The sequence below is a fragment of the Camellia sinensis genome, chromosome 5 (assembly GCF_055761805.1).
Source record: "Camellia sinensis isolate YWXY chromosome 5, ASM5576180v1, whole genome shotgun sequence".
In the NCBI taxonomy this organism is placed as follows: domain Eukaryota; kingdom Viridiplantae; phylum Streptophyta; class Magnoliopsida; order Ericales; family Theaceae; genus Camellia; species Camellia sinensis.
The window spans coordinates 80,240,945-80,313,033 of NC_138965.1; the positions used below are offsets into that span (position 1 = coordinate 80,240,945).

At 37.5% G+C, this 72,089-nt stretch overlaps 2 protein-coding genes across 2 annotated transcripts in view; both read right to left on the bottom strand.

Moving 5' to 3' along the window:
• Positions 1–3,109: 3,109 nt before the first annotated feature.
• On the bottom strand, positions 3,110–50,825 carry RECQL3 (DEAD/DEAH box RNA helicase family protein). The gene is made up of 20 exons (XM_082869116.1): positions 50,699–50,825; positions 50,069–50,233; positions 49,774–49,881; positions 49,629–49,640; positions 49,416–49,516; positions 44,080–44,220; positions 43,932–43,966; positions 30,601–30,684; positions 30,065–30,153; positions 25,000–25,152; positions 24,791–24,887; positions 19,882–19,885; positions 19,611–19,760; positions 19,425–19,517; positions 19,275–19,340; positions 19,033–19,166; positions 5,129–5,220; positions 4,844–4,971; positions 3,831–3,937; positions 3,110–3,730 (listed from the first exon to the last, which is right to left on the bottom strand). Exons 2-20 carry the CDS (start codon positions 50,217–50,219, stop codon positions 3,277–3,279), a joined length of 2,199 nt encoding a protein of 732 aa, XP_082725242.1. The 5' UTR covers positions 50,220–50,233; positions 50,699–50,825; the 3' UTR covers positions 3,110–3,276.
• Positions 50,826–65,202: 14,377 nt separating this feature from the next.
• Positions 65,203–72,089, bottom strand: part of LOC145791489 (uncharacterized) — a 14,211-nt gene continuing 7,324 nt past the window's right edge. Inside the window, exons 2-5 of the mRNA XM_082871844.1 lie at positions 71,120–71,187; positions 70,261–70,442; positions 67,693–67,840; positions 65,203–65,616 (exon numbers count right to left, since the gene is read on the bottom strand). Coding sequence (XP_082727970.1) covers positions 65,489–65,616; positions 67,693–67,840; positions 70,261–70,442; positions 71,120–71,187 — 526 coding nt within the window. The 3' untranslated portion in view covers positions 65,203–65,488. The remainder of the gene's footprint in view (positions 65,617–67,692; positions 67,841–70,260; positions 70,443–71,119; positions 71,188–72,089) is intronic.

Here is a 72,089-nt window from a genome sequence, read left to right on the forward strand (position 1 = left end):
TAGCTATCAAAAATAAATATCATTTGCCTCGGATTGACGATTTGTTTGACCAGTTACAGGAAGCTCGAGTATTTTCAAATATTGATTTAAGATCAGGATATCACCAGCTGAAAGTCAAAGCTGAAGACATTGAGAAAACTGCCTTTCGAACCAAGTATGGACATTAGGAATTTTCAGTCATGCCTTTTGGATTTACTAATGCACCAGCAACATTTATGGATTTGATGAATAGAGTCTTTAAACCATTCTTGGATGATTCTGTTGTTGTATTTATTGACGACATCTTGATCTATTCGAGAAGTAAAGATGACCATGAACAGCATTTGAGAATAATTCTGCAGACACTTAGAGAGAAACAATTGTCCGAAAAACTTAAAAAGTGTGAATTATGGATAGATAAGATTACATTTTTGGGGCATACTATTAATAGTGATGGTATTTTAGTTGACCCGCATACAATGAAAGCAATTATAGATTGGCCTACTCCTTTTTACGGAGATTTGTCAAAGACTATCCAAATATTGCTATGCCATTGACACAATTGACTCGAAAAGGAGAGGCATTTGTATGGACAAGCCAAAGAGAATCTGTATTCCAAGAGTTGAAAGCAAGGCTGACCACAACTCCAATCCTAACTCTACCATCAAGTATTTTGGGATTTGTAATTTTTCGTGATGCTTCTTACAGAGGGTTGGGTTGTGTTGTAATGCAGAATGGCAAGGTAATTGCTTATATTTTAATGCAAAATGGCAAAGTGATTGCTTATACATCCCGACAGTTGAAACCATATAAAAAGAACTACCCAACACATGATCTAGAACTCGCCGCTATTGTCTTTGCTTTGAAAATCTAGCGCCACTATTTATATGGGCAAAATGCAAAGTATATACAGATCACAAGAGCTTAAAATACCTCTTTACCCAAAAAGAGTTAAATATACGGCAAAGGAGATGGCTTGAATTGATGAAAGACTATGTGACCTGCAAATCCATTATCACCCGAGGAGAGCTAATACTGTAGCCAATGCACTAAGTAAAAAGAATATGGGGAATTTAGCTTGTTTGCTTACAGATCAAAAAAAGCTTCTACATGAATTTGAAAAGCTTGAATTGGAAGTGGTACCTTATGAACACGATTGTTTATTGACGGCAATTTCAGCACAGCCAACAATCATAGAAGTGATCAAACAAAAGCAGGGGAATGATGATTTCTTTAAAAAGATTTTCGATGAGATCGAAATCAAGCCTAGACCGGGGTTTACGATTAAGAATTAAGTATTGCTGAAAACAGGGCCTACTCATAGTGGGTTAGATCGATACTAGTCAAAAATTGTTGAAAACAAGGCCTACTCACAGTGGGTTAGATCGATACCAGTCAAAAATTGCTGAAAACATGGCCTTCGCTCGAGCGCACACTAGGTTGCTCGAGCGGTCCAACAATATGCAAAGGGTTTGCTCGAGCGCACACTTGATCACTCAAGTCGTCTGTAAAGACTGCAAAAGTACTAGATGCTCGGTTTTTACGCTCGATAGTTGCTTGAGCCAAGCATTGAACAAAAGTGGGTTCGCTCGAGCGCACACTTGGTCACTCAAGCCAACAGCCAAATGTCTGTAAAAAAAAAAAATGATGCCATCCATATTCGCTCGAGCCACGGTTCCTTTGCTTGAGCGAACTGTGCGAATTTTGGGTTTTCTAGATTTGTGTTTGGAGTTCAAAACCAACGCTCTCATGTTCAAAACCAACGCTCTCATGATCTCAAATCTTTTCCAATTCTTCAAAACAAAGCTTCTAGACATGCATGTAACAAACTCAACTCTTTTCTTTCCAAAACATGTTTATATGAAATATTGAGTGTAAAACCATGAAGAACTTCAAGATATAACCCAAGTAAGGCCCATTCATGTATGAATTTTGAAGAAACTAAGTTCAAAAGTAAAGAATTATGCATACATGTACACAATTCACTCAAACTCACTCATTCTTGATGATTCATGCTCATTTCTTCCAATTACATGCAAATGGTCCTACAATTTGATGAATTCATCATCCTATATGGATTAATTTCATGAATTATGGCCAAAGAGCATACCTAGAACTTGAATTAGGCGTTAGCTAAGCTAATCCTCTGCAATTCCTCTTGAACTCCATTAAACTCTCCTTCTCTCTCTCTCTCTCTAAGATATTGAAATCTCACTATAGCTCTCAAAGATTCTGCTCAAAAGTGGTTCAAAATGAGCTTCTAAGCTTGATTAAGCATATATATAGGGTGATTAGTGTTAGGCTAATTAACTGTGGTTGTGACTAATTAAGTGGGCTTGAGTCTAATCAATTATACTTAATTATTCTAATTATTTTTATCCGAATCAAATTTTAATCTAACTCACCATATGCTGCTAAATATTCCAACTAGTCCATTAGGGTCCTTAATTTCGATTTCTAAGTCAACAATTAAACAGATATCTCGCAAACAAACATATAAGTATCAAATAAACACATAAATAAGTAATTTATGCTCATAAAATATTATGGAAAAAAATAGTGCGAAAGTCAAGATCGTTACACATAATATCCTGCATATGGCAGACTATAGAGAAGTTCGAACTAATTAATTAGATTACCATATTAAAAAAAGTTTATCAATTCCTCCTCATAATCCCAACACAATCCAAAAAGACAAATAATCTCAAGTCTAATAGTGCTAAACATGCTAATCTCATCCGGTCAAGTCTATCCAAACACACATGGCCTAAATTATTTCATTACTATGATGAGATTCATTCCAACATGTCTGTACTAGGCTCAAATTGTTTCATGCTATCGATTGTCAAGCTGTTGCCTTTTTTAATAAAGTTGGGTTTCAAGTCCATTTTGAGTTGTTCTCTATATATGTATTTATTATTTCAAAAGTAGTGAATTACCCAAAAAAAAATTCAAAACTGGTGTGACCTTGCTATGACTTCCACCACATTAGTTGATGAAGCCAAGCAGATTCACCATTTTTTTTTTTTTTTTTTTTTTGGGTACAACGGAAACAATCAGATTTACCAATCTGATGCCCACTTCCTAATTATTAATCTAGTTTCCCAACAATTTAAAAAACACAAGCATGTTTAGAAAATAGTGTTACTAATGAAGAAGTTAGCACTATAAGACAAAAACCGCTACAAGGGGATATTTATGAGAGCATAAGTAAATTAAGAACTTTGTTATAAATTCAGCTGTGTACACATCAAATTGAACCAACCACATCCAACAAAAACAGGGACCAATTTTAACCTACTGCAGTCTCATCTTCTTCACGAGATTCTTGTGAACTCCATTCAGCGACTTCTTTTCTGACATCAATAATTGCTTGTCCTGAGCTTTTCTGCTGTTAACAAACTCTGAAAAAGACGGGATTGGTGGTAGACTAATATCGTGGGAATTGCTTTGCAATGCAATTGAAGAAGTTTCTGATCTAACACTGCCATGGATTTCTTCGTTACTAGTTTCTATTAGAGACTGATCCAACAAAGCCAATGATGTTGACGAGGAATTTTCATCAACACTAGTGTTTTCAGCAATAGAACTGGTACTAGAGCGGAGCCTATTTATTAATTCTGTGGAATTTGTGGTTGAAAGCCACCTCACCGTACTTGCTACTTGCGAACAATAGAATGATTTCCCAGTCTTACCATATTTCTTGTAGCACTCGTTTTCAAGGAAGGAGACTGATGTTTCCAAGTCAATCCTGCAAAAACAAATGGTCAATTACCAGAAACTAAATCAAATCCAAGGATGCAATTCCAAAAAATTTACGAGTTAAATGGGGATAGAGAAAGTTCGCATACGGTAAGTTGCTGAGCCGCTGCTGGGTTTGCTTAAGAGCATTTGATAATCTTTGCTTGCTTGTCTCTCTCAGCGTTTCGGATATGGCATTCTTGTCGAGTTTGTTATTCTATTTGGAAGAACCTGAAGTTAGTGGCTGTGCAGGCAAAAGTTCCAAGTGGCTAAAACTACTTGCAGCAATGAAGATTCTCATTATCAAGGGGGCAAACCTAAAAAGTGCACAAAAGATGGACAATAACACTTCAAACAGAGTGAACATCCAAGCTCTTTGAGCTAGGCATTGCAAACTAGTTGGGACTACATTTGAGTGGAAAATATCTAACATGCAAAAGTTCTAACCATAATAATTTGTGTATCAAGGATAATGGAGTAGCAATACAACCCATCATTACTTATTGAAAGGGAAGTATCTTAACAAATGATAACAATATAAAATGGATATTTTTTTATGGGGAAATAAGAGTACCAAAAACTGTTATAAGATGTTAAGTTTCTCTTTAGTTACAAAATTTAAGGCACAGGTTCTTTAGATACTGATGCTCTATTTGATTCATTGGAATGAGATGGAATGGAATGGTGAGTCCTTCAGCTTTTTCATGGAATGAACATTCCCTTAAAATGGTGAAAAATGATTCCATTTGTAATACATTTATCATTATTTTTCTAGTCTAACCAAACATGGGAATGAATATTTTGATGGACTAATCATTCCATTCCACTTCATTCCAGTAAACCAAACACTACCTAAGAGTTTATAGGAGAGATATATAGTAAATAATCTCTAGATATTTAAAAAGTTTGAGTGAATAGTTGTGTTGATCCCTACATATTCATGTCCACATCTCTTGTTACGTTATAAATGACCCTTGACAAGTCACATATCCGGTCTAATGGAAATTTCACTATGCGCCACAATTTTCTTTATCACATTAAATTATGTGACTGGTGCTTCAGTCCCGTAGCTTGTTGTCAGTTCTCCAGGAAGATACTAGATAAAAATAATTTCTTAATCAACCTGTTTCTCAGGAATTTTATTCCGATAATAATTCTCTTCTTCACGCTGCAACAAGTCAATCTTCTCATTTAGTCTCGGCTTTGATGGTAAGCTTGACCGAACTAGGCTCTTCACAACATCAATGGCATCTGGCAGTTTAAAAACTCAATTAGCAAGAACAATCAGATGTTGAAGAGGAAACACAGAACAATTACAGTTCTAAGCTACACAGATCACAACCAAACTAGCAGTCTCAGACACATAGAGAGAGAGATGCTCTTTGTTACAAAATCCAGACTGATTTACCATCAGAATCAGATATATCTTCCTCAGAGCCACTTGCTTCATCACGGTTCCAAAATTCTGATAGTTGTTCTTCATTATTCATATTTGAGGAGCTGAAACAGAAAACCAAAAAATAAAAACATTTACAGCAATATCAATATCAATATCTGATATGCCTACTAAAAGCTCACTGTAGAGGTACATGTGTTTTTTTTCAGATTTGTTACATCTCTATTCTGGCAGCCCCCAGTGAAAATGGTGCAACGTGTCAACCTCGTGAGGTGATGTGGAATAATAACAACTTTCCGCACGCTTCCCTCCAGTGTATGCTGGCAACGTGTAGGCAAACATAGCACCCTCAACTCAGCCCCAGCACTAAAAGCATGCTTCTGACTGCTGATGGCACCACTTTGGCCGGGGCCCTCCAAAGGCCAACACCTTGATGCCATACATATTTGTGCCCTCCAAAGAGTTCACAGTTTGCCTAAGGAGTTACTCTTGCAAGTGCACCAAAGGGCCAAGCAACCACCAACCAGCCCCAAGGCTGTGCAGGAGCCCAACGTGCGCACACGCACACATGTGCACCAGCCACCCAGCACCCTGCGCGCATCAGCCTGAGCCCATCAGCATGCACACACCAGCCAGCGTGTCACGAGCTGACAATTCGACTTCAGGTCATTGGCATGGCGCCCCAACATGGCAAGTTGGCCCCAAGTAGTACAACGCATGCCCAACGCCTTTGCGTACCCGCCTGCCAATGCTTGCATGTTGGTGGGCGTCAAGCAAGCCTTCGGTAGCATTTCTGTAAATTCCTATTATTAAAATTATTGGATTATTCTATTATGACTCCTCAAACATGTGGGATGTTTCCTTGTGCTAATCTGCAAAGGGCTTAAGATGCTATTATAAGGGGGAATGGTGTGCTACAGCCTGCCTCTCCAACCTATGGCGGGTTTCAAATGGGCATTCTTTGAGCAACCTAAGGGCAAGCTCTAACATACTATTGAGAGTTGTGATTGGTCTTTATGTGGGTTTGGGAACCCCATGGACAGTGTCATTGAGAGGCATTAGTACCAACACTGCGTGCTATTTCCTAACGGGAGGTTCAGGCACACACTCACTATGCCGCTACTTATTGCATCGTCCTGGACCGAATGGATTAGGCTATTGAGGCAACCATCATCAAGGCCTTGTGTGCCAACTTGTGAACATTGGCTTGGATTCAATTGTGAACACAAGGGTCATGTAGACTAGCTAGCGGTTTGGTGACAACGCCGTAATGCGTATTTGAATGACATGAAGCGTTGCCACCATGTGAGGCACATTGTGCAGAGCTTGTGGAAAGGCAGAATGCTAATTGAGGGCTATGGACATATGTTGTCATGCTCATGTTACACGCTAGTGCAACTCCTTAGGTGCTCAATGACCCTTCGTGGATGGTTTAGCATGAGGATTTGAATTGTGGTCCCATATGCAACCTCAGTCATCTATGGCTATTCGAGACGAGGGCAACAAGAGACCTGATTCAAAAGAGGGAAAGCTTGTCAACTAGGTTGAGGGTTCTAGATTAGTGCACAGTTCAGCAACAATGTGTTGGGTTAGGTGTGAGTCATGCTGACTGTAACACCCAAGCCATGCATTGCATTCATGCACCCATTCATCTTAGAATTCTCTAATTTTGCATTGTATTGCATAGGTGATATGCTAGCTTAGAGAACAAATTAGAAATATTGAGTATGAATAGGAATGCCTTTGATGGAAAACTTGGAAAAGATTGTGTTTGGAAGAAAACATAAGGAAGCTAAAGTGACTTGAATAAAGAATCTTAGTGTAGCATTTTGATGAACAAGCGTTAGGGGAGTGATTTTGAATGAATATTGCACACTTAGATGTTTTAAGAGGGGCTTAATGATCTTAATCTAATAAGTAGAATCTTTTGAGTACTTTATTAAAAATTAAGAGGGATTAACAAAAGTTAAGCAGGATTAATTAAGCTTAAGTGAGATTAATTAGACTAATGATGATTAAGAACTAATCTTGGTTAATTAGAACTAAGCACACTTAACTAAGCTAATGGAGTAATTAGTGAAACACTTAAGTTAATTAATATCTTTGTATAAAACAAAAGAGAAGCTAGGAGAAAGCATAATGAGGAGAAAAGAAAGAAAGATTCAAAGGAACCTCAATTTTATCTTGTAGAAATCTAGGAAATTCACCAAAAAGGTAGGAAATCCTATTCTCTATCTTGTGTTGTTGTCTTGATCTAGCTAGAAAATCATTTAAGATAGCACTTGAGAGATTGAAAATAGAGTTTTGGAAGAGGGTTTGAGGAAAGAAAATAGAATTGAGAATTTTTTGTGAAAATCATGTTTTGATTCGTTGAACTTTGGAATTTCTTGCATACAAATGTTTTTCTATACATTCTACATCATTTGTACACATTTTAGAAACCCTAGAATCATGTTTTGAGACTTTGAAAATGAAGAAATGGAAAGAGTTTGAAAAGACAACAGATTTGAAGAATTCTTGTGAGAAAATTGTGTTTTGATTGTTTAAACTTTGAATTCTTTTGCATACTAGTGTTTTCCATGAATCCCATAACAATTATTCATGTTTTAGAACTTAAGATATCATGTTTTGAATGTTTGAATGAAGAAAAATGGTTGAAAAACACCAAGAACACCTTCAGCACCGTTTTGCCTGCGCACCACCGCACGTGCGGCCAGCTCTTCCGAACGTGCAACCAACCCTCACCAGCCCCAAAAACATTCTGCGCCAAACTGCACCTGCAGCTATTGGCCACCGCACCTGCGGCCAGCTTTTCCGCACCTTCCTGCACATGCAGCCAACAGGGCATTTGCTCGGTTTCATCCCTTTTCGCTTGTTTCGAATCACCGGACCTCATTACACTCAGCAAACCTCATTAAACTCTTTTGAGACCTAAAATGGAACTAAGGTTTAGAAACAGACTTAAAGTGTGAATAGTTCGAAAAGAAAATCGAAGTTAAGATAGTCTACTCGATTCGCATTTCATTTCATCAATGTTTGTGTTCTTGTTTTTGTAGGTCAAGGTCATGTGGAGTACCCTTGTACAAGAGCCATTGTGAGTAATATTATTTGTAAAGTTATGTTCAAAAAGATTGTTTGGTAACTCAAAGATATATCATGTTTCGTGAAATCTCTATTTTGCTTCGGAATGAATGAATGTCCTATATTTTTTGTATGAATCTATTAAATGGCATCCTTAGATAGTCCTAGCCATTGGATGACAACTGCATGCACCGTTAGTTGTTGAGATCTCATGTGCCACCCGAGGATGGGTTGTTTAATCGGTATCCGGGCTGGTTATTCCTATGTTATGTTCTGATGGACGTACCATGCTATTATATTTTGAATATGAATTGTTCTTGTGAGAGATGTTCAAATGTTCTTCAGAAATGTGATATGATATTATACTTCGCAAATGGGATTGGAATTCATTCATTTACCCATTTACTATGATATTATTCACTGGGCCATGGCTCGGCCTTTTTTCTCTATATATATGTAGGTGATGGCAGTAAAGAACTGAGTTAGACGGAAGTTTTGTTTTGAAGAGTTTTCACTTTGTTAAGTTTTTTTGAGACTTTTGTACCTTTGTAAGGAGAGTATGTTGAGTTGTAATGGTTAGTATGAGTTTTGTATATCATGGTTGTAATGTTTGTACTTTTGTGCCTATGTACATGATGTAAATTATTTGGAATATAAAAGAGGCTTGCATGTCAATTTCATATCTACTTATGCACTGCTCTAATGAACTCAATGGATTAATAAGGGGATGTCTCCGCTGTTAAGCCCCGACATATTCTTAGTCCATTCTTTGATTCACTGAGTTAGGCCTTTGGTACTGGTCAGTTACCTCACTATCCTATAGGGGCGGGATGGGGTCGTGACATTGACACAGGACGCCTTGAATGACATGGACCTTAGTTGGGGCGAGCACCTTGCTCAAGGGCAAGTTTGGTGCCATGAAGTGACATGAGCCATGTGTGATGCACTTGCGGGCATTTAGTTGACTTGTAGCATGGAAGCTGGAGCTTCCTTGTGGGAGTTGTTCTTGCTAGACATAGCATTGGGCATGCATTTGGCAAGATGGGTCAAGTTTCAATACTCAATACTCAATGGGGATACTTGGAATGTAATCAAAATCTAAATCTTTCTTGCGTCTTAACTCCTGTGTGTAGATGGCACCATGTGTGGAGTACATGCTGACTGGAGGGAGTTGGGGTGAATATCCATATCACCGTTGTGAAGAGGACAATCATGTAATGTGGTGGTAAAGTCAAGATGACTTCTGCGCCAAGGGGAGCGTGCCTTGTGGGTTAAGCATGTGGACTTTATTTGTGCTTTGAGGGCACTCGCCAAGAGGGCTTGCCAAGAGTGGCATTCAAGGACATCATCTTACCAGTGAGCCTGGAAGATGGATGTCAGGCTAGGAGGGCCTTGTGATGCCATTAGGTGCGGATGGTTGGCTCTTGTCCCACACCTTTTCTAGAGGTGAATCACACTTCGGTTGGTTGGCATAGTGGATAAGGGCATCGTCGTCTTTGGAGATAAGAAGAGATGTGATGCCACGACATGTTTTCTTTGGGAAGGGATCCCAAAGTTGGTGTATGCATGGTCAATAGGAGCATTGCTTCCTCAACGATGGAAGAATGTCATGCTATGGCATGCATTGCATGGTTGTAGTCGATGGGAGTGTCGACACCTTTGAGTGAGGGGGGGTGTCGCGCTGCGACTTCCTCATGCCAGGTGTGTGCAATTTCCCTTCACTCATAAGGTTTGCTCGGGGGGAGCATTACACGGTGGGGCATTGTCAATAGGGACATCGACTCCATTAGAGAGAATGTGAGATGTCGCGCCTCGACATGCTTTGCTCAGGAGGAGCATTGCTTAGAGTGAGCATAGAGTTTGCTCGGAAGGAGCTTTGTTGGGTTGGATTTGCGCTCAAGAAGGAGCGTCATTTTGAGTCACTTGCATGATTTAAAGGAAGCAGTTTGGGAGTTCATCTACTCAGGAGTGGAGCTTTGGAATGGAGGGTGTTCATCAGAGTGGGAATGGTCTTGGTTAGATGGGGTGCATCTGAGATTATAATGTTTGCTTGGCCAAAAGGAGTTTTGGATGTTAGTGTTAGGCTGCTAACAGGAAGGTCGGATGAGCCGATAGGAATGCAATGCAGAGATAGCTGATGGGCTACATCAACGAGGACGTTGATGGTTGGAGAGGAGGAGAATATCACAAGCTGACAATTCGACTTCAGCTCACAACTCTTTCACAAGCATGGTGCCCAAACATGGCAGGTTGGCCCCAAGTAGTCCAACGCATGCCCAACACCTTTGTGCGCACGCCCACCCATGCTTGTACGTTGGTGGACGTCAAGCAAGCCTTTGGTGGCATTTCCGTAAATTCCCATTATTGGAATTTGTTGGAATTTGTTGGAATTATTGGATTATTCTATTATGACTCTTCAAACATGTGGGATGTTTCCTCGTACCAATCTGCAAAAGCCTTAAGATGATATTATAAGGGGGCATGGTGTGCTATATCTAGTCTCCTCAACCTGTGATGGGTTTCAAATGGGCATCCTTTGGGCAACCAAAGGGCAGGCCTCTAACATACTATTGAGAGTTGTCATTGGTCTCCACATGGGATTGGGAACCCCATGGACAATGTCATCGATGGTGCTGATACTATACACTATTTCCTAGCAAGAAGTTCAGGCACGCACTCACTATGCGACTCGTTAAATATTGTGGTGTCGTCTCGGATAGAATGGATTAGGCTATCAAGGCAACCTTCAGGCCTCATGTACCAACTTCAGAACATTGGCTTGGGTTCAGCCGTGAACGCAAGGGTCCTGTAGCCTAACTAGCGGTTTGGTAACAACGCTACTGTGCGTGTGATCATTTGAAGGGCATGAAGCATTACCATCATGCGAGGCACATTGTGCTGAGCTTGTAGGAAGGTGGAATGCTAATTGAGGGCTATGGATATACGTTGCCATCTATAAAGCACGGACACCTCTCCAGAGGTAGCATATGGGTGGCTGACACGTGTCAGACACGTGATGGACAAAATGTCGAACACTCTACGGAGGGTGTCCCCTTTTTTTTGAATTTTTCGTAGTGCACGCTTCTAGAGAGAGAGAGAGAGAGAAAGGGTGAAAAACCTGTTAAAGCTCAAGAGGGTGCCCCAGATCAAGGAATTTCATTCTTTGCTTCATTTTTCTTCTTCTTTCTTAAGTTGGCAGGTCGTCTCTTCCTCTCTCACTATTTGTCTCTCTGTGTGTTATTCACAGTTCCACTCTCTCTCTCTCTCTCTCTCTCTCTCTCTCTCTCTATGTCATCTCTTTGTTTATGTTTTTTTATATCTTTTTTTTTTAACCCTATTCTTTTTTTTATTTATACTTCAAACCTTATGTTTTTCCCTTCTTTTTATTTTTTCCATTTTTTTTGGGTATTTTGGTTCGCTGAACCTAAACATAGAACAAATTATTTTTATTTGTAAAAAAAAAAAAAAAAAAAAAATTCAATTTGTCAAATGTGTTTATTAATTTTATTATTTTGTTGAATGTGTTTATTAATAATTTTTTTTAAAATTTTTGTTAGTGTTATTTTTCATTTTTAATTACCTTCCCAATGATTTTTTTTTTTTTTCAATTTTAGACATAATAAATAAATAAAATTATATATATTGAACGTGTTACCCGTTTTTTGAAAATTTGCATGTCTGCGTGCCCGTCCGTGTCGTGTCCATGCATCATAGGTTGCCATGCTCAACACCTCGGGTGCGCAATGACCCTTGGTGGATGGTTTAGCATGTATGAGGATTTGATTGTGGCACACATGCGACCTTAGTCATCTATGGCGCAACAATAGACCCAATTCGAAAGAAGGAAAGCTTGTTAGCTAGGTTAAGGGTTCATCTCTTATGAGGCGAGGCGTAAGCCTTAAGGTGTTGAAGCGTAAGCATTTTAAATTCTGAATTTTTATATCTAGTAAATATTTTAAAACAATAAATAAATACATCAAAATTAAATATAAAGGTGTAAATACTTTTTTGTTCAAGGTCCACTACAGAGAAGGAAGCTTTGCTTTATTGAAAGTAAAATTGGTATTATTAACTTTAGTGATTGAGCTTCTCACTGAGCATTAACTTTGTGTTTTTTCTTGATTGGTCATTTACTTAATTTTTCTTATAGAATATAGTTGCAAAAGGGATTCCTTTTTATTTTTTACTTTTTTATGTTTAAACCATCTACTATACTAAGTTCAACAAGAACCTAAGACAAACTCTTCATATGTCTACTCCTCACATGCTTATGTGTAAAAGGCTACAAGACACACCTAAGGTGCATGTCTCATACTATATGAGCAAGTCCTTGGGAAGTAAAGCCTAAAAATCAAAGCCTTGAGGTGTTTTGCCTTATCCTCGCCTCAAGGCGAGCATTGAGGCGAGCCTCAATAAAGCCTTTTAAAAGAGTCACGCGTCATTTAAAAGAGTCACGCTGACATGAGACACCTTGACTGGCCAAGACCTCAGTTGGGCGAGCGCCTTGCTCAAGGGCAAGTTTGGTGCCATGAAGTGACATGAGCCGTGTGTGATACACTTGCGAGCATTTAGTCCACTTGTGGCATGGAAGCCAGAGCTTCCTTGTGGGAATTGTTCTTGCTAGACAAAGCATTTTGCTTACATTTGACAAGACAGTTTAAGCTTCAATACTCAATGGTCAAGGAGAGATTAGGCAAGCTTGAACGTGATGGAGTTCGAGCGCCTCACGGGCAAAATATGTTCCGCTACGCCTCTAAAAGTCAACTCGTGACATAGCACCACGCCCCATGCTTGTCTACAACTACACCTACGCACGCCCACACCCATGCCAAGGACAGCACACAAGGGCAGACCCAGGATTACATTGAAGGGCCAAGGTCAGGCACATATGTATGGATTGGATGAAGTCAACAACAAAAACGATTCTAAACTGTTAATTTTGTTGTCTGGTCAACTCCTAATACTAAAAAAATTTCACTATGAGGCTCGTTATGAAACAAATCCAAACATTAAATATATTTTACTGTATAAATATGCACATTAAACTCTTAATTAAAATGATCACCGCAAAATTTTATAAACAAAACTACTTCAGTTCATAACCAAACATCACAAATTGCTATAACTAAAACCAATTTGAGTTATGACATAATACACCACAAAGTGTCATAACCAACCACACCACCAAAGTCTCATATCCAGTTACATTACAAATTGACCACCACAAAACCTCATAATTAAACACTAACATGATTCATAACTAAGATCACAAATCTTCATAACTAAGGCATATGATATACACTTTCAGGCCATATTGTTATACATCTTAAAGGGAATTGGATTAGTAATACTGTGAGTCCAACCTAAATTTTGTTTGGTTGAAAAAAATAAAAAATAAAAAGGAATGGGTCTAACAATCAATTGGGATTGTTAACCCCCTCAAAGGGTGAGATTCACAATCTAATCCCATAGGATTGGAAGGGAAAAGGCTTTTCCTATCCCTACATTACAAAACAATAAAGCCACATTTTATATAAGGGAAATTCTATCTACATACTATACAAACTCTCAATACACACTACAAACGGTGTTCAAAGATAAACTTCCTAACAAAAGTTAAATGTTTGTGGGTGATAGAGATTAGATGTAGCGACCCTCACCTTACTTTTGTCATACTTGCATATATTCATGCATGATCTTGTCTTGTTATGTTGTTTTGAAGGTTTTGCCTTGCCTTGTTTTGTTTAAGTACTGCTTGCATGATTTTGTTCCTTGCTTGGTGTGTAGCCGAGGTCATCTTGAGCTTAGTTCCCCTTTGAACCTTTGTACCTAGAGCTGCCTTGGAACCCCTTGGTCGACCTCCATCTTCACCTCGGGCTTGTTGCCGAGATGTTTTGCACTTAATGATCCTTGTCCTTGGGCAGGTATGGCCTAGACCGAGGTGTGGCACACCCCGGCCAAGGTGTGGCACACCCCGGCCAAGGTGTGGCACAGCTTAGTCAAGTGTCGTCCTCCCTAGCCGATGTCTTTGTTATCCTGTTGCCGAAGCTTTGACTTTAGCCGATGTCATTACTTGCCGATGTGTCTTGCCTTAGCTTGCTGTGTACGCTTTGTCATAGATTTGTCTTATCAATCAATCACCTTTTGAGTTGAACCAACCCGGTAACGCCACGTGTCCGAGCTGATTGTTAAGACAGCCGGCAGACCTAGAAACAAATCATTTTTTTTGTCTCAAATCTTTGCCTTTAGAGAGAGAAGCTCTAGAGAGAAGGAGGAGAAGTTCTTGAGTGAGAATAGATCTTCCAAGCTTGATCCTTGAGGTTTGAACCGTTGGATTCGAGTTTTGAGGTTAGAATCTTAACCTACTCTTGTTGTTCTTATTGATCATCTAGCTGCATTGCATGATCGGATTTGTTTTGCATGTCATGCATCAAGTTGAAGTTGGTATCGGAAGAGAAAGATAATATTCATGTGTTCTTAAAGAAAGTCTCGTTTTGATCCGAAAGTTTGGAACAAGAACCATGTTTTTGTGTATGTTCTTGCATGACCATCTTGTATGGGTACCCAGATCCATGTTTTGAACTCATAGCATGAAATCTCTGATTTTCGTAACGAGTTATGATCTTGCATTCATCTTCCTCATGATCATGTTCATCATGTCCTTCATGTTCTTCGAAGGGAAACCCAAGTTTTTTCCGACTTTGTTTTTGAATGAGGCCATCGGGACCACACCTCGGCAAGGAGGTGTGGGACCTCGGCAAAGACCTGGTTGGTACCCAGTGTATTTTCATGAGACCGGAGCAGTGTTTAAACTCCCAGCATGTTTTGCCTTGTTACTGACTTGGATCTGGTGAGAATGCCAAGATCATTTGCATGTATATAAAGCTTGTTTTAAGAATGCGATTGCCATGTGATTGTAGGTCCTTGATCTTTGCTTTGAGCCTACACCCGAGGAAACCTATGTGAGTGGTATTTCTAATAAAGCTATGTTATACTGTTTTGATAAATCTTACTTTGCTTTGTTTTGACGAAAGTATTTGTTAAGCATGAATGAATAGCCCTGTTTTGATGTATCAAGTAGAAGCCTTGTTTTGATGTTATTCTTGAAAAGTCCCTTGTACTGGAGGACTCTAAACTTTCGCAGTACCAAGTATAAAAGTCCCTTGTGCTGGAGGACTCTAAACTTTCGCAGCACTAAGTATAAAAGGATACGGTCCTTTCTTGGAAAGACTCTTGTGTTAAAGCGGGCTACGGGCCTAAGTAACACAAGACCATCGTGTTAAAAAGAGCTACGGGCTTAAGTAACACAAGTCCCTTGTGCTGGAGGACTATAAACTTTCGCAGTACCTTTGACTAATCGATTACTGATCGTACAGCCTTTGTTTTGCCACTGACGGTTTACCGCATGGATCTGTTGTTCGGAAAGCTTGATCTGTGTTTTGCCGATGTTAGTAAGCATCCCTTGAGACTTGTAAGACTTAATAGATGAATACGGTTCATCAAAAGCTTGATTTGTGTTTTGCCGATGTTAGTAAGCATCCCTTGAGACTTGTAAGACCTTGATAGATGAATACGATTCATCCCTTGTTTTGATAAAGTTTTGATGTGTTTTTGCTTTGAAAAGATCTCGGCTAAGATTCGTATGGTTTTGGCATGTTTTGTTTTGAAGGATCTCGGCTATATTCATGCAAAACCTTTATTACTAGTACCATTCACTGAGTATCCAAGCTCACCTTCTCTATATATATGTAGGTGACGAGCAGGACGTCGGCGACGCCTATATGTGTTTTTGAAAGCTTGTTTTGGATCCATGATTATGTCGGCTTTGTTTTGTATTCACGTCGGCGATGTCATTTCTTTCATGTCGGCGAATCTTGAAAATCATGCTTCTTAGCTTGTATTCACTGTCATTTTGTATATGTCGGCTGAAGAAGCCTTTTGATCAAGATGTAATACGTATTTTGCTTTGTTGTATTCAAGTTGTAAAGATATATGCCATTTCATTTTATCTACGCACTGCTCTTATGGACCACTTGTATCTTGATTTGTTGCTTCCGCATTTGTGAGCCCCGTTTATTATACTCTGATTGTGTTAAACTTTTGATGGTTGGCCTTGGGTAATCTCGGATTACTGGCCATCACGACACCAAACTACTAGGGGCGGTTTGGGGTCGTGACATTCGAGGCGATCGGTCGTTGACCTTTGGGAAGATGGTGGGCACTTTAATGGCCTGAGATCAACAGAGGTGGAAGAGAAGACCAAGACAGGCTTAGAGAAGAAAGGGGTGGCAGTGAGACCTTGAACACATAGTGTATGTTATGTGGTTCTCGTTGCTCTTGTTGTGTGATTGTGGCTTCACTTATGATGCCGTTATATAGACTCCAGGAGTATTGGAGCCCAAACAACCTCAAGACAGGCGGCAAGTTCTCCTCGACTCGACAGGAGGGTGATATCAGCCCTCCTAGCTGTGTCCTATGATTCAGGTCCTTGGGAAGGTTGCATCATAGGAGCTACAGGTGTAGGTATGATATCTTGAGAGGCGTATCATATGTCCATCAAATGCAAGTGTAAGGTCAACATCCCTTTCTCTAAACCAAGTCAAAGGAGGAGCTATCACTGCAAGGAGACAACTACACGACCTTGATGATCCCAAGGTCTTAGCGTCCAATCCACAATCCTCTAATGATCCCAAGCAGGAGTGCCTAGGTCCTGTTCCCAACCTAGGCAGCCCAAGGGGTGAGTATGGGTGAGCCAAGGGCTCATCCTGAGCAGCTAAGTAAACACAGGTGAGACAAGAGTCCAACTATGTTGCTATGGAGCTGGGGTGAATGGGTAAAGAATATATGTCTTAAATTATGAAGGGTCGTAGAGAGCTCTAGGTGAGCTAGCTTTATCAAAGTGAGTTGTGGCCCTGTTTTCATACTTGGTGGTGTGCGTGCCCCCGCTTAGGCTAGGCATACAACCCCAACTCATCGTGGTACCAAGGGGTCTGCCACGTAGATGTGTGAAGGTGATGACGTGATGCCTGTAGGGCTCGCTATGTGCCAAGCATAATATAGATAACTAAGCATAATATAGATACCCAAAATGTTCATATTTAAAGTTATGAACAAAAATAAATTGTTCAAATATACATTCCATTCAATTATTTATATCCGAACAACTACTTCATGTTTCATAAATTTATATCCTAACATTTGATTTTTTTTTGGAAATTTATATCCGAAAATCATTTGTGGTGTATACTTAGAGTTTGTATGGTGTGCAAATAGAGTAGGTGTTTGGGAAGTTGCTATTTTAGTAGGCTAAAATTTTTGTGTTTGGGAAGATAGTTGGATTTTTTTGTAGTTGGATGTGATGTTTGTGAGAGAAAAAGTGACATGATTATGGGTTTGATATGATATTTTGTCTTATTGGCTATTTTTGGCTATTTTGTCCTTTTGTGAATTTTAGCCCAAAAAGCTAAAAAATGGCCTTTGCCAAACACCCCTAGAATTACCTTTTATATAATGAAGACTTTTATATAATTTCATAGATTTAATCATAACCAACTAATACCACCGTATCAGTACACAAACAAAAACTATTAATCTTACATCTCCAACCTAATAACACTATACTAGTAATGCGCCTATAAGGAGAAATGATTTGATCCACAGGCAGAAATAGAGGAAGACCAAGAAGATTATGGTTTAAAGCGATAAGAAAGGCCAGACAAAGATTTGTTGTAATGCCCTAATCCTAAGAAATAAAAATATTGTTTGCTTCGGGCTAGACCATCATCGTCACAAGCTATGAAGCACAGATACTTCAAAAAGGGCGACGTATCCGTATCGGATACTTATTAGATACCGATACTCCTTGGATACTCGCGGATATGTATCGGCTACTTCTAAATTAATTTTTTATTAATTTTGGAATATCAGATACTTAATTTTGAAGTATCAGATACTCAAAATCACATATTACTTCTAATACTTTGGTTAGTTATTTGATAAAAGGAATATAGTGAGAGTTGAAGTAATAGAATTTGTCAAATTGATGTATCCTTATTGTCTCTCACTTCTCTCTCGCTCCCTCGCTCTCTCACGTTTCTTCTCTCTGCTCTCGTTCTTTTTTTGGTGTTAGCATGTAAGGATGATGTTTAATTTGCATTTACATTTGCATTTGCTTTTGCTTTTAGTTTTGGATGTTTTATGAATGTTTGAAGCTCTTAGCTTAATATGAATCCCTCTCTTTATTTATTAATTTGCTTTAGGTTTTATTTTCATGCATATTACATTATTAAAATTATTATAAATAAATAAAAAATTAAAAATGTATCCCCGCCGTACCCATATCTTATTTTTTCAGATTTTGGCGTATCGCCGTATCTATATCCCTGTATCGCTGTATTCCGTATCCGTATCCGTGCTTCCTAAGTCACTAGGACGGGATGTGAACTCACTTGTATAGTCTAGGAACTTTTCCTACCTAACCATATGGGACGGGATATTACACTCGTTGAGTTGAGTTGGGTAGTAGTATCCTCTATTTCCTAGATCATATCAACTAACTAGTCTAAATTACCATTTCTGAAACCAAAGTTTCTTTTCTATGGCTCCCCAACCTTACCATCACTAAACTATGTAAGAAAACATATTCCATATCCAAATTTCCTTAGCATAAAGCTGTACTGATTTTCTGATTCTTTTGTTCTGACGTGTTATCTTTGTTCATTCACTCCTTCAACTAGAACGACAAGTTTCATGCACCATAGAGGGAAAGCTGTGCAACAACTACCAACACAGAACCAACATAATAGCATATTGACATAACTAAAAAAATCAAGTACCTGCTTATATATATTCGAGAGGATTGATTTTTGTGGCGAAAGGCACAAGTAGTTCTGAGCTCCTCCAAATACTTGGCAACTAAATTTGGATGTTTGCATGCATCACATGATTTTTTACACAGTGATGCAGGTACCTACACTAAAAGATAACATATAATACAAGCAATTACATCTGGAAGTTAAATAACAACATTAATCATCCTAATGTACATGAGAACTGTACATAACCAAGATTCAAGTACCTGTTCCCCAAAACTCCCAAGAATTTTTTTCCTACGGCAACCAGACTCTTGACAGTATTCAACCATCTGCATGGATAGTGCACCAAGGTCCATCAAACATCATAGGAAAAGAGAGCTCAAGCTAGCTTTGTAGAAGGGTTGAAAAGTTACCTGATTGAAGTCAGCAAGGGATTTCTTTGAGGACCCATCCTGTGAGCTTGACGACTGCTCCTTCTTGCTCTTAGAAGCACCCAGAATAAATTGCTGCAATAGATATTATAAATGTTTACATAAAATTCTAGCATAACCATGCAAAAAAGAGAAAATTCAGACGCAGTGCCGAAATTGTGATCCAACCATTTTTTTGCAGTCATCCATTCCACAGTACAACAGACTTCTAGAAGGCAATTGATCACGACCAGCTCTACCTGACTCTTGATAGAAGGCTTCCATTGACTTAGGAATATTAAAATGACAAACAATCCTGACATCCTTTCGATCTATACCCTGGAAATTTTATGCGTAAAGAATTAATTCAAAATTTTCAGCTTGATAATATTTTCTGATAATGAAACTAGAAAGAATTCATATTCACAGCTTCATAAAATTAATATTAAAGATTTCTTACCATCCTGAAGAAACACCAACAAATTCAACAGCTGTCAATGCACCAGAATTGCTCCCAGCAAGAATCCAGCAAAAATAATCCATATATTACAATGTCAGGTTAATCATGAGTTTAAACGTAAAATATAAAATGAAAGATCCAGCAGAGTCAAAGAAAGAGAACATCCCCTTCAACTTTAAGACAAAAATTTCCAGCAGAGTCAAAGAAAGAGAACATCCCCTTCAACTTTAAGACAAAAATTTAAAGATTTTTGCAATTAATGAAGGAGGATGTTGCCAGGCCAGAGGAACAAACCAGTAATTCCTCACTTGACACATTGTATAAGACCTAAATTGAAATGTGCAATGGCTCATACGCTGGGGGGCATACCTCATGGGAACAGAGCCAAAAGTTGAGTCTGTACCTCATCTACCCTGGGTGAAGCTGTGAATTGTCGTGACCACCACTGTGCAATGGCCTTTTAAGGTCCTTTTTTGTGTGCATGCGTGTTTGTTTTGCACCCACTGAGGTGCGTGCTTAAATTTAGACAACTGGAACCCAACACAATGCCTGACTTGTATTCGAACTTCATCCATAATTTTCACAATCACATCCAGCGATTATATATGCTAAATTTGGCGTTCTCCGTTTTTTTAACACTGCATATACACAGTTTGTGCTTAGCTTCAAAGTTGGACTGTTATGATAGGTAGACAACTATCACTATAGTCTATGAAGCCTAGACACGGACATGGGACTTAGATACAACACAACACGGACACGTCGACAAGAAAAATTCCAAAAAAGTAGGACATGAATACGGCTCGGACATGCCACATATAATTATAGATTGATATAATATCATTTATGAATATATTATATTATATAGTTATCTATGTCCATGGTTAAATTACAAATACACCCCCTAAGGTTTGTTTAAAATACGAATTGTCTCCTGTGGTTTGAAAAATTACGAATACCCTTGTTAGAACACTTTATTTTACAGAATTAACTAAAAAAATAAAATTTGTAGCTACTCTCTTATACAATAATAAAATTACTTGAATTATTAATTGAAATAAATTTCTGAAATCATTAAAAATTGCTAATTGACTTGATAATTTGTTACTAAATGAGCCATTTGTCATGAAATTAGAAACTTCAAGAGGTGAAATGTAATTTTCAAAACCACAGAGCAATTCGTATTTTAAGCAAACATGTATTTGTAATTTACCCTATGTGCATAATACAAAATTAAATATTACTTTATACTAACTAAATCTTATATCTAATTCTCTTACATTAATTTTTTGACTATTAGATTGGACCATGGTAGTTAAAATGTAGACGAACTATAGGAAACATATAAAATTGCAACATTTTTCTCATCCTCCAAAGCCATCTATTTATAAAAAAAAAAACTTTAAAGAATTATGCATCATGTTAAGGCTTGTTAAATTCTCAAATTTTGAAAATCATACGATAGCATATGTCAAAGTGTTGGTATTATGCTTATATTTTTAGTGACAAACATGGCCAAGAAGTGACAGACACATCATAAAATGAGCATCAGACACATGTCCAAAATTAATATTTTTAATTTTAATTAAGGACACGTAAAAAAGTGTATCTGACACGTGTCTGAGGAGTGTTGATGTCCGACACAGAAACGTCGCCTACTTAGAAGTGTCCGTGCTTCTTAGACTATAGTTGATGCTGCGAATTCGCAGCATTATGCTCAGGAAATTAAAGTGTGGCTCAACTTGCTTTGGACTAGTTTAGATACGTAGACTGTAATAACTAATTAGATTACCAGAGGTTAAATACCTTATATAAATTTAATAGTATAATAACTAATAAGAGTTACCAGAACACAATTCCTATTGATTCAGATGTTGGGATGGATGCTCCAAAACATGGTAATCATTCCAATAACCTAATTAAAGATCCAAAATGCTCTTTTCCATACAATCATACCTTCTCATTCTCAACTGGAATCTGACATAAAAGTGGAACTCGCCACCACTAGATATAAATTAAACTGGTGCGTCATACTAAGATCCACAAAAAACATATAATGCACAAACAACAAAAACAGAAAGCAGTTTTACTCATGAGGCACATAATGCAAACAAATGCAAAAGAAGGGCTATATACTATGAAGCACCGACACTTCAAAACAAGTGCCGTATCCATGTCGGACACACAGACACTTCGGTGACACGCGGATACTTCGGGGACACGTATGGGACACATGTGTTGTCTGGGGTACTTAACTTTAATATTTTCCTATTTAAAACAAACACCTTGTTTTCAAAAAAAAATTATTTAATCTCGAGACCTCATAGTCCGTGTTGCATCTCAACACTTTGTAAACTTCCTTGCTTCAGTCTTAAAAATCTTTCAGAGATAAATTTTGAATTTCAGGCATGAGAGCAGAACCAGGGAAGTGAGAAGTGCCTTAGAAAGATTTTTCAGCCTAGGTTCCATTCCCACACGTGCGACCAGGAGGGTCTGCATGTGTGGACTTCTATAGCCTTGGTTTGGTTTTCTGGACAAAGGGCATTGCCGCACGTGCATAAGGGGGCCGCACGTGCGGGTGTGAGGCCCACACGTGCAGAAATCTGGAGCTGCATTGAGTTTTCTCCTACATGAAACAAACGTGTGGTTTTAGGCCACCGCACGTGCGGGGTTCTGCTTTTTTGCCTCAATTTTTGGACCCTTTTACTCAAAATCTGATTTCCAAAACCCTTTCCCCCATTTTCAATTATATCTGTGTCTATATCTATTCTCTCTTCTCTCTCTACATTCACTCTCACCAACCCTCATAAATCTCTTGATATAAACCAATCCATAGATCTTTAGATAGGTGTTCTTAAGGCAATTTTGGAGAGCACTTCGAGGGCTTCATTTTGTGCGATGGAGATCCAATTCCGACTGCCAATTTTTGGGTTTCTTCTCTCATCTCCTCTTCCTAGTTTGAGTTAGTGATTTCTTTGAGTTATCTATAAATATAAATTTGCAAGTGTATGGTAGTTGTGGCATTGATTTCACGAGTTTTGAGTTAAGGTGTGGATTTTATGAGATTTTGTATAGCTCAAAAAGGGTATTCTCAACAATTTCATTAGAATTTTAAATTTATGAACTATGTTGGTGGTTGATAGTTCATTTGAGGAAAAATCTTTTTAAAAATGAGAAACCCTAAATTTTCATGAAAACCACCTTGGAAATTTGGAGAGATGTTGAGATATTAGAAAATCATGTATTGTTGAGTATCAATTTTGAGAATTGATGAAGAAATTAGTGTATTATTCCTATTGTTGAAATTTCATGGAAAAAGAGTAAATGATATTTAGAAATTGTGAATAGTACATTGTTATAATTGTCTTGAGAAGATGAGAATTTTAGAAATGATCATTAGCATGTTGAGAAACTTTTGATTAAATAAGAAAAGAGGATGCAGGTGATGAATTGTTGTTATTTATCTCTTGGAATATATATATTGTGTAGACATATCGAGTAAAGATGTGGAACTTAATTACAATGGAACTTAATTACAATGAAAGATTGTGCGGTTGAAATGAGAAATTGTTGAGAAGATTGGGAAATTCATAATGTATTTGATATATTGCATTATCATTCCACTTCATTTTGATCACATTGCTTTAGAATTGGTATTTCAGATTTGTTCTTTGAAAATAAAGAAGTTGTGAAACAAAGATCATTTGATTTGTTTTGGGGCAAATACGTTGGTAAATCCGGATAAGAGGTATAGTTAGTTATGAATTAAGTTAGCTTGAGATCCATAGTAAAAGACCAAAAACACGAGGAGAGCAGGTGTCTATGCCTTCCAGTTAAGAGCCGGTAAAGTAGGTTTTGGTAGTGCTTAATATGCCTAGTTGCAAACACCAACCTAAGGATTACCTGAATTGTATTTATCATTTATTTATTGAAATCATTGAATTGATGATGTTTCCAAATGAACATTGTGCATGAGATTTTCAAACGAGAAAAATGTGCATTTTGAGGATGGCATGGCATGTGCATCCATCTCATGAGATTGTGTAAAATGTATATACTTTGTTAATAATCCTCTACTGGGCTTAATGCTCACCCCTAGTGGATTTGTTGCAGGAAAAGATGTGATCCCATAGAAGTAGAGGCGTAGAAGGATCGTCTTGGAAACACGAGGCTCATTCATTTTGTTGTTTCGTTTTGACAAGCTAAGGGCTTTATGTTTATGGGTTTCATAACCATTTGCTTGTAACCAGGCCTAAGCCTTGGAACTTGTAGCCATAGGGCCTAAATTGTATTTTAAATTTTTCTATATTAACCGTCTCACATGCTAGAGATTCATGCCTTAGGGAATATTGAATTTGTAATCGCATGTGGACTATTTTGTAAATCTCTAGCATATTATGAATACAAGTATAGAGATTTAACTAGTATATGAATGATGGGAATTTATGATTATCAAATGTTAATTATTTGGGGACGTTACACACACCACATGGCGTGTCCCCTTATTTAATTAATTTATTTTCAAGGGACATTTCGAGGACACACTAGGGACATGTCAAGTTGTCTTACCCCCATTTTATTTAGTACTTTTGATGAATGTTGAATGTTTATTATTTTTTCCTTAGATTTAATTACTTAATAGATCATCCATAAAAATATATATATACATATAAACTGTAAGTGTAAATTTAAAAGTGTTTTTTAAAAAAATCGAATTAAAGTTAGTTTTTGTTAATATATTGTTTGTGGATGTAATATTAATCTAGATAGCAAATAAGAATATATGAAAACATATTTTATTGCCGTGTTCCCATTTTTTTGAAATCGTCGTGTCCGCATCCATGTCAGCATCCGTATCAATGTCCATGCTTCTTAGGCTATATATGTCAAATTTGAAATACAATCATACCCGAAAGCAACTGTGGCAACAACTACTTGTTTCTTAGAAGAAATCCAATCATCCAAAACAGAACTCCGCAGTTTATTGTTCAACCCTGCATGATATGCTGAAGTGTACCAAAAAGAAGGAAAAATACTTGAAATATGTTTTGTAATACTTGAATTGTATTAGATAGGCATCAAAAATGGGGACCATGAAAAGCACTTAAAAATGTTTACCAGCACAGGAAATGCCATTCTTCGATAGATGTCCAGCCACATCATCACAAGTTGTACGTTCAAGGCAGTAAACAATTGCACAGACATCTCCACAAGATTTAAGTAGATTAGCTAAATCGGCATATGGGTCATCCAAAAGATCCTTATATCGCACTGAATTATACAGAAATCCAGTCAGATACATAATATGGTCACTGTATCGTCAAGGAGGCTTTCATATAATCAATAACACAAAACTTGTGCCCCAAAAAAAATTATAATGGGGTGATGGTGAACTGATAGGGGAAAAAGAGGGCCACAACCTTAACACAATGACCACAAAACCAAATAATAGAACACAAAACCTAATATTTATAGGCAACCATTAGCCCTAATAAAATAAAATAAAAAAACTAAACCTAATAGAAAAAGGAAACTAGAATCCCTAAAAATTGGAAACCAAATATTATTAAGATCATCCTAATCAAAATATAATCAAAAATACTATAAATAAAAATATAAATAATAAAGACATAAAATTATAAAATCATAAATTAAATTCACTTGCCAAGATTACTACATTCATGTCCTGCATCATTCTCCCCGACTAAGAAAAAGAACTCATCCTCGAGTTCCCGTTTAAATACTGAACTGGTCCATGCCAACAAATCAAGTATTTTGAATATGCTAGTTGATAGATCTTTTTTCTCATTGCAACAAATCTCTATAATCAGGCTGTTGACAAGGTCAGCCAAATATGGATTGAACGCACAAAGAAAATCTTCAACGCCAATCAAAATCAATCCCTTCAAGCTTGATTAAGTAATATTTTGGTAGTTCATCAATAGGATCTGACAAGTTGAGTGCATCTTCATGTTAAAGGTCTTTTTTCCGGTAGGATTGTTGCCTACAAGAAGCAGCTTCTTGAACTTTCAAATTTTCTTCCAAAATAATTTTACTTTCACAATTTCCACATGATCCTCACAAGCACTTCAAGAAATTTCATAAGTATCTCCTAAAACATTGGCCAACAACTTGTCCAAAGTAACTTTGATATGAATCATTTGTTCCATTGTTTCTGTAAAATTTAATGTATAAAGAGAAATAGAGAGAGAATAAATTGTATGTATTATTGATTGATTTATATTGATTTTTGAAATTGATGTATGCTGTCTATTACAAATGGTTCCTTATATAGATGTAGGTGTAGGTATAGGTGTAGTGGGTTAGGTTTAGTGGAGTAGGTGAGGTGGTAGTGGTGTAGTGGGTTAGGTTTAGTGGAGTAGGTGAGGTGGTAGTGGTGGTAGGTTTATTGATAAATTTTAACAGCCCCCCGCAAACTCAAGGAGGATAGAAACTAACCAACTTGAGTTTGGAGAGAGGAACAAAACAAGAAAATACATAAAAATAAAAAGGATAGGAGACACTGTATGGTCGTGTCAGACCATTGGTGAAGACACTGGATGGTGGTGTCATAACGTTGTAGAGGACACTGTATGGGGGTGTCAGACCGATGTAGAAGACAGTTTATGGGGTCATGTCGGACCGTTGTAGAAGACAGTTTATGGGGTCATGTCGGACCGTTGTAGCAGACAATGTTGTGACAGTTGTTGTGACAGTTTACGGAGTCTTGCTGGACCCTTGTAGAAACTAACCGGAATCAATGTCGGGACAGTTTACAAAGTCTTGTCGGACCCATGTAGAAGACAGTTTATGGGGTCATGTCGGACCGCTGTAGAAGTTGCACCCTCAAAAGGTGTGCCCAATTTTGTCAAAAGGCGTGCCATCAAAAGGCGTGCCCACTTTATCAAAAGATGTGCCATGAAAAGGCGTGCCAGTTTGTCGGGCGTCAAGAGGCGCGCGATGCGCGTGGCTGCCTCGGCTATAAGACAGAGGCTGAGGCTGAGGCTGAGGCTGAGGCAAAAACACCTGTGAGAGATATTCTGAGAGAGATTTCTGAGAGAGATTCTGTATAACACTCTGTTGCCTAGAAAATGGCTTCATCGTCTTCCCGCGGGCTGCTCACCCTCTTTCCCGACCTCAACGAGTCAACGAGAGAGAGAACTGGTGCGGTGGCACTGGAACCTCAACCAAGCGCCCCGGAGTTTGCTCCGTTGAACTTTCCGATGCGGTCTGTGGAGCAAAGAATGGCAGTGCAGTCGGATGTGGAGGCCAATCAGTATACATTGAAGTCATGTGTGGAAACCATGACTGCGGTTACAAATTTGTCGAACCGGCTGCAGAGTAGGACAAATGAGGTGCAGCAGTTAAACGCCCAACTGGCTCTGCTCCAACGCATGTATAAGGATGCGCGAGCAGAGTTAAGTGTGCTAAAGGCGGAAAATGAGGAGCTGAAGCGGAAGGCCACCGTGATGTTCCGATTTGGAGGTCCACCGTATGCTGTAGTGGAGGAGCAGGGAGGAGGCAACTTGCTTGGTGGTCTAGGAAGCACGGAGGCAACACCGGCAAGGACCACCCAGGACGGAGGCAAGAAGAAAAGACCGGCGGCTGAGTAGAGAAGAAAAATCCCACTGTGGGTGTGGTAGTTTTGTTTTTGTTTGTGTGGGTTTTTTTTTTTTTTTTTTTTTTAATGTAAAAGTGTGATCGGGGTTGATCCCCTGATATGAATAAAATGACAAGGTTGTGGAATGTTGTTGGTGTTATTTTGTGGTGTTGTTTTGTGTAATAAGAAAAATAAAATAAAAGAAAATAATGGATAAAGAAAATAGAGAAAAATATTTGTGGATGGGTGATAAGAAAAACAGCAGATTTTTTTTTTTTTTTTTTTGGTGGAATATAAAATAAATAATAATAAGAGAATGGAAAACGGGTGATGCTTACTAACAAGGGATAGGGAAAATATATTATAATAAAATATATATATATATATATTAAAATAAAAGAAAATGGTGAAAGAACGTGGATGAAATAAATTAAGAAAAAGGAGAGATATGATTAAAGTGGGTTTGAAAGTGGGAAAAGATGAGAGAGAGGGATGTCCAAGAAGCTTGTGCTTTTGATAGTTACACATTACCCAAGCTGTATGTGAAGATGCATGTTACTGTCTTACACTTCTGCAGGCTTGGTATTCTTTGTGGGGCACTTGCAACACGTGACATTGAAAATTGTATTCGAAAATGATGACATCTCCAACATGAAACGTCTTGGAAGCAGCCCAGGCCTTGTAATCAATATTCCCAATGATGGTTCAACCAGCGGAGTCCCCAACCTTGTACACTGCTGCCATTGAAACCTTCAAGCCAGCAAACATGGCTACCAACAACAGAGCCACAGCTCTACACCCCACACCCAAATCCATGGCTAAGAGAGAGAGAGCAAATCGGGAAAAAAACAGCAGTGACGAGCAGAAAAGCAGCGCCAGAAACGCCAACGACGACGACGAGTAAGAGTACAACCACGGATATGTGAGAGGCGAGGTGAACGGCGATAGAGGCTAGACGATGATGCGGGTGCCGCCGCCGACATAGCGGAGGAGGGGTGTAAGAAAATGTTGAAGAAGTCAAGGTATGTGTAGAAAATAAGCGGAATAGGTTGAGGTCCGGCGGGCGGCCAAGGCGAGGTTGCCGCCCGCCGGTGAAGCGAGAAATACTAAGGTCTTAACCTTGCTCTGATACCATGTAAAATTTAATGTATAAAGAGAAATAGAGAGAGAATAAATTGTATGTATTATTGATTGATTTATATTGATTTTTGAAATTGATGTATGCTGTCTATTACAAATGGTTCCTTATATAGATGTAGGTGTAGGTGTAGGTGTAGTGGGTTAGGTTTAGTGGAGTAGGTGAGGTGGTAGTGGTGTAGTGGGTTAGGTTTAGTGGAGTAGGTGAGGTGGTAGTGGTGGTAGGTTTATTGATAAATTTTAACAGTTTCTAATTGTGCTTCAGAAAATATTCTAACTTTGAATATAACTGTGAATCGGTCACCACGGTTAATGGGAAAGAGGTTTTCTTATTCTTTTTTATTTTCTTTTCGCTGATGGGTTGTTTTGAAAGATTGAAGGGTTGGGTTCTGGGCTTGGGCTTAAAAGTGGGCTACTAAGTCGGGCATAGTGGGTCATTTAGGAAGTTGGGCTAACTTAGCACTAGAACGGATTTTTGGCGCTAGATTTATTTTTGTTAGTTGTTGAGCTGATTATTGGTTTCAGGCTGGCCTCATTTTAAAAGTTAAGGGTTAGATATGAATAATGTGGCTTGGTTATTGGATGGGCTAAAGGTTTGGATGAAGGGCTAAAGAGTCAATTTTTGGTGGGGTTATGGATAATTGGACTGGTTTTTAGGTAATTTTCAGTTGGTGTTCCCAGTTCAAGGAAATAGGATCGAGTCAAGGGTTAAGGATTTAAGATCGGATAAGGTAGTCCAAGCCCTCTTCTCTCTAAATCGTTTCATGAAGTGACGTCTCCTTGTTAAGTCATTCTCAACGACATCTGTGACACATCAAGTTGATGCAATGATGATCGACTATGGCAGCACCAACACCAGTTGGCAACAATGATGCCAATGACAACAAGAGCATCCTTGCTGAAGTTGCAACCGATGATGATGGGAAAGATCACAACAAGGAAGACAACGTGAGGGAGGTGTTGCAGAACTCCAATGGTCCCTTGTTGACTCAATAGACGATAACGAAGTCACAACAATGAAGAAGACGACAACAATGACGACGACGATAATGACAACGAGAGCAGTCTTTGATGAAGTTGCAACTGACGATGACGCGGAAGATCACGACGAGGAAGATGAAGTGAGGGAGGTGTTAAAGAACTCCAAACTCTAGTGGTCACCAGTTCAGTCAATGGATGATAACGAAGTCAACCAGACGACAACAATTGACAATGGATTACACACCACACACACACACACAAACCAAAACCAAAAAAACTTGTTTCATTTTATAAAACGGGAATATTCCCAGATGTTTAAGGGGAAAATATCAAGCACATCCAAAAACCCATCATTTAGAATGTATAAAGGACTAATTCAGGTGAACTCCAAGTTTATGAACTCTGTTAAATATCTAGATTCAAAAAACAAAATAAATGCATCAAATCAAGCTAGCAAGACCTAACCTTCATAATATATATTTGGACGATTAAATGATGATTTCAGGACTAAGGGGTCATGCAAGCACAAGGATTCTATCACATCCGTCTGTACTCTGCAAAATGACAGGAAAATCAGGCAAAAAGTACCACTCAAAACTTTTTCATAAAGAAAAGAAGCATTCAGGAATTGAGAAACTCAAGTAACTTTTTTATTCTTCATGATAAACAAGACACCTACTTTACATGTAAGTTTGTGAGTGAGTAAAGGAAATTTTACAGATTCATCAGAAGAAGAAATCAAAAAACAAAAAATAAAAATCAACTTGTAGAATACTACTTTCTCGAAGGACATGGATGTGTCAGATGTCCATTGAATAAACAAAAAGTGAGTACCACACACTTTTTAAATTATAAAGGGGGAAAATTGTCAGGGGAAGAAAGGGGGAAGCACTTAAGAAAAGGATGTGGTAGATCATGGAAGAATCTAGAGCCAATTTTGCAAGCATATAAAAAAAAAAAAATTCACATTTTTTCCACATGAAATGCATTAGACAACTCACTTAGGGACAGCAGTAGCAGTCAAAGCCAATATTGGTATGTTTGGTAGACGGTTCCTCAAGGAAGAAAGCTTCTGGTAACTAGGCCTAGAATGCAAGAACAATTGAAAATTAGGAAAACAATATAACAAGCAAACCAAAGCTTCAATAGTAACTTAATAAACATGCTAGCCTTCAATTTACAAAAATTCTATCATCTTAGGTGACTTCAAATACATTGGTGAGCCACAACCGTACCTCTCAAGCATTTTTCTATCAATTATATGATCATACTTAAAGTGTTTACATATATATCTAAAAGCTTTCAGCAGTGGAGTGTGAGAAGACTATGGACACAGGAGCAATGCAGGTCGGGAGAACTATAGCCTCTAGGGATGGACAGATGACTTCTTCTTCCACATGTACAAAGGAGTAACTATGTAGCAGCCCAGGTCTTAAAACTGACTTGAACCCACTTATATGGATGTCCCGATACTGTAACACCCACATCATGCATTACTAGACATTGCATTATATGTTCATCCATCCTAGGATTTCATATTTTGCATTGCATTATGTATGTGATATGTTTATTATTGTAGAATTTAGAAGTGTTAGATGTGAATAAGGAGCCTTGTAGGAGAATGTTAATGAAAGAATTTAAGAATAATTGAGCTTGGAAGGAAAACTTAGGAAAATTGGATCAATTTTAAGAAAAGCCTTAGTATAAAAATTTTAGTGAACATTATAGAGTTAGGGGATAACTTCGAACTTGAAATTTTAATGTTTAGACATCTTAGAAACCTTAATTGAGGAGCTTAATAGCTTTAGTCTAATGAATAGAAACTTTTAGACACTTCGTCGAAAAATTAAGCGAGATTAATTTAATTTAATTGAGATTAATTAACTAATGAAGATTTAGGACTACGTCTAATTAATTAGAGCTAATCATGATTAACTAAACTTAGTGGAGTAATATTTAAATAAACAAATAGAAGATGGAAGAAAGTGCTGGATAATTCTTGAAGCTTCAATTGTTAACTTGTTCAATTTAATAATAACAAAAACGAGAGAGAGAGAGAGAGGTGCTGGAAATTCTGAGTTCAAGGAAGAGAGAGATGATATAGAATAGAGCAAGAAGAAGAAGAAGAAGAAGAAGAGAAGAAAGAGTTGAAGAACTACCATTTCTAGCCTAAAAATCAAGGAAAAATCATCAATAGGTAAGGAATTTCACCCTTATTCTTGTATTGTTTAAATAATCTGAGTACAAAATCATTTTAAGATAGGTTTTGAGAGAATTAAAGATGAAGAATTGAAAGAAGTTTGAAGTAAAGATAGGTTTTAAGAAATTGTTATGAAAATCATGTTTTGATTGAGTAAATCTTTGAACCCTTTGCAAACAAAAGTTTTTCTATGAGTTTTGTATCATATATGCATGTTATAGAGTTTATAAAATCAATTTTTGGGGTTTGGAATGAAGGAAATTGGAAGAAAAATGAGTTTGTAAATTGTAGAACACCAGCTCAGATTTTCTGCACGACGGCTGCACATGCAGCCAAGCTCAATTTGGACATTGCGTAACCGCCGCACTAGCGGCCAATTTTGGGCACACGAGCGGCCGTCCTCACCACACATGCGGCCAACAAGGGAATGGCCACTGCACCTCCACCGCACATGCTACTAAATCCACCACACTTGTGACCAAACAGAGGGCACTTGCCCAATTTGACTTCTTTTCGATGTTTTTTACTCACCGGACCTCACCGCACTTGTTTGAGACCTAAAGTAAAATTAATTAAGGTTTAGAAACCTATCTAAAGAGAAAATAGGTGAAGAAAGAAAGTTTGAAATTAAGTTATTACACTTGAATTAGAACCAAATAAGACGGTATTTTGACTGTTTCGCATTTCATTTCGTTTGTACTTGTATTCTTACTTGTGTAGGTCAAGACCTTGTGCTATATACCTCGAACGGAAGCCATTGTGAGTAATATTATTGTAAAGCTATGTTATGAAGTTTATTTTGAAAATGAAAAGTATTATGTTGGAAATGTTTGTTTTGTTTCCGAAAGAATGAATATCATATTACTTTTTTTTTATATCAATGTATGTTAATACGATCCTCAAATTATTCCCAGTCATTGGGGAACCGTAAGCATGCCAATGACAGTCAATGAGATCTCCTCTGCCACCTGCGGGTGGGTTTGTTTAATCGGTATCTGGGGCAGTTATTCATCTGTTTTGTTCTGTTCTGACGGATGTTTGCATTTATTTGTTAAGAAAATGTTATATTTGAAAAGAGATACTATGATGAAATGTTTTGAAAGTTATTAAATTTGATGATTTGAATTATGTTTTGTAAAATCTGTCAATATTCATTCATTAGCCTAACCAAACCAAACCAAGCCTTAAGTCCCATCAAATGGAGTCGGCTACATTAACCTTTTACTGTAATATTATTCACTAGGTTTTGGCTCACCCCTCTCCCTTGTATATATGTAGGTGACAATGAGAAAGATCAAGAATAGGACAGGAAGAGTTGCTTTTTGTGTTTTTGCTTTTGTTAAATAGAAGTCTTGTAAATATTTTTCTAATTTAAGTTGGTGAAGTTTGCAAGAGATGAGAAGACTTGTATTATCAATTGTGATGTTTTTACCTTTTGTATCTTTTGTAATCCATGTTTAAAGTTGTAAATTATTTGCTATGTTAATATAAGACACGTGTGTTTCATATCATTTTACCTATACACAGCTCTGAATGGACTTAATTAACTATGTATGTACAACTTTGGCTTATGAATACCCCAAATATACTATAGTCCATTATTTCTTTTTTATTGTAAGGCCTTTGGTAGTCAAAGGCTACTAGCCGATCACGATACTATTCTGTTTGGAGCAGGACGGGGTCGTGACAGATACGATTTCGAACCCTTGGTACAATGGGTTGTGTTTTGCTAATTATGATCGAGTCAATGTTAATTCCTATCTGACGCCTAACACATTTAATATTCAAGTTTCGGGCATAAGGACCAAAAATATAAGTGTAAAAACAACTCATAAGGAGTTGGACTTCATCAGGTGTGACCGCACATACAGTTGGGGTGTCCCACATGTGCAGATTAGTGAAACAGGGGAGGGAATTTTGGGCAGAGGTTCCACACATGTGGTGGAGGGGAGATTTCTAGGTTTGGGACTGCGTGAAACCGCACATGGAGGAGGCTCCACAGGTGTGACCAAAGGACCCGCACGTGTGGCCGAGGCTAAGAAACTGCACATGGCAGCCTCCCAGCCAAGCCCTTTTGGACCTTTTTTATGACTAGAAACCTCTCTTTCTATAGCGTTTCAGATCTTAAACCCAATTTGTATGCATTAATTGGTACTCGTTACCTTATCCTTGTATTGTTTTTGGACTCTTGGAAATGATAGGTTTGCATTTGAGTCTTTTATTATTATGATTGGGACCTCCTTCTAGATATTTAGAGCCTTGATTGAGGTATTAACATGATGGTTGGACAAGATTGGACCAAAAACCCCAAATTTGGATATTTGTTTTTTAGTAGTCTTCACTCTTCTGCTATTTTCTCTCTCCACATTTTGAATCTTCATGTGAAGCTAGAACCATTGAAAAGCTTACTCCCGGGGCTTCAATTTAGACACAAGAATGATCCAAAACAAAGTTCAGATGAGGGAGTTATGTCTATTTGAAATTCGAGCATCAAAGCTGTCAGCATAGTTTGCTCAAGTGCGTACTTTTGACCACTCGAGCAGTCCGAAGACCTGGACAGCTCTGTTTTTCAAAAAATGAGATCTTGCAAGCACCCATTCACCACTCAAGCGAACCTTTGACCGTTCGAGCAGTCTATTCAACTTTAGTGAGTGACAAAACTACATTTTTTGTCAGACTTGGGGACCAAAACTATTTTTATGCTTGTACTATATATAGGGACTCAGATATTTTTACACACACTATTGTCTCTCTACTCCTCTCTCACCTTGAGAACTCTCTCTATCTATATATTTCTTACATTAATCACACAAATCACCCAATCTCTCATATCTAGAGTAAGAGTTTGTTCAAAACTCGTTTATTAAATTGTAGAGCACGTCAAGGGCTTCGATCTTACCAAGCCCGATCGTCGTTTGGAGCATTTTGAATTTTCGGGTTTCTTCATTCTCGTGTTTAATTTGAGGTAGAAATTTCTTTAATATTTTTTAATATGATTTTATAGATGAATGTGTGGTATTTTATTGCATAAATTTTAAGAATTTTGTAGAGATTTCAAAGCATGTATTGTGAGAAGTTAGGGTTTGGTATGTGTTGTGTATTTCTTAAAGTTTTCTCTATCTTTTCAATACAATTGAAATAATTAAAGTTTTCTCTATCAAATGTGAGTTTTAAAAGCTTTAGAGTATGTCAATCTTTAAAATTAAAAAGGCCCAACTATTTAAAGAAAACCATAAATTTCTTGAAATTGTATAACTCGGAGAAATTACAAATTAATAATCATTTTGAGAAATTGGTATTGAGTATTGCTAATCGAAAAAATGATGAGAATTGAGAATTCATGTACTGAGCAATTGATTTAGATTGAGTAAAAATTCAGAAATTATTCCTCCTTATACATTTATTAAATTCGTTGAAAAATGGTATTACATGGTGTTGTTAGTTATGCTCTAATATTGTCTAAATGGAATATCTTGATAGAGATAACTATTATTGGCAATCGGCGGAGGATTGCATGTTGTAGAGCTATTTCAATCTATGGTGAATTGAAACCCAATTGTAAATGATTAGTGATGTAGAAATTAATGCGGTGATAACAATGCAAGGATTTTATGAGTTGTGAGATTATGTAACTTGAAAGGTGATAAATGTGAATAAATTTGAGATACACTTGAAATGTGTAATGGGGTGTGTTATATAGAGGTATCACGTACCTTTTGGCTAACAACAGGTAATGTGGGAGCGTGCTATATAGAGGTATCGCATTCCTCCCGGCTAGCAACCAGAAAAGTGGGAGTGCTATATAGAGGTACCTCATTCCTTCCAGCTAGCAACCGGTAAAGTGGAAGTGTTTAGATGGGGTTTGATGAGACGATGGATATGTGCACGTGTTTGTGATTCATTATTGATATATATATATATAATATATGTGCGTGTTGAGATCTATTATGAGTTATGTCCATGTAGTGAGACTCATTTTGAATCATGTTAGTGTTGGAAGTTATTATGATTGAATAGACTCGTTGAGTAAACATGGATGTAAATTTTGAGATAGAATGAAGAGGTCATGGAAATGTTTAGGTATTTTGGATGAAAATGGAAAAATAAAAAATAAATGAAATAAAATATTACATGTGTATAATGTGGAGCATAGTGATCATATACATGTATAGAGTTTTATTAATTGGAATTAAAGATTTTGCCTACTGGACTAGACGTTCATCCTGCGTTAAAATCTTTTCAGGTACCGACGATGAACCACGACCATGAGTTGGCATGGAAGATGAGTACGAGCTAGAAGAGCTCTTTTGATTGTGGTCACTTTATTTGTAGGCAGAATGCCACATGTATAAGAGAGGGTAATTTATAAATAAATTGGGCCGAGCTAAGAAAGAGGCTTCTTTGGAAATTGGACCACACATCGGACCGAGATAAGAGTTGATGTAGCTCGGGCTAAAAACTAACGAGCTTGGGCCAGGAGAAATCTGGGCCGAGTTATGAGCCGAGGTGTTTGGGCTTCATAAGGTGGACCTCGCCCTTGTTAACTCGGTCAAAGCTTGCTGCAGTTAGCTCGGTCTAAACAGACAAAACCGAGGTACCAAAGAACAAGAGCCGAGCTATGTGTTGCATATGAAGGCGCTGGATAAGTATGACAATGGGCTAGTGTTAGCTCAGTCATATTGTTATGCAACCGTGGTAAAACCATCTCACTTGGTTTAAGCAGTGAGGAGAGTGTTGAAGGATAAGCATTATCTTTCAGGAGTGTGATTCCTAGGAGGACTCTACACTGAGGAATAAGAGTCCTACTAGAATTGTGCCAAGCAAAAACAATAAAAGCTCTCAACATAACCTATGTACAGGTATCACAACTTTAATTCTCGAATACGCAAAGCTTTTGTCTATTTGTCTATTTTGCTGACTTAGGCATTGGAGAGGTATCCGGCACACACCCGCCGGCTAGCTCACGTTTGTGTTTTCAGGGAGTAAAGCGACGACGTTTGGAGGAGCGCAGACTTGATCAACAAGATTATACGAGAACATTATTTCGTGCTCGTACAGTATATATTAAGAGTTACACCCTTTTTCATTTGTTGATGTAAGCCAAATGACATTTTAATTTCAATTGATAGTTAGTACTTTGAATTTCATGTTGTACTTGAAAACCCCCATGTATCGAATGATTACCATGTATATATATGAGAGAGATTCCATTTTATTATGTTTATAGTTTATTATTGCCTTGTTATTATTATTCGAGTTTATTTATCATAGGTCGGACCCTGTAATTTCGGGGCTGACGCTAGTCCCTCTCTCTTCATTTATGTTATATCTCTATATGTATCTCTTTTCTCTCTACATTCTCTCTCTCCTCCACTATATTACACGGACTCACGGACTCAAGTTCAAGTACAGGTGCATATCTAGGGGTCGGGCACCTCAAAACTATAAATGGAAGATACGTGGATATGGATCCAAATTTGGATACGAATACGGGGATCTATTAAATAGTTATTTCTTAAATATATTTCTCATATCAACTAGAGTGAAAAATAAATAAATAAATAAATAAAAATTTTGGCAAGTCATCTATTAAATGAAAATAACACAATCTCCAAGAACAAAATAAACTATAAAATCTCAATTAAATTGCACCAAACCACATGTCTATCTGCACTCATGATCCCCTTAGATCATAATTGTACACACCTCCCAATTATCTCGGGTCAGGTGAAGAGTAAAGAGTATTTTAGATATAGGAAAATCTTTTACTCATATTTGTTCTTCATTTTGGGAATTTCAAGAGTCAAATACAATTCTGAAGCTTGGGTAACCAGCTTAGGGTATGGTAGAATATCACCCCCTATTTATAAATGAAGATTAGGGTTTACAAGAGAGACAATTACAAGATGATCCCTGAGGGCATAAAATGATTACAGACCCTAGTGTAACTTTCGGCTAATATAATATGCTAACACTTTCGGCTAATATAATATGCTAACACTCCCCCTCAAGTTGGTGCGAAGATATCTCTCATGCCCAGCTTGCCTAATATGTCATGAAATGGTTTATTCCCAACCCCCTTGGTGAGAATGTCAGCAAGTTGTTCACCAGACTGGACAAAAGGAGTATAAATGGTACCACTAGTGAGTTTTTCCTTAATAAAGTGGCGATCAATCTCAACATGTTTTGTCCTGTCATGTTGAACTGGATTGTGAGCGATGTTGATGGCGGCCTTATTATCACAGTATAACCGCATGGAGTCCGTCTGATCAATACCTAGATCACTCAACAATAACTTGATCCATAAAAGTTCACACACACCTTGTGCCATAGCTCTAAACTCAGCTTCTGCACTTGACCTGGCAACCACATTCTGTTTCTTACTCCTCCAAGTAACTAGGTTGCCGCCAACAAATGTGCAATACCCTGAAGTCGATCTCCTATCAGTTACTGACCCAGCCCAGTCAGCATCTGTATAGGCTTCCACACGAAGATGATCATACTTTGAAAAATACAGACCCTTACCAGGAGCAGACTTCAAATACCTCAAGATTCTCATGACAGCCTCAAAGTGAATCTGATGAGAAGCATGCATAAACTGACTAACCACATTGACAGCAACAGCAATATCAGGACAGGAGTGAGATAGGTAAATGAGCTTACCCACTAATCGTTGATAGCTCCCCCTATCCACAACTTCTCCTCCTTCATCATCCCCCAATTTCTAATTGGGTTCCAGTGGAGTGGCACATGCCTTGCAGCCAAGCATCCCAGTTTTCTTTAACAGGTCAAGCACATATTTTCTCTGTGAGACAAATATCCCATCCTTAGAGCGAGTAACTTCAATTCCCAGAAAATACTTCAAGCTTCCCAAGTCTTTGATTTCAAACTCATTAGCTAAATATTTCTTCAACAGAGACATTTCCCCACTATCATTGCTTGTAAGAACTATGTCATCTACATAAACAATAAGTGCTGTAGTCTTACCACGTAAGGAATGTTTCACAAACAATGTGTGATCTGCCTGACTTTGTTTGAAGCCATATTTAAACATAGCCTGAGTGAATCTCTCAAACCAAGCCCTTGGAGACTGTTTGAGACCATATAATGGCTTCCGAAGTTTGCATACTTTGCCTTCTGTTTGATGATCCTCAAAACCCGAAAGAATATCCATAGATACTTCTTCTTCGAGGTCACCATGGAGAAAAGCATTCTTGACATCAAACTGATAAAGCGGCCAATCTAGATTAGCTGCTAGAGAGAGAAGTACTCTGACTGAATTCATCTTAGCCACGAGTGCGAAGGTCTCCTGATAATCAATGCCATATGTCTAAGTAAACCCTTTTGCCACAAGTCTTGCCTTGTAACGCTCAATAGACCCATCTGCTTTGTGTTTCACAGTATATACCCATTTACATCCCACAGGTCGTTTGCCCGTAGGTAACTCAGTCAATTCCCAAGTGCCATTATTCCTAAGTGCTTTCATTTCCTCAATCATGGCTAGTTTCCACTCAGAAGTAGCAAGAGCATCCTGAAAATGGTTAGGAATGCTAACAAAGGAAATATTGGACACAAACGCTCTCTATGAGGATGACAAATGAGAGTATGATACAAACTGTGAGATAGGATGTTGAGTACAAGATCTCACACCCTTCCTCTTGGCAATAGAAACATCAAGATCAAATGGACTCAAGAGATTCAAAGTTACCTAGACTCTCATCAGAAGCAGGAGATGGCAGTGGAGTAGCAGAAGCGGTCTTGTGTATCCAGTTAACTTGTTTTCTGTCTATGTCCCGGACATAAACATGCCCGTCCTTATTCTTGGTGACAGTGGGTTCTATAGTCCTAGTAGAAGAGGGGGGTGCAAGAACAGCTGATTCCACCATAGGAAGCACAGTAGAAGAGGATGGTGCAAGAACAACTGGGTCCACCATAGGAGGCACAGGACTCACTTCACACCAAGGCTCCCTCGGAAATGAGGACGGTGACACCGGAGAGGACAAGAAATAGGATTGGGACTCAAAGAAAGTTACATCCATGGACACAAACCACTTACGAGAAGAAGGGTGGTAACATTTATACCCCTTTTGAGTAGGAGAGTAACCAAGGAAAACACACTTGAGGGAGCGAGGGTCCAACTTATCACGAGAGGGAGAGTGATTATGGACAAAACAGACACGACCAAATATTTTGGGAGGAATAGAAAACAAGGACGGAGAACCGAGGAGAACGTGAAGCGGAGCCTGTTTGTCCAAGACCTGTGTAGGGAGACGATTAATAAGATGGGCAGCGGTGAGAACAGCGTCGCCCCAATAGGGCCGAGGCACATTCATAAAAAAACGCATGCACCGCGCCATGTCAAGAAGATGCCGATTCTTGCGTTCTGCCACCCCATTTTGTTGAGGGGTATTGGTGCAAGAGGTCGGATGGATAATGCCATGAGTAGAGAAATATTGTCCTAACCCAGAATCTATGTATTCCCTGCCGTTATCAGAACGAAATATTTTGATAGTGGCCCCAAACTGAGTACAAATCATCTTATGAAAAGTGCGAAACACAGAGAAAACATCACTCTTATCTTTCATGAGATACACCCAAGTAGCACGAGAAAAATCATCAATAAATGTAACAAACCAGCGATGACCTTTCACAGACATAACACGAGAGGGACCCCAAACATCAGAATGTATTAATGAAAAAGGAACGAAACTTTTATTCAAACTGGGAGTAAAAGAAGCTCTATGTTGTTTTCCGAGTTGACAAGACTCACAAAGAAAGTCAGACACATGATGATTTGCGAAACCAGAAGGGAATAAATGCTTAAGTACATGAAATGAGGGATGCCCAAGACGCCGATGCCACAGCCATAAATCAGCGGGGGTAGTAGAAGACGTGGTGGAAGAATAAGCAAGTTTGTCCGGTTGATCTAGGAAGTAGAGACCATTTTCTGCACTACCACTGCCAATCGTCCTCCCCGTGACAAGGTCCTGAAAAAGACAATGATCAGGAAAAAACGTCACACTACAATTCAAATCCTGGGTAAGACGACTTAAGGATAACAGATTAACAGAAAACTTGGGAACATGGAGAACAAAAGATAGATGTATGGTAGGAGTGACTTGGACTAAACCTTTTCCAGAAATGGAAGAAACAGCACCATAGGCAATCCTAACTTTGTCCTGACCTGAAGAGGGCTTATAGACAAAGAAAAGATCAGAGGAGCCAGACATATGATCCGAAGCACCAGAATCAATAATCCAAGGCAAAGATTTATGACACAGGAAAGCACAAGGAGAAGATGCTAAGTTACCTGAGCGGGCAAAGGACGAGGAAGCTATACTGAGAGCAGTAGAAGATCGACGGTCCAACAATTGACGCAAAGCATCCTCCAGCTCAGTATCAGAAGCTTGGCCAACAGAAGTAGAATTAGAATCAAGGGTATCAACGGCACTAGACTGGTGAGCCCGGGAATAGGAACCACGTCCTCTAGATTGGCCTGACCGACCTCCTCGAGAACCAGACCGATCACCTCGACCCCCGGATGGAGTCCCATGAAGCTTCCAACACGTCTCACGAGTATGCTGCGGCTTCTTGCAATAATCACAGAATACAGACTCCTTAGCAGCAGACGGAGGAATGGGAGGCAGGCTGAGGCCATCTCGAGGAGTAAACAGTAATGCGGAACGGTCAGTAGAGACAGGGGACATCATAGCAGACCGGCGACTCTCCTCATTTTGTACATAGGCAAATACCTCCTGAAGTGAAGGAAGAGTGTCCATACTCAGAACTCGACCCCTAACTGGATCATACTCCACATTTAGGCCGGCCAGAAATTTAAAGACCCGTTCCCGTGCGATGAACTTCTTGTACCCAACAGAATCAGTAGGGCAAACGGGCTTATAGTCTTCTAGGTGGTCAAGGCGTTTCCAGCCGTTGATGAGGAAAGTGAAGTACTAAAGAACAGTCTGCTCCCCCTGAAGTGAGCTCTCAATAGAGCGGCGCAACTCAAATGCCTGTAAAAAATTCCCTTTGCGGGAATAGGTGACAGCCACAGCATCCCAAACGTCCTGGGCAGTCTCCACAGACAAGTAGCCCTCACCAAGTTCTAGAACCATCGAATGGATAAGCTAACTCATAATCAAAGAGTTGGTAATCTCCCATTGGTCATAACCTGAGTCAGTGGTACTAGGTGCCTGTATCCTGCCATCAACATACCCCATCTTCTCTCTGCTCTTCAAAAACATAGTCAAACTTTGAGACCATGCTAGGTAGTTCTGACCATTAAATAGAGAGGTGGTGATTTTCAGACTAGGGTTGGGGTTCTCAGTCATGGTAGTAGGTAGAATGGGACTCTCACTCCTCGGTTTTAAGTGAATAATAGCATGTGTTGCATTTATTACATTTAAACATCATGGTTTTAAGTGAGAGAATGGTGAATCTGGATCAGAGTGATGTTTTTGATAGCTCACTAGTTTAGGTGGTGCTTAGTGATAACCACTGGCAAATACATATACTTGAAAGGATTCACCGAGTTGAAATTAACAAAATTGAGAAACGTTATCTTAAAGAAAATGTCTTAGTCATTGGAATTGATATAAACCCTTTTATGAAATGAGAAACCATGTTGAGCATATTACACATATGTAGCATCATGATCATGTGCATGTGTAGAGAGATATTATCACGTGAAAGATTATCCTACCGGACTATATCTTCACTTTATGTGGCTGAAATCTTTTTCAGTTGTTAGTGGCATGCCCCGACCTTAAGACGAGGCATAGGATATGTACATGAGCTAGGAAAGAGCTATTTTCATTTGTTGGCCTTGGGCCCTTTTTGCGTAGGCCGAGTGCCATCTTTTGTAAAGGTTATACCCTTTTTATTTGATGTAAGCCTAAAGGCATTTTAGTTACATTTGCTGTTATTGCTTTTGAATTATATACTGTATATTCACTCCACTTAGATGTTGAATATAGAATGTATGTAATTAGAGAACCTCATGTAGTGAATGACACTAACATATATATATATACACGAAAGAGGCCTTTTGGATATATTTAATATTGTTTGTCTTTATTATTTATGATTATTTCTCATGGGTCAGATTCTATAAATTTGAGGTGTGACATTTTATTTATTGGAAGGTCAGGCTATGGAGGTTAACTCACTTGATCACATGCCTGAGTGCGGACAAAGGAACAGGTGGCTATTGCCTCAAGAAATTGGAGGCCACAACTAATGCAGCAAACGGCCCCACCCCACTATGATTTAGGATTGAGACAGGGTCAGAGTGAGACTACTTTCTCATAAATGGGACACAAGAGGGTCGGCACGTAGCAAACCCACCGATTGCCGTCCCTAACCCCATGGAGGGTTATTATGGTGGAGTGACCCATAGCCAGGAATAAACCAATGGAAATTTTACTGCCATAACTGGTGTTACAATGGGGTAACCGCCACCAAAGTTTAACCTCATGGAGGGTATCATAGCGCAGGGTACCTTAATGGATGGCACCATGATGTGACATAATTGTGGCAAATTCCTATTGGTTGAGATGTCACCTCATGAGGCTAACACAGAACCAAAGCCCCAAGAGGAGATGATGTAGTGCAAATGGCGGCTTTCCATGAGGCACATGCACCCATGTACCCTCAGAATTCGTGCCAAACATTTTAATAAGTGATGAATAGAGAGTATGATAAGAAACAAACAAATTTAGAAGTAAATTGTCTTCATGGTCGATTTCTCAAAGTAAAACAAATCTAAAAATAGGGATGTCTGCATGATGAAGGATACCAAACACCTAGATGGATTTGTGCAAGAGTACTGTCAGTGCATGGTCTTGAATTTCAATAAATTCCCAGAAACGACATCATAAAGACCTTAAAATTTCATAAACTGCACAATTTAGACCCACTTCCTTCTATTTTGGCATATGTTCTATGCCACCCTAAATGAATTATAGTGTTTTAAAAAAGTGAAATGGCAATACAAGATTCATATTGGGATTGGAACCATCAAAAAAAGAAAGAAGAAATCATGTTGAAGACCCAAATAGTTGAAGCAGACTTGGGATAACTACAAAGAATAAACTTCTAATTTCTATGTGACAAAAATCTCTAATAAGTTACCTGAAGTCATGGCCCCATGTTGAGATGCAATGTGCCTGAAATTTTTTACATAAGACGAAGAATGATTAGCCAAATTCTAAAGCTTCCTGCTAAAGCCAATGAGCAATGAGGTATCAAACATATATGTACCGGCCATGTAAGTTCAAACCTCATCTATCGCAATCAGAATCAACAACCCTCTAGCATGAATCTTTGTTAGCTTCGACATAAATCCTGGTGTCGCAATCAATTCCGGTGTCACATAAAGCAACCTTAAGGATGGCTTTCCGGATTCAAGGTCTTCATAGATCTAAAATTGAGAACAAAGATATCAACTTGTGCAAAACTGACATGTCCAAAACATAGCTTTGCACAGTTCATGCAAAACAAGAAGTCAACAATGACAATACTAATCACAAAGCTAACAGCAAGAAACCAGAGTAACGAAGAAGTTTCAAAATTGGACCATAACTAGTGGACTAAGGATTGTAGTTGCAGCATGAAACTAAAATGAAATTAAAACCAAAAGAAAAAATTAAATCTTGCATAAGTTTAGGACATTTATGAACAAAGTCAATATTAACAAAGAGCCATAATTTAGCTCAAAGAAGTGCACTAGATGATCAATAAGCCATCGTCAAATTAACAAGACTAAAATTAGACAACAAATATAATATCACAAACTAGATCAAAAACTAATTTCATGTGGCATAAACTATCATCCATTTATTGGAAAAATATTAGCCTGCAGAACAGCTCTTGATTAATTCATTATTCACCTTGCCTATGTGACTCTAACACAACATAAAAAAAATAAATTTTATGGAGCCTCAATGCAAAGATAGATTTGGTAAGGGCGAGTCTACCTTCCAACTAACATTCCTAGTTGCTTTTACAAGACTTCTTGCCGAAACAGCATTAAAATTACCTTTTTCTTTTTTTGTTAAACATTACCCTAAGAAAATGAGCCCTACACCCAGTCAAGTCAGATGATTTTGTGTAAGCATCATGGAAATGAAAACTATTCGTAAAGTGTTTTTCCCTTTTTGTGTGTAAGAGAGAGAAGAGAACCTTAACTCAAGCAAGTGGTGGTGGATAAATAAGTCAAATCCTTTTAGTGATGTGTAAAATTAAGGAAGTGCACATTTTGCAATCACATGAGGATGCCCTTTTTGCAGCCTTCTCCATAGAATAATAAGTTCTGAACCTATATCATTGGCATTATTATGTGGTGATGAAGATCATGGAAAAAAAAATAGCAAATCTGGAATTCCATGGAGCACATTTAAGACATCATGGATTGAAGTTTGAAATAATTTGAGTCTCTATTTGTATTCATCCTAATTATAGTAGTTGTTAGTACAAAGGGTATTGTAGGGGGTCCAAAAGGAACAGTGTTAAGTAATATCACTTAGGCCTAGTTTGGGAAGACTAAATAAGTGTACTTTTTGACTTTTTATGAAATATGGGTTGGGTTTGGATTGGGTTTGAAGTGATGTGTTAGAGAGGTGATGTGACTTAAATAAGATGATGTGACTTAAATAGGATAGTGACTTTTTGACTTTTTGTCTTTTTTGTCTCATGCCAAACTTGGCCTTAGAGAAGCAAAGCAATGCAAACGGTAGATGATCTGAGGGCTGGAGAAAGAGTAGCCAGGTGAGAGTAGCGCAAGTGGTTTAGGAAGGAAGGAATATGGCAATAGAAATGAGCAGCATCTCCCTAAATCCCCAAAATCCTCTCCTCAAACCTTGGGAAATGGGCCTATTTACAGGCTTTTCCTTGGTACTGAATATAAAAGTGGCCAAATAGAGTGATGACACGTGTCTCTAGGATCACGTGGAATATTTCTTGTCCTAACCACAGGGCCTTGGTGGACACGTGCCTCCTTCCGTATGTGTTGTTTTGGTATGTAACTCAGTGGTATCTCTTGTGTAGGCCTGTAAATGGATCAAATTCGGATCGGATCTATCAAAATCCAAATCCGATCCGATTAAGACAAACCCGAATCCGATCCAAATCTGTTTAGCCCATATCCGATTATAGATCACCCGAATCCGAATCCGATAATTTCGGATATCCGATCCAATCCATTTATTTATTTATTGAGCTATAATTTTATGTAATTTGATTTTTTTTTTTTCATTTTGTGTTTTCTTCATTCAAATTGAGAATAATCAGATCAGATTACCGGATCGGATCAAAGTTTTTGCATATTCGATCTATTTAATAAACGGATTCGAATTATCAGATTACTGGATCTAGTTTTTTGTAAATGGATTCAGGTCGGATTCGGATTGCATCTGATCCCTTGATAGCCCTACTCCTATGGTATCACCTCTCGAGGTGGTACTTACATCGGTGATACCTTGCACAGTACTACCGTACTCTAAACAATTTCCCGACATACCTTACTCTGGAGTTATAGCCTACGTTAAGCCATACTTGAAAGTTGAATCCATCTCAACGACTCCCTTACTCTTAGCCACCAAATCACAAAACTCCCCAGCTTTCTAGATTCGGGTCACAACAAAGCCTTAACTTAGTCGGGTCGTGCCTCATACCAAGCCTCAGGGGCTCCCTTGGTCTTGCCATTATGACGAAGGCAGGTCCATAGCCTGGGTAAATGGAAAAGACGTCCCTTGCTTTCAGGCTTCCTTTCATCCATCTTCGCGGGAGTCATGATTCTGACTTGTCGCGGTGTACTAGTATATTTGGGGCCTACTGTCAGCTCTAACCAATAAGCTTTGAGGTAGCTACCTGAGGTAGTTACCTCAGGCACACAACAGGTAGTCTTTTCAGATCCAATAATTTCGGACTCCATTCGGTTCCTTGTTGTGTGCCCAAACTCCTTTAATAATAATTATCCCTCTAATTAAGGCGACTTTAGTGGTTAAGTCAACATTAATATTTCTGACCCTCTACAAATATTAAGGTAATTTCAATAATTGTTGGACATGGACATGGGTTTATTTTGGGTCAAGTTATTAAATAGGTCATTATTATGTTACCTAGAACGTGGATCGATCCAGTACGGGAACGGGTTTGGGAAGGTGGTATGCCACATGCTTCAAAATGTGATACAATAAGAATAGAATTGTACATATTACACTTGAGAATTTATGATATTTCTAGAGTAATTTTCATTTTATTATTAACCATCCAATAAAATGTATTTTTTTTTTCATGTAGGAAAACATTTCTATGAGCATTATGAAGCATTTTTTATGTTTTGTATTGTCAAAACTTAATTCACCTTAGATTTTAATTCATTATATTTGATTTCTTTTCTCCTAAAGAAACATTTAAGGAAATATATTGGGAAAAAACTTTTGGGATCGTTTCAGATCACTAAATTTACTGTTTTGGAACGCAAGTGTACCATTTTTTGGAACGTATACCAATACGTAATTCGCTAGGGCATTAGCGTTTTATGGTAACACAGGGTCATTATATATAGGTTTTATTATGTCTAGAATAATCTCGGTCCAAGTTTTCTATTTTGATGTTGGAATAGAATTAGAAGTCATCAAAGTTTCCTATTATGATTGAAGTGAAACTGTAAGTCATAGTTGATCTAGAATATTATTAGTTGCCAAATATTATGAGTTTCCAAATTTGGGTCGCAGTCCTTATATAAGTAGGAAAGTCTGCCTATAAGGGTTGGTTTGGGAATAGGGTATTTTAGTAACTTTTTGGCTTTTTGGCTAAAATATGAGGTGAAAAAAATTAGTATGTTTGGGATGATTTTTTGACTTTTTACGAAAAAAACGTGAAAAAAGTAGAGAGGAAAAGGAATCTTTGACTTTTTGTATAGTAACAACTTTTTGGCTTTTTTAGTGACTTTTTAGTTATTTTAAGTTCTTGCCAAACTTCACTAAATATATGTGTAATCTTAATGTTTCAATAGAAGAGTTGATATTATGAGAATTTGATGTTTTGTTTGTGTGATTGGCCTAAGCCTTGCAAGGGTAAAGCACCTCTTTCTTTCTCTTCTCCTTCTCTCCAACAAAGTTACTATTCACATCACTGTTCACAGTACTTAGAGCACCACCTAACAGCCCCTAAACACTTGTGTTTTCGCTCCCGAACACTATCCTTTTACAAACCCTTAAACTCCTATATTTTTAAAACTTTTGCAACCACTAAATCCAGCCCTATAAGCCTATTGTTGCTACTGCCAATATATTTATCCGGGCTCACTACTTGTAGGAAAGTAATCCTTACTCATCCTACATCATTTAGGCTCTTCAATTCACCACAGTGTACTCATTTCCAATGAATATTAAAAGTGTACAGAGATGACATATATGTCCAAACCATGGTTGCTAGAATCGTACGATTCACGATTCAATTCATACAATTCACTACAAATTTCAACAAAAACGATTTGAATCGTGCTGTTGAATCAGAAATTGAGTGAATCGTATAATTCAATTTACCACTCATTTGCAATTCATTACGATTCACTATGATTCAATACTATTTCTATTTTTGTTTACATATGTTTTTTTCTTTTTTTGGACAAATATTTTTGTTTACATAACGCATGAAACGACATCATTTTTCGCCAAACTATGAAGATATATAGAAGATATTAATTAAGTATATTGACATACGTGATTTTATATGTATATACATATATACAATTTAGTGATATTGATAATTTACTTTATTTTAAATACTGTATGTGTTTTTATATGTATATAAATATATAGAATTATATATTATATTAAATAAAATGAATCTTATGATTCACCATTCACTATTTTAGCAAAATGGTTCACGATTGACAACAATGGTCCAAACCCCATACGCAAATTAGACATTTGGATCCTCTAGCCTTTTATTATGTTTGAAGAAGAAGAAGAAGAAATTCACTATTTTAGCAAAATGATTCACGATTGACAACAATGGTCCAAACCCCATACCCAAATTAGACATTTGGATCCTCTAATCTTTTATGAAGAAAAAGAAGAAGAAGCTCACATTTGAAAAAATTTCTAGCATTTCACTTAGGTGGGAGATAGAAATCCCACATAGATGGGAAATAGAAATCCCATGATTTCAAGTACATTTTTAAATAATTTGTTATGCATAAATATTGTACAATATACGATATGTCTAAATGTTCAAGATGTGTCCATGTACCATACCCAACTTTTGGATTCATATCCCTATATCCTAGGATGTCGAGACAAACCCACATCTGATACTCATCCCAAGTCCATGGATCATTGTAATGAAAACTTTTCAAGGCCATTGCTTCATCATTGAGATTAACACTCATATAGTATGCTATGATTAACTATTATTCTATCCTTCTGATTTGTGATTTGTGATTAATAACTGACTTTATATGCCAGCTCTTTTCCATTTCGGTGATTGAGATGAAATTAATAATGTTGAGAGGATGGTGATGACTTGTTGTAATTATTCATAATCTTACATGTTACATCTACCACTAGTGTTAGGACCAAAAAATAATATCATAATTCCAATAATCACCTTATTTCTAACTTGTGAAGTCTGGGTTGAGGACAAATACTCAGCAGCAATCCCTTTTGCCTTCAATGCCATCACTTGATTTTCCTTATTTAAAAATAAAAAAAAATAATAAATAAATAAATAAAAGAAAAAAAACGCAACACTGATCATATATAAACACCCCACCCCCAAATTAAATAGATATTTGAACATAAAAAGGAAGTTAGAATATGCTTACCATCAAGGCTGCAAGAAGAATGGAAAACCAAAGGAGCAATCAGAGTTGTGTCCTAGCATTCGCAAAACCAACCACAATCTTTTGTGTAGCTTAAGTTTTCTCTATAATGTAAAAAAAATACTAAAAACTAGTGGCATTCACCTATTAAAGGACAAACAACAAGCACAATCCCTGTTTTTGCCAGTGCAGGGATCTGATAACACATTGACTTCCCTCCACCAGTTGGCATGAGACAAAAACAGTCTCTTCCTGCAAGAGAAACCACTATTTTCAACAGAATTCAAACACCAATTTACAACCAACTCCCCACAAAGGCACAGACCAAGAACACAAAAATATAGATGAATAAATTCCAAAAGGACTACTAAAGCAAAGTTTTGTATCAGTGGCATCAGTCATCATATGGTATTATTGATGAGGGAAAAATTAACAGGACCTGATAGAACTGCTTCAATAGCTTCCAACTGCTTCCCCCGGAATTCAGAATGCCCAAAATGCCATCTTAAAAGCTTCACCAAAGCTTCCTTCCCACATTTCTGCTTTTCGATTCCACATATATTTTGCACTGGCAATGCTGACTTCTTCATGTCCACTGCTTAATCTATGGAAGCCCTCAAACAAACAAACACCAGATAGTTTTAAAAAAAATAATAATAATAATCAATAATTAGAAGAACAGAAGTCTTTAATTCTAGCTGATTATCACAGTTAGTTAATATGCATTGACCTGGCAAAACACAAGTCATTCCTTAAAATGGCAGTCAATCCATATACTAGCGATTAAACTTATCAGACATTGTAAAAGCATTAAACAAGTTTTAAATGGCACTGCAATGCTAATAATTAAATCAATGCAACATCTAAATTGGTGATCAAAGGAAAAGGTCACAATATTTGGAAAGATTGGATTCAAAAAAAAAATGAAAAAGAAAAAATTAGATAAAAAAATCAGACGAGATCAAAAAATGGGACAACTTTTTCTTGATTCCATGAATGAAAGACCCCGAACATATATACCGATGACCGTGTGAGAGTGTGTGGAGAGAGAGAGAGAGAGAGAGAGAACCTGAAATCGTTCCGGAGATGAATCATGAATGGAGGGGAAGAGATGCTTTTGCCGTGATGGAGCAGCAGCAGGGGCTATTTCATTTGGGAAGTGACGCATTCTTCAATGGGCGGGGCGGGGCGGGGCTAAAATTTAAGGTCAACGAACATGTTTTTATTGATCAAATCTATTTACTTGCAAATTCTCATTGATATATTTATCATTATGATATATTTATCATTATAAATTTATTAATTAAATTAATAAATTTATCACTAAGATTTTGTGGTTGAATGACATGTAGTTGCATTTTAAGATACATTAAGCAGAATATCTAGAGTTCAAATTGATAGATCAGTAGTAGGACTACAAACGAATTGACCTGAGTCGAGTTTTGCTGAGCTCGAGCTCGGCTCGTTTATATATCGAGCTCGTTTATTGAGGTCAAGCTCGGCTCGATAAAAAATTGGGCTTGAACTCGACTCCCTTTATTAACATTAATGAAACTCGAGCTCAGCTCGATAATTTTTTTTTAATATTATTTATATTATTTAAATAATGTATTTATATATTATTTAATATATAAATAATATATTTATTATATAACTCAATTAAAGGTAAACAAGCCGAGCTTATGCAAGTTCGAGCTCGACTCGTTTACTAAATGAGCCTAATTGTCGAGCTCGGCTCATTTACTAAATAAACTGAGCCGAGCCGAGCCCTTAACGAGCCGAGCCGAGCTTGTTCATGAACAGGTCGATTTATTTGCAGCCCTAATCAGTAGTGACATTTTTAAGTTGTAATTTAATTTTACTAACCTAATAACATTCTATCTTTGATCCAAAAAAAAAAAGTTCTCACTGTAAATTTAGTTATTAATGTACACTGTGCTTACTCATATTCACTCATTCACTCACGAGAATCTTTCATCCTCTTTTACTTACATTAAGAACAAAAGATATCATCATCTTCCACACACACAAAGAACAAAAGAGACTGATAAATTTATTATTGTAAAATAAATCTAAATATAGTTTGTAACAAATCTGGTTTAAAAGACAAAGAAGAGGAGATTTAGACAACCACCATTGTTTATAATCATTTAATGTCGATTTCATAGATTTGGACAGTCACCATTCTTTATAATCATTTAGTGTCAATTTCACCATCTAAAACAGAGGAAGCAATGGTGATATAATTGTTGTGTAGATATGTGCAGACACCCCATTTTTTACCGACCTCAAAACTTAGATGTCATCGTTTGTGCACTCGATGATTGTGCTTGTTTGTGCTCGTTTTGAGTGCCCGAAGTTCTCGGCAGAACGCCTTGTCTTTGAGCCTCTAAACCCTCTTTGTTTTGTGCTTATTTTTTTACCAAACCTTGGTGTCTCTTGCCTGGAGGGGGGAAGTCCTTGTCAGCCACTTTTTGGCCTTGCCAGCAACTTTTCCCCCTTGTTGGCCACTTGAAGTGGTCAGTCGGCTAGGTGAGGTGGCCGACGGCCATTTTTCTCATTTTTCAAATATTTTCTTAGCCAGCTGTGCCAGTTGTTGTTCACCGAATGCCATTTCCATACACGTGTTTGGAGGCATGAATGCAAGCCTTTGGCTTGGATTTCTATATAATGGGGGGGGTCTCTCCTCCATTTTGAGAGGTTAGATAATTTGTGAGCAAATTTCCTCCCCCTCTCTCTCTCTCTAGAATTCTCTCTCTCTCCCTATTTTGTGCTTGAAAGTGAGAATTCTCTACACTTTTGCACTAAGACCCTTAACCAAACATCTCTCATCTTGGAGCTGAGATTCTTTGAGGCTTAGTTTGAGCTTCTAAGGGTGGTTTGAGTTCAGAATTGTGACTGATTTTGTGCTGTGCTTCAAGAGGTAAAGACTTACCTTGTAGGCTTTGTTTTAGCCAATTGAATTGCCATCTTTTTACACTATTTTTGGCCTGGTTTTCAACTATAAAAAACTCTGATTTTTGTGCCTTAACATGTTGGTTTGAGATTATTTTGTGCAAAAGGGTAGTCCACCCTTCTTGTTGCCTAATTGTAAAGCTTTTTGCATCATCTTTTAGCATATTCAAACCAAACCTTTTGGCCCTTTAAACCACTGAAATTCAAAGTTATTTCAGTGGTAAAAAATGTGTTTTGAAGTCGAAAAATGGAGGGTGTAGCCTCCCCTTCTTGTGTCTCACTTCCGTGCCTAGTTAGCATCACATGGTAGCATGTTTTTGTGGCTTAGCTTAGCTTATTTCCAGAATTTGTTTGCCTCTGATTTGGCATGATTTAGCTTTGTTTTAGGCTGCTTTGGTCATGTGAACCATGTTTTGTATAGTTATAGTGCAAATGTCTTCACTAGTTTAGTGTTTTAGGCCTCTAAACATGTTTTGCTTGAGATGATTGCATGTTGTAGTGTCATTTAACATGTAATTTCAGTGTTTATAGCTCTGTCACATGCTCATTTATTTCACTCTTTCATTGCTTTTGAGATTTGTGTTTTGGGTCTTGTTTACAAGCTAACATGTGAGCATGTTTTTCTAGTCTTTTATGCTTCAATCTCAACATGTTTTAGCCACTATTTTGGCATGTTTTTGCTCTGTTTTGAGCTGGTTTGGTCAGTTGAGCTTGGTATTGCATGCATTTAGTGTAGTGTTCTTCACTAGTTTACTGTTTTTGGCTTTTGAACATGTTGTGCATGAGTTGCTTGCATGTTGTAGTATCATTTTTCATGCCATTTCAGCACGAAAATATCTGCAACCTCCTTCATTTCTTCACTTTTCCATTTGTTTTGAGGGTTGGTTAACCTTAAGGTTGTTGTAACAACCCCGACCTCTGATTAATATTAATCTGTATTTAATTATGCCTAACAGTAATTTAGGAGAGATTTTGAATTAATTTACATGTGTATTGCATTATTTTTGTGTCTTTATCTGTTCGGTATAGAAAGGTCTGTTCACGTTTTAGTTTCGGGTTATGAATTGAAAGCTTTATCGGCGTCTGAATCAGAAATTGACTTGATTTATGTGCTAGTTAAGATTTATAGGATTTTATGGTAGGTTTGATTAAAATTCAGTTCGGAACGATTAAATTTGATTAAAATAATGCCATTTGTTTACTTTTGAACAAATTACTACTTATTAGGCTAATTGAGCCCCACTCACCTCTTTTATTCATTTTGATCATATTTGAGCTCATTCTAAGGGAGAGAACCGAGAGAGAGAGAGAGAGAGAGAGAGAGAGAGAGAGTTGGGAGAATTGATTTAACAAGAAAGTTTGCTTAGAAATTAGAGGAGTTTGAAGAAGAGTTGGGAGATTGGGCCTCTACACTTAGAATTCAAGGCTTGAGATAGGAAATTCACCCATTTGTTTATGAATTTCAGTTGTTCATGCATGAAGTCAAGTTAATTAAGCTATAAGATATGAGAATCAAGCTTAAGGGCTAGAAAGGAAGGTCAATCCATGCATGCATGCATGTTTCATAGCATTTTGAAGGATGATTTTCAAGAATTCCCTCATGCATGGGTTGAGTTCACTTTAATTTTGGGAAAACAATGAGTTTTATGTTATTTAGTAGCATTTGATCATGTTTTGGAGAGCCTTAGCTCAAAAATGTACATGCATGTTATGTTCATAAATTGATTTTGAGTTTAAAGTTGAATTTTGTACAATTGGTTTACTCTTGGGCCATGATTTCTTGAAATGATGCTTTAAACATGTTGTTTTATGAGTTTCTAGGTGTTTTCCAAAGTTTTGGTCCAAGAAAATTGAGTTTGATGCATTTAAGGTCGAATTTGAGCTTGGTGATCAAATCTGGAATTTCCAGAAATTTGATCCATGCTCGAGCGTGCACCCTGAGTACATGCACTCTGCTTGAGCGTGGAAGTCTACGCTCGACCGTGAAATGCATATACCCAGAAGTTCTTGTGTTTTACAATCCGCTCGAGCGAGCTCGAGCGAGGGAATCCATGTTCGAGCGAGGTTCTGAGTCTCACGCTCGAGCGTAGGTCGAGCGCCCGTCGAGCGTGAAAAACTCGCATCCAGTACTTTTGTCGGGGTTTACAGTCCGCTCGAGCGGGGAAGTCCGCGCTCGAACGGGGCTTCATTGTCTGCATGTCCGCTCGAGCGGAGAAACCCACACTTGAGCGTGGACCTTATTTTCAGCAAATTTTAAGAAATGTTTTCCAATGCATTCTTGCATCCTCATCCCATCCTAGGCATACCTAGGCTATGTTTAAGATTCCATAATGAGGATTAAATGTTAGAAACACACTAAGAGCCAACGAAGTAAGTTATGAACAATTAGAACGTGTGCTTCAAGTGTGTGTCTGTTATGTGTTATGTAGGTCACGTGCCGCATACTGTTTGATCAACCTGCTCCGTCTATTTGTCTCAAGGCCAACTGTGAATAATAACATAGTAAACATATGTTCAACTTTACTTATTTTCTGTGTGATAAATTAAGATCTGTTTTATGAAATAATATGTTCGGTACAATGAATGATTGTCCAATTTTTGTTATGTATTCGTGACATCCTTAGCATCATGTGATATCTGTTGGCTGTTACCCGATATCGGAGGTTCCTTTATGGAACTTAATCTGTCTGCACTCTGTTACCCGTACCGGAGGCCCCGTCATGGGGGCTCAGGGTGTTTACTCTCTGTTACCTGGATCCGGAGGTTCCTTTATAGAACTAGTTATTCATAACCCTCACGTGTCTGCATCTGTTCTGTATCTGCTCTGTTAATGCTAATGAATGTATCACGTATATTTATGTATACTTTATGATTTCTGTATATGATCTGGACAAATTATGAATTATGATTTCTGAATCTGTACGGACTCATTTATTGAAACCCCTTTACTCTGTTATTGTTTACTAAGCTTTCGCTCACAATTTATATTATATATGTAGGTAAGCCGGCGCGTGATCAGGGCCAGAGTTGACGGCCTTCACCTCTGTTTTTGTCAGCCAACCGTTGTGTCTCCCGAGGAGGTTCTGATCGAAGTCTAGTTATATAGCTGTTTTTGTACTTATGCTAGTCTCTGTCTGTTTTGTAAAGTCGGGTCCTGGGAATTACACTTTTATAAATGTTTGTAAATATTGGTCTCCTTCGACCGACACGCTCATGTATATATATATAAGTTTTGAAATCCTCTGTCCCATGTATGTTATCACAGCTCATTGGACCTTGTCTATTTTGTATAATTGCTTCTGTAGCCCTTACTATTTGCTAATCTGTCAGAGGCCTTTGGTAATCCAAAGATTACTGGCCGGTTACGATACTAAACCTACAGGGGCAGGTTTGGGTCGTGACAGTTGTGTTTAAGCTTGAGATAGAGCTTATGCTTAATGGTTTTAATCCTCTTTTGAGGGTTTCTACTAACCAACGTTATGATCACTCTCATGTCTTAAGTCATCCTTTGGTTGACCCGTCTCTCATTAGAGGACACTTACCTTGGACTTAACCGGTTAAAGAATGATTTAGTAATGTAAAATGTGTAAACAAAACATGACAAGTAAAACTTGAGCAAGTTAAGCATGTTGTGCTACATTGCATGTATTTAGATCGGACATTAATCCAAACACAAAAAATGTAGGATGTTTCATACTCAAAGTGATGAAACGTGTCACGTTTCTTGGTCGCTGTCACCCTTGATCATGCATGATAGGGTGGTGGTTCTTTGAGTCTTATTTGTGCATTCATTAAGCTTGTACAAGCTTGACTCTTTGGCCATCATGCATTGAAAATGCTTGATTAGTGGCTTGAGAGCCAAGTTGTCACGACCCAAACCCGGCCCTATGGGTTTAGCACCGTAACCGGCCAGTAATTCGAGATTACCGAAGGCCTGCCTAACAGTAATCCAGTAAAACAGAGTACAGGGCCTGGCGGAAGCCAATACAGTAAATAAATAATGTCCAATGAGCTGTGACAGTCTACACATACAAGTACAATCATTCAGAACAGGGATCTAATCCCTAATAAACGGTACAGTAATAGTCTATACAGTCTATACAGTAAACAAAACAGTTACAGGGACAGACGGGGAATATTAAAACACCCCAAAGCCGAAGCTTGAACGGCTTAGAACCTCACAGTGAGGCACAGTGGTTGGCTGACAAAACAAAAGCTTGCCTGACGCTCCTAGCAGCGGTCCAGTGCCTGAACACCTACATATATATATGAGCAGTGAGCTAAAGCCCAGTGAATAACATAATGCGTAAAGAGGTTTAGGATGAATGTCTTTTCAAAATTTAAACAGTTCATTGATTCAGTATATCGGTCAGTCAGTTTGTGGCTCATATTGATGCCGTAACAGTCATTTAGAAATCATAGTAATCGTACGTGGCACATCCGTTAGCAGTACTAGTAGCAGTGTCAGTACAGCAGCAGTAACAGTAACAGTACAGTAGCAGTAACAGTAACAGTACAGTAGCAGTAACAGTAACAGTACAGTAGCAGTAACAGTAACAGTACAGTAGCAGTAACAGTAACAGTACAGTAGCAGTAACAGTAACAGTAACAGTACAAGCAGTACAGTAACAGTAACAGTACAGTAGCAGTACAGTAACAGTGCAGTAGCAGTACAGTAACAGTAACAGTGCAGTAGCAGTACAGTAACAGTAACAGTGCGGTAGCAGTAACAGTAACAGTAACAGTACAAGCAGTACAGTAACAGTAACAGTACAGTAGCAGTACAGTAACAGTAACAGTGCAGTAGCAGTACAGTAACAGTAACAGTGTAGTAGCATTTCAGAAAATAGTACAGTTCTTATGGATTCAAGAGGTGTCTCGCACAGACTCTAGAGGTGGCTCACTCTGTAGCACTTAGTTCCGTGCAGCACTTTGCTCCAAGTTTCATAGATTATAACAGTCATATGTGGTACATCCAATAGCTAAACAGTACAGTAGGTCTTAACAGACCAGGTCTTAATAGACCAAACAGTGAATGATGGCCATCAGTCAGTAAACAGTAGTGGTTCCACGAGGGAACCGACAGAGATCTCTGTAACAGTAACAGTAACAGTAAACAGTAGGTGCTAAGGATGCCACAGTACAGTTCAGAAATAAAGGACATACATTCATTCAGTTAACAGTAATCAGTTCAGAGAACAGTACAGTTCAGTTGTTCAGAAAATAATCATTTGTGAACATATCTTTACACAATCGTTACTCACAGAGTTCTGGGCTATAGTAAGCTAGAGCGTCTCCTCGGAAGTCAACCCTACACAGTCAACAGATCGAACACACACTAAGCTACACAGTTGGGAAAGATAATAACTTAATCCATAATTTGCCTTGGTGTGTTCTACATCTTTATCCTCATTAAGATGCCTTAAACTAGGCCTAAGAATGCCTAGGATGGGATGAGGATGCAAAAATACACTTAGAAAACATTTTGCAAAGTTTGCTGAAAATAGGAACCTCGCTCGAGCGAGACTTTCTTCGCTCGAGCGGGCTTCCAAAATCAAAGGCTTCGCTCGAGCGAGGAATCCTTCGCTCGAGCGGTCTGTCGAAACAGTAAAAATACTGGATGCTGTGATTTTACGCGCGATGGTCGCTCGATGGTCGCTCGAGCGGAGCCCTGGACAAAGGTGCTCGCTCGAGCGGGGAACCATTCGCTCGAGCGAGGAAGCCAAATCTGGAATTTCCAGATTTGCCTCCCAAGCTCAAACCAAGCATTCAACCACTCCAAACTCGACCTCTTGGGCCCAAATTCAGGAAAACATAACTAAATTCAATGTATGACAAGTTTCAAAGCTCAATTTATGAATTCAAGCCCCAAAGGTGAGTCAATTAAAACCATATTCAAACCCATTTTCAAGAATATGAAGAACATGCAAACATGCATGGATTCAAACCAAATTCAACCTTCAAAGCTTGTTCAAATGGACTCATTTCTTCAAGAACATGATGAATTCATGGAGTATGACCAAAAGATGGACATGCATGTGAGGAAACATGGACTTACAACCTCAAAACTTCAATATATGTACATGCATGCAACAATTAAGCTTCAATTCAACAACAATGAACCAATTCATGACTTAGTTCTACAATGAAGCATGAATCATGCAAGAACTAGCTCAATGACATCATTAAGATGATGAATGATCTACCTTAGGTGTAGGATTAGAAGTGAGGGAGCTCAAATTAGTAATCAACCTTCAATTCTTCAAGTAATTCTAGCCAATTCACAATGAAGCAAGTTGAACTCAACTCTTCTAGCTCCTCTCTCTCTCTCTAAGGTCGGCTAGAGCACAAGGAATGGGCTGAGGAAAATGTTTTTGGCTCAAGTATAATGAGCTCAAGGTATAGAGGTAGTGGCCCACTCAAGGGCAAAACGGTAATTAAGTCCAACTCTTTAATTGGCTTATTTTAATCTAATTTAATCATACCTAATCAGTTTTCAAATAATTATACCATAAAATCACATTAATTATGAGGATCATAAAACACTAATCAATTCCGGATTCGGCTGCCGATAAGGCCTTCAATTAGCAGTTTAAACATATAAGCATGAACAGATAATCATACAGTCAAACAGATAGAATGCAATTTAACTAACATATATTCAATCAATTCGGTTTCCAATTTCAGTCAATCAGTTCAGTACTTTTACCAGTCCAATTATCAGTCATAATCAATTCAGTTTAACGGTAATCAGTGTTTATCGGTAAACAGTAACGAGGGTTGTTACACAAGTGCTATACTCCTTTGAGCTTGAGAAATGATAAGGAGGGTGGCAGTACATACATTTCTTGAAAAATGCATAGCTTTACCTCTGCTGCTCTCTGTTGCTGCAAAAACAGAAGTCCAAAAAATGAGGTGGCCAACCGGCCGCTTGAGGTAGCCGACCGGCCACTTAAACTAGCCTACCGGCCAGTTAAGGTAGCCGACAACCACTTTTTGGAGCCGATCGGCCACCAGTAATTTTTTGTGTAAAAGTGTTCTTGTGTTGGAGCAGAGGCAATCTGAAAGTTGGTACAGTTTTCAGAGATCAAATGAGTGCAAACAGAGGCAACCGACGGCAAGGCGATGGATTTTTGAAAGGAAGCTAACCGAGCATGCATGTCTCCATCGCCTGCGAGACCACTTAATTGCTTTACTAGTTAGTTAGCTTAGCTAATCGTTCAATTCGTTTTGTAATATTTTAATTAGCTTAGCATAGCTAGTTATTCAATTGTATTGTTATAATTAATTAGCTAGAATAGTTAATTAGTTATTTTGTAATAATTAGCTTAGCTTAGCTTAGTGTAGCTTAGCTTGTTTATTCGGACCCTCCTTCGAGAGGGCATAATGTTATAATAAGTGTGTGTGTGCGTGTGCATGTCTTCCAACCCCACGTCTTTCTCCATTTTATTTATCCGCTTTTTGTTTTGATTAACATACCTCATGCTTGCATGTTTGCATCATTTATTTGTCTTGCATGCACCGAGGCTCGGCGCATCATTCAAACTGCATTGTCAATTCAATACTTCCTTGAATATGTGTTTCAAAGTATGTTATCAAAGTGTTGCAAGTGCCATGATTAGGTAGCTGAGCCTATTTAGTCATATCATTGCATGCATTGCATTAGTCATTTAACATAGTTAGAATCATGCATCTTTCTAACTAGTTTTTATTTTGGCTTGGAGTATTCAGTGAGTTTTATGCTTTAGCATACTTGCATGAGTGTGATTGCCATATTGCCATGATTCGCATGCTTGCCATATTGCCATGATTCGCATGCTTGCCATGAGACTATGTGCTTAATTGTTAAACTGCATGAATGCCTGTGGATGAAGGCATTGTTGCTTGAATTGGAACAATTCGATAAATGTGAGTTTTAAGCCCACTTTGCGAAGTGACAAATCATGTTTTAAGCCCATCATGTTTGATGGAAAATTCGCGTTTTAGCCCACTTGAGTGTGGCAATTTCAAACCATTTTCAAAAATAAACATAAGTTGTTTTGTTCCAATTCTTGCGATTTTAGTCTATATTTGTTTGTGTTTGCGTCACATAGTAAAGTTAGCTAATAACCGGAATAAGAACACATAAGATTTATAAAATAACATATCATGATTAGTAAAGGCCGATCTTTTGATCGGGCGAGTAAGGGTGCTCATTTCAAGACCTTCCCCTCTCGTACCCAAGTTCCCGAGCTGATGCAACTTTGGTGATGACGGATACGTGACCGTTGGCACGAGCCAGGGTTTCCTAAATTTTTCAAAAACAAAATATTTATGTAGCGACTCTGTAATCTGGCAAAGTAGTCCAGTTTTGGCATTATTTGATTCAAAATTTATTTTCCAAAATGATTTGCCGGATTAGACTCTTTGGTGTTTATCAGTCTCACATTGCACTTTGTGAGATTAGATTCAGAACCGTGACAGGAGTCCGAACTGTAGGACCAATTCGAGCTCTCCGAACGGGGGCGTGAAAAAGTCAAGTCTACAATATGCGATGGTGGTGACATAGTGTATAGATCAACGATAATGGAAGTAGTTGGTGAACGGTAGTGGCATTCAAATAACGATGGTGGTGGTGGTGGTGGTGAATAGATGATGACGACGGTGGGGGTGGGAGTGTTGGTGAATGAACGACAATGGTAGCAGTGGTGGTGGCAGGTGGATGAAATAACTTGTAGGACCTATTGGTGCATTAAAAAAACTAAACTTCATGGAACTAATTGGTAACTAACAGGTTGGCTCGGGCTAGCCCAAATTTTATTGACATAAAAATGTGTGTATAGGCTTCGGGCCAGACTTAGGGTAGGTTCAGAGTTGTCCTTTAAGTGATTTTTTGATTTTTTAATTTTTTTTATGAATTAAAAAAAATTAATATATTTGAGAAGTTATTAAAAAAATATTTTTGTAAAAGAAAAAATTAATGTGACATTTAACTTTTTTAACTTTTGATAAACATTTTAATAGATTTTTATCTTTTTTTAGTTTTTTAAATAAAAATTGACCTTTTTATGTGAACCTCAAAAGCCCACTGTCTATACGAGCCTAATTTAACCTTCTTATTAGCTTTAATTTAGGTTTTTTTTATTAAATTCAAAATTCCTTAGAATAGAATAAAAACTTATAATTTCCATCATAAAAAAAAAAAAAACTTATAATACAAAATTTTGTAATAATTCAAAGTAGGATAAATGAACTTTACCTTTTTATATTTGGTCATTTTCTCATTTTGACGTTTGAAATTTATTTATTTTTATTTCGACTTTTCATATTTTAAGTTTGCAACAATTTACTCAAAAAGTTAATTTACGACCAAAATTAAAAAGAAAATGACACATTAACGATTACGTGGTAAAAAAATATTTTATCATATATAACTCACACTTTTGACACAAACTCAAACCCTAATTTAATAAAATATATATATATATTATGTGGCATTTTATATTTAGTTTTGAACACATGTTAACTTTACCAGTAAACTAAAAACTTAAAGAATAAAGCTTGAGACCCCCAGTGGGGGTACTGGGGGTCCTCACTGATTGGTCCAAAAAAAAACAATTTTTTTTTTTTTTTTTTTAAAAATTTTTGGCCATTGCCAGCCCCCCACGTGGAGGTGGGGGGTGCTGGGGGTCCTTCCCTGCTGGGGGTCTCCAGCAGGGCTCAAACTTAAAATATGCTACTCTTTCTAGAATCTAGTGAAAGCTTTCCCCGGGTTGTTTTCATGGTTTCACTAGATTGAGAGAGAGAAAGAGTGTAGGTTATGAGTAGGATTCCATTAATTTTGTTTGATTCTTAGGCCTTATTTGTCAACATGTTATTTTAATAATTTTTTAATTTTTTAATTAAAATATGAAATAAAAAAAATATTTTAATAATTTTTTAATTTTTAATTAAAATATGAAATAAAAAAAATTAATATATTTGAAATGAATTTTTAATTTTTTATGAAAAAATATGTAAAAAATAAAAAGAAAAATATATATTTTATTTTTTAACAAAATTTATAAGTTTTTAAATTTTTTTTAATAACTTTTTGACCTTTAAGACTAAAACTGTTACATACGAAATGAGCCTTTATGATGGCTTAATGTATCTGTACAAAATTATGAGTATTTGGTTTGTAAATCTGGTGTGTTTATGCTCTGGTGCACCTCCGACTAGATTGTAGTACCTTTACCCAAGACCTTGAAGATGAGTGAGCATGTTTGTTTGCTAGACAGATTTGTGCTGAGGAATATGGAAACCGTAGCTTCTCTCTCTGGATCCTAGAGAGAGAAAGCAGCTTACTTCACAAACGGTGAATACATAGCTGTTGTTGTTCTCGTCGTTGGTGGATCAGATGGTTGGTGTTCCGGTTATGAGATTAGCTCGAACCATGGCGTTGTGTGACTAAGCTTTGGCGTCAAGCTCTGGCGCCGTTGTTACAGTGTGGGTGAGGACGGTGTGGTTCAAGCTCCACTGATGTGGTTCTGTGGTCTTTTTTGTTGCTGGAGCTGGTTTGTTAAGTCCATGTGAGTTGCTGAAGCTAAAGTGGACGGTTTGCAAGTTATAGTCTTTTGGTTGGTGTATTATTGGGCTCCAATAGGGTTGTTCTTCGTCACTCCGGTATGCTCTATTATGGGGACGTCTGGCCGAACGTCTGGCCGGTGTTCCGGCTGGTCGACCGGTGCTGTGTTGATGGGCAATAAAGATTGAGGTCTGTGTTTTCGTCGTTGTGGCTCGCCGGAGTTTGAGATTTTCCAGAGATGGTTCTTCTTGTCCACCAGTGTGAGTATAGTTCGTGGGGTGTAGTTGCTTGCCGGCACTGATTGTTTGCCGGAGATGGATTGTCGATGTTGGTGTTAGTGCTTCGGAGGTGTATAAAGGCTTGGCCATGGCGTCGCTTTCCAAATGCGACACGATGATACAGTGAGGTTGAGATGTATGTCACACTCATGTGGCGTGTGTATCTTGGGTGTGCTGCTGCATGAACTCACACACCTTTTCTTGCCTAGGCATATTGATGATGATGATGCTTCAAGTGTATAGTGTTTTGTCTACCCTATCTCCTCAAAAGAGGAGGTAAACATGTGAACTAGGATAATTATTCAGTAATTTTATAATATAAACATGTGATATTATGTAATATTATAATTGGTAAGGAATATGGATATGTGAGCTATTATGTTGAATGATTGAAAGATATAAAAAAACATAATGAATAATGATTGATTAAGAATACGAACACATGATATTCTAAAAATATTCTATAATTTTCTGTGAACTTATATGAAGTGTAAGTTTACTCTGTATTGCATAGAGTAGTTTTGATACGTGGAGGTATTCCACCTACGTTTAGTGAGTATGGGTTGTTGAAGCAGCCCGTTGGTTTTACATCCAAATAATGAGCCACACATGGATCAAGCCTTATATGGGAGATTTCATCATGTAAAGGCTTGGAGGGGAATTCAATTTGGGAAAAGATCAGTGGGTTTTGACCTACGTGATTTTGGTAACGGCCAGTGCGGGCCATCTGTGGGCCACAATTTTTTTGGGATTATTTTTCAGTAAAGATAGTGGGCTATTTTAATTCGTGGGCTACTGAGCGGTGGTTTTCTATCTATAGCCGGTTTAGTCATGTTGATTGAGCACGTGATTCTCATGTGACTATATATGAGGTTGAGCTTGAACCATCTTCACCAAGAGTGATTAAGAGGCTATTGGGAATTGTGGTTAGATGACCAGCTGAATTAAGGACTGTGAGATGTGAAGTCTATTGGATTTCTGGTTACCTTTTGTCTTTATGTGACTTGTTGATTGAACACGTGATTCTCATGTGACTCTATACACTACAACAAAATACACATTTGGCGACTAAATTTTTAGTCGCCAAAAGTACAATTTTTAGTCGCCAAATGATTTGCCCGACTAAATAGTTTGGTCGCTAGACTGGTCGTGGACAACTTGTCGGGGAAGGTATTGGCGACTAAATTTTTTTTGGTCGCCAAAAGTCCTATAAATGGCGACTAATTTTTTTAGTCGCCTAAAATAAAATTTAGTCACCAAAAATCTTATTTTCTGCTACTAAAACTTTGGTCGCCAAAACTTGAAGTATCTATGGCGACCAAAGTTTTAGTCGCCAAAGGATTTTTTCCATTTTTTTATTTTTTTCATTTTTTTTTTTAGCTACTAAATTCTTAGTCGCCTAAAGTCTACTTTTATTTTAGCTACTAAATATTTAGTAGCCAAAAGTTTTTCTCCATTTTATTTTTATTTTTAGCTACCAAATATTTAGTAGCCAAAAGTTTTTCTCCATTTTATTTTTATTTTTAGCTACCAAATATTTAGTAGCCAAAAGTTTTTTCCCATTTTATAAATAAAATTATCTATATACTGATAAAATTAGCAACCATTCCACAACACACTCACATTTCATTTTCAACCATTAAAAAAAAAAAAAAAAAATCATATTTAACATCAAATTAATATTTCCAAAAAAAATTCTATACAAATCAAGTATAATCCAATCTCAAAAATATAATTCCATACATAACAGAGGATTAAACAAAATTAATATCTAATTGTTAAAATCTGGAAACATAAGGAAAAGCTGGCTCCGAGGAGGTCCCAACATGCATAAATTTGAAGTGTCTTAATACAGTCTCATTAGTATAAATTGTCACAGGATATTCATGAATAGCAGATGCAAATAGTCTACACAAAAATGTCTTAACATGCAGCAATTCAAGTCTATATTTCTCAATTCAATCTCTGCTCAGATTCATATAAGGCTAGACTCGGCTCTCAGCAAGTCAAAATAGAGAACTGAGTAAGCACAATTGCTGTCAAAACAATCTGATATCTTTAAAATGACCAGCTTCTTCCACTAATAATTCATTGACGACCATATGGAGAGCCATATCCAGGAGGTGGTGATCCAGCATTGTTCTTGAACTGAGTAAGTTGTGGTCTTGGTGTAGCCTACTCTGCGAATATAACCCATCCACCCAAAAACTACACAATCAACAAGACAAAAACTCATCATTCTCAATACCCAATAAATTAATCATCAATATCATAACAATAAGTAGCTGAAGGAGCCCCGTGGCATAGAAAATGCATATAGTATTGTGCTGGTGATATGGGAAAAACAAGAGTAATTTTGAATGTCATGAATTGTCAAGGCCACTAAATCACACAAAGTGAACAATAATCAACATCTAATAAAAGTGTACACGTCTTCCGTGTTCCTGCCACTAGAAGATCACTCATTTCAAGGGTATTATCAAAACACAACATGAACAATGACCACTATCTAGTAAAGGTATATAGTTCTTCCCTTTTGTGTTCTTGCTAAGGCCATCAGAAGGTGTAGTTGACCATTGACATTTGTCTTTTACATAAGAAAAGTTTAACATTCAATATCCATACAAGTAATTCAAACTTTACACAGCACAGCCTAAGGTACATTGTCTTTTACATAGGAAATTCAAAATCCATACAGATTATTCAAGCTTTAAACAGCACAGCCTAAAAAACAATCAATTCACAAAACTCAACATGCCAGAAGTCATCATAAGAAATAAAAATACTAGAACTCAAATAATTCTACCATATATATATATATATATTCTCTAAACCACTTTGAGAAACAGTAGAACTTTGTTAGCACGCTCGCTATCCAACATTTTAACATAAGTAATTTGTGCCATAAGATACTTCGTAATAAATTTTGAGCACTTGATTTTCTTCTTGTGCTTCACTTTCTTATGAGGAATCAAACAGGTAACTACACAGTCAGAAACATGGGATTCATTTTCATAGTTGAATATGAATTCTTGTTTGAGCACAATGGTGTGTCTCAAGACCCAAAGGTTTCTTCCTAATATTGTTAATGAATTGGAATTTTCAAAAAATAAAAATAAAAAACAGAAGGGAATGGGGGGCATTCTTGTTAAAGGGCAACCCATTTCCTTAACAGTAATCCTGACACATAATTCCAAACCATCATTTTCCAGCTACTTTTGTCTGTGCAAGGGTGTTTTTATGTGCATGAAGTATTTGCGCTAAAGTCACCTCACCTTGCCATCCATGCCCTTTATACCTTCTGCAGAGTCTTCTACGGTGGCATATCTTACGAAACCAAATCCAATGTCTTTGAAAGAGTGTTGCAATAGAAATTGACAGTCTAAAAATAATAATAATTTGAATACAATTTTGTAAAGCACAATATATAATTTGAACACAAAATATTTACTTGTTAGAAACGGAAGGTCATTTTTCCTAACAAGTGTTTAGATGATAGTGTTATGTCATCAAAAGATTTTTCCAACACAACTTCACCACCATGACCCCAAATAAACATAATCTCACCCACAGCATCCCATCCATTATTATATATATACTATTGTATAAAGTGAACATGTTAATTTGGTGTATAAGTCTTTTTGAAGCTGTGGCTGTGTAACACTAAAAAACTGAATCTTATCCACAAAACCATGTCTCACCCATAATTTCCAAACAATATCTCGTTAATGTTGCAACATCCTCTAAACTTTCTCAATTATATTTCTTTTTATTTACACGTGTGTATATGTAATGGGTATAAGATAAAACTGCACACATAGCATGTACACCTGTGGCTAGAAGTTGTTCATGAGGGGATAGAACTCTTGTACACCTTTTCCAAACATGAACTGCAGTTCTTGTACTTATTCTTCAAAAGAATTTACATAGTTATCTCAAATTTAAACAAAATATTTTCAAGCCAGGTTTAATTTCCAACCAGAAAATTTAATTTTCTGTTAAATTGCTTACCCATGCTGCAATATTTAACAGACCTTGCTCCATTTGGTAATGGTAAAAGGGGTGGAAAAATGAAAAGATGACAAGAGGGAGAAAAAGGGTATCCCTACTCAAAATTTGATACTGTAAAAAATCATCAAGAGGTGAAAGTATTACACCTTTTATACCATGTGTCAGTTCATCCAAACTTATGTACATGTATGATGAGTAGAACCATTTCAATGAATGTGTCTGTGCATATCTAAGCATCCAATAGACTTCTGAAACTTTGGACACTGACCTCACTTTGATGAGCAATTACAGATTGAATTGGCTTGGTGACTGATGGAGTCCGGAGATCCCATATATGCAGATACAGATCATCCCCAATTGAACCAAACAAGTATTCATGCCTCAGATGCCATGCTACATCTTCTACAACACCTTCATGAACCTGTTTCAGTAAATATCAAATTTTATAAATCACCAATCAACAATTTTATTTCTGTACTATGATTACTATGAGATAACAAAATACAGTCATTGTTTTTCCTAGCTAGCACATCTTATTCAGTGCATGCATCGATTTACTAGATGTTTCATTTCTTGTAGCCTTGAAGGAATGCTGTGTAAACTGTGTCACATGTTTGAGGCAAACTAAACATGATGTAGTAAAGTATATATGAAGCGACAATTACTCTCAAACATTAATCTTTTTGTGCAGCAATCTACTACATACTTCTAATAAAAGACTTGATTTCAGAAGGCCCAGAAAAATCAGAGAAACAATTTCAATGGGCACAAGATGAAGGAAAACGGAAGATAGAAAAATCAAGAATGAAAAATGCTATAACAAGAGATTTTTAGCCAATTATCAAACTTGTAATCCCAGAGTTAAACTGGGCTTGATTCAAGCATGGGACCATTCAATCCACGGTCCCATCAACATGATTAATAGCAAGAAACAAGCTTCCCACCTGGGTTTGACAAAATCAATATCAGGATTATGAGCAGCAACTGCAAGTGCAAGGCATCCTCGAAGAAGATTATGTCCACGGTCCCATCAAAACGTTTAGTGTTCATAGTTTCAAGTATGACACATTGTTGTGTATATTAAGTTTAATTGTCAACTTCATCTTAAGAATTTAGACAAGAATTAAATACACTTGAGTTCCACGTCAATTCCATGTGATCCACGTGAGATTCATGAGAGCTTCACATGATCAAAGAAAGTTATTTGATATTGACATGCATTTTTGCATCCAAATCGCTAACAACAATTAACAGTTGGACCTAATTGAAACCAATTAAAAAATATGAAGTTCAATACATTACAATTAAAACTATAAGGACCAAAGTAAAATCCACTCCAAACTATGGGAGCACAAAAATGTAAATATCCAGTTCCCAATGGATGTCCAGATGCACCTGAATTTGGTCACTTTTTTTATGACTGCTTTATTAAGAGGGACAGAAACCTGTAAATGGTGTTCGATCCATAATGGGAATATGTAAGCACCACCTATCAAAAATCCTTCATATAAGAAAAAATATATATGACAACAGGTAGGTGCTATTGTTATGCCACCAAATTGTGACAAAACTGCCTATAATTTTTAGTCCTGTGTTTCCTGCAGATTTTTTTTCTTCCTCTTAAGCAATGGGAAGTTCAGCTGTCCAAGTTGTTTATTGTGATTTACCAATTGAAGTCTTATAATAACTAGGACCAAATACAATCAAAATCTTACAGTTCAATTATTCAACATATCATTTTATTATTCAACAAACCCAAGGTAGGTAGGTAACTGCCCTAGTGGCCACTCCCAAATGAAAAACATAGGAACAACTTCGTACAGGGGAAGCTACAATGCATAGAGTTATTGTATCCTAATTAAATACTCCTTTGAGTGTAAGTACATTAAGAACTTGAAAGCTCAACTGGTTTCCATTTTCCAGCATAACAGCCACAAACCATCAACTGTCTATTTCTGACCAAATTAATTTTGTCCAGGATTATCAAAGTAAAAAAGCTCAGTAAATAAGGAGGCTATATTGGTTTGACAACAAGTCAATGTTGATCAGCATGACTGATGAGATTCTCAACATAGAAAAAAGAAAGATCCAAAACTCCTGAGTTGTAGATCAATGACAATGATGAAGAAGACAATTCACAAATTCCTTATCAAACTTAAGTATCTTGCATCTATATAAATCATTGCAGAAATCAGCCTTACTTTGATGACTGTCGCATTCTTGGAGAACAAACAGAGCAGTGTAACTAGGAGGTCCATAATAAGTAATACTTTTTTTTTCCCTTTCTTTATTATTCAAATTCATACATCTCTGTGAAGGTAAATACTTACACAGAGTTAAGACCTCAAATTCAAATTCAGAAAACAAAAAGGAGGATGAGATTTCACAGTGACTCAAGCTTTTGTTATGCATAAAAAACTCAAAATCATTCAATCATGAGCACGAATAGCTATTAGGATCACAAAAATCACTACCCCCACCAAATCAAAGCAAGGCCATTTTTTTTATAATAAAAAAACAAATCAAATTGAAACCCATTTGCTAAAATTGAGTAGGATTTGAAATATAAAACTCAAAAAATAATAAAAAAGTCAAAACCCATATGTAGAATACAGAGCAAATTTCAATCCTATCAAGCGAAGAGGACTTCACGGAATTGAGTCCTAAAATTTTCCATTAACTTACCTACTAATAATATTCTTAAATTGTTCAGTACCTTAAATCAATTGCTATCTACCTAATAAAACCCTAGATCCGAGATGGTGAAATGGGGAAATAGAGGAAGAGAGAGAGAGAGAGAGAGAGAGAGAGAGAGAGAGAGAGAGAGAGAGAGAGAGAAACCTGAATATGGCTGGGAGGGGGGCCGCGATGGTGAGCGACGGTGGCGAGAGCCGCGATGGTGAGCGGCGGTAGCGAGAGCAGCGATGTCAGTGGTGGAAGTTCGATGGTAACTGTTAGCAGGGATGGTGAGGGTAAATATATTTTTGGTCGTGTGTCTGTGTGTGTGAGAGACAGAACAGAGTCTAAATAGATCGGGCGCCAAAAATAATTTGTTTCCCTCTCAAACAAAAATTTCAACCTTTCGCGACTAAATATATTTTTGGTCGCCAAATAAAAAAAAAATTCATTTTTGGCGACCAAAATTTTGGTCGCCAAAAGTAAAAAAATAATTTTTTAATTTTTAATCGGCGACTAAATGGTTTAGTAGCCAAAAGTTAACATACAGCGACTAAGATTCTTTTTTGTCGCTGAAAATAAACGTTTGGCGACCAAATTTTTGGTCGCCAAAGGTAAAAAATTAATTTTTTATTTTTCTTTTGGCGACAAAATGATTTTAGTAGCCAAAACTTAATATACGGCGACTAAAATTTTTTTTAGTCGCCAATTCTAGCATTTTTAGCGACGAAAATTTTTTTTAGTCGCCAAAAACCAATATGCCCCGACTAAAAAAATTTAGTAGCTAAATATTTTACTTTTGGCGACTAAAAAAATTAGTTGGTCGCCAATTTCATAACCTTTGGCGACGAAATTTTTTTTGGTCGCTAATTTTGGTCGCCGAATGTGTATTTTGTTGTAGTGATATGAGGTTGAGCTTGAGCCATCTTCACCAAGAGTGATTAAGGGGCTATGGGGAATTGTGGTTAGATGACCAGCCGAATTAAGGACTGTGAGATGTGAAGTCTATTGGATTTCTGGTTACCTTTTGTCTTTATGTGACCCATCATGTCTTGGTCTTTAAGCCACTCCTGACATGGAGTGAGGGAGACACTATTGTTGGGATTGAGACTTTGCAATCAGTTAAGGAAATGGATTGGAGGATGTGGTGTTTAATTTCATGATGGGATAAGCTTTGACTATCATTGTTGCTGAGGTGGCTATTGTTTTTGCTATACTCCCTGAGACTGTTAATTATGGTATCTAACCGTGCGAGCTTCATGTGACCTTATTAGGATCTTTTATGAGGTATACCTTTTCCTCCATCATGGCTTTGTAAATGGCTATGGATGTCATAGCTGTGAGATGCGAGATATTTATTTGACTCCAAGTTTTATCCGTGCTAGAGAAGGGAGCTTGTGGAGGAGGTTAGTAGAGTTTATCGGTCTCGGTGGTTGTTTTAGCTTGTTTTTACTATGTTTGTTCGTATATCAGTTTATGTTATGTATTTTATGTGGATTTGTTTTGTATACTCAAAAATGATATATGGGCAATGTTGGGGCTATAGTTGTGATTTTCGTTGGTTTCCCCGTAATTGCAAGATTTGTTGCTAGTTAGTTTGTTTTGTTTTACTCTCCCCCCATTTGGGGAGTAGTGTTAGATTTATTGTATTACTTGGGATATGCCTCTTGTAAATGCGTACGTTCTTTGTCTTTAATTTATGACTTATCCACAAAAAAAAAAAAAAAACACTTAAAATACGAAGGCCAAAGTAGAAAAAAATAAATTTGAAGTGTTAAAATAAGAAAATAACTAAACATAAAGGGGACAAAATGTAATTTACCCTTACAATGATATCTTGAATCATGAAAAATAAAAATAAAAAATAAACTTCACATTACTTTCATAGCCTACTCTTATTGTTTAATAAGAATAAATACATACACAAAATGTTTTAAAAAAAAAAGAAATTTTCTGATAAATTCATATTCCCACCCCAATAAGTCTTTAAGGAC

Bases quoted from the DNA above. Each gene is read 5' to 3' on its own strand.
- RECQL3 (XM_082869116.1), bottom strand. From the start codon at position 50,219: ATGAAGAAGTCAGCATTGCCAGTGCAAAATATATGTGGAATCGAAAAG. The intron at 5,221-19,032 runs GTACTTGATTTT...TTTCTGTTTCAG, and splicing joins TCTCGAATATATATAAGCAG to CTCCTCAAATATGAATAATG. The intron at 3,731-3,830 runs GTATGCGAACTT...TTGTTTTTGCAG, and splicing joins CAGCGGCTCAGCAACTTACC to GATTGACTTGGAAACATCAG.